We start from the raw sequence: 72089 nt of genomic DNA, 5'->3' as shown, positions 1-72089 counted from the left end.
TTTGGCAGGAAATTAGGATGAAGATAATCATATTTGGGCAAGAGGTCCAAATTGGAAGATTATGAAAATTAACTTGGCTCAAGTTGGGTTCAATTCAGATTCAAAATTTGGTTCAATCAGATTAAATGTTGGGTTAAAATTATTTCATGCCAAATTCAGCCCAGTTGGGTTCATCAAATTCAGCCCAGATTAAGATTAAGTCAGCCCAAACATTTCAGCCCGGCCCAATCAATTAAATCCGGCTCAATTGCAGATTTGGTTCGGTTCGGTTGCCAATTAAACCCGGTTCAATCTCGGCTCAAGCCAAGCTGTGGTTCAGGTCAAGTTCGAGCTGGCTCAACCATTTGGCGCAGTTAAAAGGAAAAGGTTAGGGTTCACGAGCAAAGGGGGCTCCTCGCGATCAAAAATCGCGAGCACTGTTTGTTTCTCATCTTCGTCTTCTCCTCGTCGCCGCCGCGGTCTCGAGCCCCCACCCGGTGCGCCTCGCCGTCATTTTCCCTTCTCTGTTCAGTGCAAAGCAAAGGTCAGCAGCTCCTCCGATTGCAGCTCGCGTCGCTTTTCCTTCCTCTGTCGCCGGCTCCGTTGTGAGGGGTTCTCCAGCGGTGGCAGCCGGCGACAGCCCACTCATCCATCTCCTCAGAAGCGCCGGAGGTTTGTCGGAGCCCTGTCTGCGATTGTAGCAGGGAATGCATCCGGACTCCGTCTGGGGTTCAGCGGAGGTCACCGGTCGTCTTCGCCGCCGCCGTCACCGGAAATGGGGCCAGGTAAGGATCGGTTTCCAGATTCCTGTTCCTAATGCTTTGTCTGTGGTTCAGCAAGGTGTCAGATCAGCGGCTGAAGGATCCGCCTGTGTCTTCTCCGATCGTGCCAAGCTGTGAGGGGTTCTCCAGCAAAGCTCCGCCGTCCCGTGGGTTCTAGCAATCGTAGATGGTTGTGGTTCATTGCTCTGTGCTGGTTTAGAGAGGGAAGAACCCTAATCCTCCACCGTCATCCCCTGTTCTTGTTTCTTTTGGTTCTTTCTTCTTTCTGTTCTTCGTTATTCTGTTTGTGTCTGTTCTGCTAGCTTTGGATCGAAACCCCCCTTTTTCCTTACACTGTAAATACTGTAAATTCTAACCTAATTCTTAATTGCCCTAACTCTAATTGATTCTAACTTTGATTTTGATTTTTAATTGTAACATAGCTTCTGACTCTTTTGTATTTGTTGTTTTGTTAACATGAATTCATTAATCTCCATGTTTCTATGGCTTGTTTTGTTCGGTACTTGAGATTAGATTTTGAATTGTGATTGGTGAATGTTTGTTGGATGGTTGAATGTAGTTGAATGACATGATCTATTGGTTAAGCTGTTGAATGATATGTTTTGATGAAATTTTATTGTGAATCAAGTTGAATATCAATTCAATTGTAATGTTTGTTTAGGGATGACATTGAGTGAAGCATGTTCTGTTGTTATGGGAGAAATGGGACAAGGTGTAACCGATTGTTTTGTTGTAGCAGATGTTTTAGTTTGGATTGAATGCATGTCATTTCTAATTCAATTGTGTTGGTGATACCATGTTAGAGGTGGTTAGGATTGTGTACCAAACTTGAACTTGTTTTGTTAACATGTGCCATGAAATAAATGACTTGAAATTGTGTTGTCAATGAAATTGGAATGCATTCTTCATGTTGTATTGATGTCTTGATGATCTGATGAATTTTGTGAACATGCTCAAGTTGTTTGGAAGGTACCGGTTGTATAGCATAAGGTGGTGTTGTGTTGTTGTATAGTTCTTTAGCTTGTATCAATTGTTGATAGATGTATTATATTGTTTTCATATTTTTAGTTGTATATGATTAATGAAGTGTATGTGATTATATTGGTAATTTGTAGAATTGAGTGTTGTTTGTGGAGTATGTTGTATATTGTTGTAGATGAGATTATTGTTTAACTAATTAGATTATGATCATGTACATTTAATATTGTTTTATTCATTATTAATTCAATTGTCAATAAATGGATTATGTAGATAGGAATGAATAAGTCAATAAATAGGAACACCCAACAACGGTCTAGGATATAACATCCAGTCATTGAGTCCGAGAGAGAGACGACCCGGACCTCTCTGTATTACTTAGGACGACAATAAAGAGGTTTGGTAAATAAATAAATAAATAATTTTGATGGGTGTAAGTGACATATTTAAATAATGGGATAAAAGTATATAAATAAAATTCCCATACAAAAACATCGCCATCAGCATAAACTGAACCATCCGATCCTCGTCCTGTGCCACCAGTTGTGGAAAAAACTCTGAGAGTTTAGCAAACTCTGTATTATATTCAGTAGCAGACCTCTCTCCCTGCTTCAGACTCAAGAACTCCTAGCGGCGTTGATGTGAACCCATAGAGAAAAATCTCAAGAACTCACAACTAATTGAAGAAAGAAAGGAGAGTCTAAATCGATAAGAACAATGAATAGAACCTTGACCCGATACTTAAGAAAGTCGAACCTTGGTATAGAGGAAGAGCGAAGACGCCACAACCTTGGGATGGAGGTTGATAAGTCTTTGAACGCCACAAGGGAATGCCTTGATAAGTTATAGTTCAATGAAGAACCAACAAGTGAGAGCCTCTCTTAGATTTGAGGGGTGTCTTAAAGCAATCGCCTTACGGTTATACTAGTTATTGGATAAATATCAATTCACTATTTGAGTGCACATTCCATATGTGTTTGATTGGATCTTAAACTCAAATACTGAATGTCCGCAATACGATTCATAGCGTAAGAGAATTTGTGATTGGATCACAACTAGTGAGCATCTCTACACATGTAATTATGAATGTATTGGAATTATTCCTAGTCGAGGATTGATGAACACGGACGTCATCGATTCTGTCGAGATTAGCACATTTTGAACTCCTTGGTTAGCCAAGCAGCTGATCTCACTGCTATCGATATTAGATGTTGAGAGTTAAATGTGGATGTTAATTAAAGGTAACCAGTTCATTGGAGTGACTTGCTTTTGAGACTTCATATGGTTCGATATATATATGTCAATGAAGATCTTAGTGCAGCTTAAGTGCGAGTTTCCTTTGACTTGCGGTATTCAAGTCACCTTGGTCATGGAGGCTTATACTTTGACATCTTAAGTTAAGTATCTCCGAGGAGGTGTGGACCCAAGATGATTGGGTATAAGTCGAAGTGTCCGAATGTGTTTGAATAACTCACAGAGGATTCATCGCTTCTTGGAAAAGGAGACGTATACCTTGCGGCCGCTTGTCAGGATTGTTACTAAAAGTCTTTGGCCAAAGCATTACATGTTAAGAGTACGAGACTCTTGGACACATGTACAAGTAACTTGAATCCACAGGACAAGAAAGCAGCTTGGGCTAGGTGTGACATAGTCAGCCTAGTGGGGACTGACACATAGACCATGTCCTAAACCAAGCAGGTATAAGACTGTGAAAGGAACGATGCACGATTCAGTGTAGCTGTTGAAGGGTTTAGAATATGTTCTAGAATCAATCGTTGATTTTTAGTCAATTGGGGATCATGATATACTACTACGTGTAACTCATGATCGTTCCGTAATTAATGGTTAATTACGGACGGCCAACATAGCCGGAAACCTATTGGGTCACATGCACAACAAGTTCTCTGAAGGACTTAAAACGAGTTTGAGAATTGGATTCTCAGAATGAGAGAAATAAAATCTGGTTGGATCAGACAATGGACAAAATGATGGAACTCGTCTTACGAAGATTAAATGAATGAAATTGATTTCGTTCAAATCAGAGCTCGTTTGGTTAGTAAACCAAATGATTCGATTTTGAATCGAATTGAACCAACTTGGTTTGGTTCGCGATGGAAAAGATTTTGGCAGAACGGATGTGATGAGGAGATTCGTCTTGTGAAGACGAAATAAACAAAACTAGTTTGGGTCGAATCGGAGTTCATTTGGTTAGCGAACTAAATGAACCAAAATAAATTCGGGTTGCTACAGTAACCCTAAAAGCCTGGTTCGGTTCAGCCTGATTTTCTCCGGTTCAATTGGGTTTGGTTTTCTTGATTTCGGCTGTGAGAAATCAAAGAGAAAAAACCTAGGTTTTTAATTAAAAAGCGAAGGCTTTAATTAAAACAGGGCCACTCCTTAATCGCTAGGGATTCGTGTGCTTCTCCTTCGGCGCGACAAAATAGAGCACCAATGCCGCCGCGTGATGCTGTTGCTCCTTCACCGCCCTCTTCATCTTTCTTCCTCGGGTGAGCGGCGACCGGCCTTGCTTTCTCTTGTGCGTCGCCGGCAGAAGATGGAGAGGACCAAGCCGCTTTCCTTTCCCTTGTGCGTCGCCGACAGAGGATGGAGGACCACGTCGGCCTTCCCCTTCCCGTGTGCGCCGATCAGAGCCGACCGTCGGAGAAAGGGGAAAGGTTCCCCGTCGCCCCTGTTCCCTTTTCTTCTTGCTGCCGGAAAAGGAAAGGTTGCTGCCGGAAGAAGATTCCTTGCAGCCGGAGCTCTCCGGTTCACCGAAGAACGTTGCTACCGGAGATCAGCCGCTGGGAGAAACTTGCAGCCGGAGCTCTTTGCCCCAAAGGAGAACCTTGTTGCCGGAGACCAGTCGCTGGGAGAAGCTTGGTTGCTGGAGGACAGAGCTTGGTTGCCGGAGGACAAAGCTTGCTGCCGGAGAGTGGGTTTTGCTGCCGGAAGGAGGAGGAAGAAGGCTGTATGATTGTATTCGAATTTTACTGTATCGCTGATGTTCAATAGTTGGGAATTGTTTCTAATTATTGAATAGATTTTTGATCAATAAAATCCCGATCATTAGATGATTGTTTGTCAACTTCAGAAGTTTACGAAGCTTCCGGAGAATTTTCCATCAACATTGGAAAGGGTTTCGGTTACTTGTCTGTTATCGGCGGTCAACAGTTGACTACCAAAACTGCATCGGAAATTCGATTCTCGATGATAGTTTAAAAGCCCCAGAACGATCGCGACACATGTTGTTGCATGGTTTCCGGAATAGGGCTTCTCTCGATTCGATCGTCATCAATCATCGGCTAGTACCAAAGACGATGATGCGACTCGTGGCTTCCGAAGCCGTCCAGACGGGAGCTTGGCGTGGATCACTAGTAGAGGCGGGACTCGGACGAGGATCGCTCGATTGATTCAACACGGCTCAACATCGTCATCGCAAGGTACACATTTAGAATAATTTTTTTCTGCAAATTTTAATTGTGCAAGTAGAATAAATTTAATTAAAAAAATTAATTTCCTACCATGCCTTGTATGCTGTTATTTTCTATATTGTCATGCGTGTGTAGTGTAATAATTCCTGTTAATTATTTATTTTATTTCCGCTGCACACGTTTACGAAACGTGTAGACACGCGCATTGCACCGGGACGACCCAACAGCCTCACCATGCTTTAGATTGAAACTATGCCAAAAGTTATATGTGTGATCGTCATCCACTTTATTTATAGCTATAGGGTGACCTAAAAATCCTAAAAGCTCAAAAGGAAACCCATTTAGTAAAGGCCTATGTAGACTACTTAACCATTTTAAGCTTATGGCATCATTGCAACCCAAATAAAGTTAGAAATTGAACCTAAATTGAGCCTACATATCTCTACTACATAAACATGAGACTAAGTGACTACTTAAGCTCATTCAAGGCTTGAATTAAGTTGACTAAGTCACATGACTTACTCTTGGTCAAACCTTCTTCAATTGTAATTTTGCCTTCACATCTTCAATTAGCACATTAAGTGCTTCCTTCATCTTCTTAGCCTTAGCTCTTGTAATTGGGCCTCCATTGATGCATAATGGATCATCAACAACATCTAGAGTGGGTTGAGTATGATCCATATTAGCTTGTTGGGCAACTTGTTAACTTGGTTTGACTCCATCATTCCTCCTCTCCTCAAAAGGATTCGTCCTCGAATCTTGATCACCTACATCAAAGGGAGAAACATCAGAAACATTAAAAGTAGAACTCACATTATACTCACCTAGTAAGTCAAGCTTGTAAGCATTATCATTGATTCAAGCAATGACTTGAAATGGTCCATCGCCTCATGGATGCAACTTAGAAAGGCGTTTAGCAGGAAATCTTTCCTTTCTCATATGAACCCAAACCCAATCTCCTGCTTCAAAGATAACTTTCTTTCGTCCCTTGTTAGCTTGTGTAACATATTGTTTGGTCCTCTTTTCAATTTGCAACCTCACTTTCTCATGCATTTGCTTCACAAACTCAGCTTTTCTTGTACCATCTAAACTAGCATGCTCAGAAATAGGCAAAGGTGTCAAATCCAATGGAGTTAAAGGATTGAACCCATATACCACTTCAAAAGGTGACAAATTAGTAGTAGAATGCACATATCTATTATAAGCAAATTCAACATGTGGTAAATAATCTTCCCAACCTTTTAAATTCTTTTGAATGATAGCTCGTAATACAGTAGATAAAGTTCGATTTACTACCTCAGTTTATCCATCTGTTTGTGGATGCCATGTTGTAGAAAACAAAAGTTTTGTTCCCAACTTTCCCCATAATGTTTTCCAAAAGTAGCTTGAGAACTTTGTATCACGATCCCAATAAAAACCAACATTCTTTTTAACAACTTCAGTCAAGGGTGCAGCTAAAGTACTAAAATTTTTAACAAACCTCCTATAAAAACTAGCCAACCCATGAAAGCTACGTACCTCATTTATTATTTTTGGTGTTGACCATTCACGAATAGCCTTAACCTTCTTCTCATCCACTGTAATTCCCTTAGCACTAACAATATAACCAAGAAACTCAATTTGACTAGTGCAAAAAGAATATTTTTAAAGGTTAGTATACAACTTTTCATTTTACAAAACGTGTAGAACTTTTTGTAAATGATTTAGATGCTCATCTAAATTTTTGCTATGAATCAAGATGTCATCAAAATATACTACAACAAAGTCTCCAATAAAAGCACGCAAAGTATAAACCATACCTAGTTTTAAAAGCAGTTTTCCATTTATCTCCCTCTCGCATTCGAATTTGATGATAACCAGATTTCAAATCAATTTTAGAGAAAATGCAAGAACCATGTAATTCATCTAGCATATCATCTAATATAGGAATAGGATGATGATACTTTACCGTAATCTTATTGATAGCCTTGCAATCAACGCACATTCTCCAAGTTCCATCCTTCTTAGGCACAAGCAAAACAAGAACAGCACAAGGGCTCAAACTTTCTCGGACGTACCCTTTCCTCATCAACTCTTCAATTTGCTTTTGAAGCTCCTTTATCTCCGCTGGATTACTCCTATAGGCCGGTCTATTAGGAATTGTTGCTCCCAGGATGAAATCAATTTGGTGCTCTATTCCCCTAAGTGGTGGCAATCCATCAGGAAATACATCATCAAACTCCTACAAAAGAGATTTAACAACACTAGGCAAAGAAGACTTAAGATTTTGTGTTGAAATAAGCCTTCTTGTACAAAAGTAAAATCATCGGCTGTTGAGAATAAAAAACTCTCTTAACCTCTCTTTCTTTTGCATAAAAGCTCACTTTTTTACTCTCTTGCTCTTGAAGTTTTTTTTCTTTTTCATTCTTTTTTTCACTCCTCTCATCCACACTTTTTATTTTCTCACACTCCTCTTCCTTCTTTACCTTCAATTATATCTGAAAATGACTTGTAAACTTTATTGTGACCATCCCTCATTGGTTGTCCACGGATCCCCCCCATCTATCTGAATGATTGGTCTCAATTCGGGAGGAAGAACTGGTAATAAGCACAAAACCATCCATTCTGGTTCTACATTTGTTCGAATAAAATGTTTAGCTAATTTCATGCGTCTAACCAAAAAATCTTTTCTTCTTCTAATTTTTCTATCTTCCCATTCATTTCCAGTGGAACCCTCCTCCCCTAACTCCTTCCATTCTACCAATGAATTACTTGTAATAATTCTCAAATCTGAATCGGCTAATTGTTCTCTGATAGCACCTGCTCCTGTAGAGATTTCTCGATTTCGAAATGTCTCGAAGACTTGGGTAGTAAAAAAAAGTGGTATGCTGTATTTCCGGGATTGGATTTCATATTCGAATAAACCTCGTAATCGTAAGAAAGTAGGTTTTTTAGCTATGGGCCTAGCAAAAGAAAAATCGAGATAGGTTCCTGTAGGGTTGGATTCCCCCCTTTAAAATCGGACGTGAAGGTTTCCTTTCATCCGGCTCAAGTAGTTACCTCAAAAAAGGAAATTGTTTCTTATTTTAATAGTTTGTTTGAAAAACCCTACAAACAAGGAACTACTCCTTACTCAAGTTCCCACTAAGGACCAACGATTCATTCTTCTTTTTGTTACTTTCATTTTAAGAATTACTTATGATAAAATTGGATAAAATGAAAATATGAGATTTTTGAGTAGTCTACTTCTCGTTAAATGATGAATCTCCTTAAAAGAATACTTTGGGACTCGTAAAGGATTTACTTGTCTATATATTGTTCTATTCGATCTTTTAGGCCCCTATTTACCTCGATGGTTATGTTAGCCTTAAAGCATATATGCGATAAATAGACTTCTGTAACCATGCTATATTTGCTTGCTTAAATGCAATCTCGCTATGCTATAAATAAATTAAATAACTGATTCCACAAAAAAGTCTTTTTTTTTCACGAGGTATAGGTAGAATTATAAATTCTTATTTATACGAAATCGACCATGGATTAATTCCCCTTTCATTTGGAAGTATTGTATACACCTATAATTCTGAGTTTCATGTTACTTCTACTTCTCAAAAAATACATGTCAGAGCCGGGGGCATCCCAATCGGATTGAGCGGGATGACAGTTTCTCAGTCCGAATCTGTAAAACGCAAATTTTGATCAAATCACACATCACAGTATACCAAGCCTTCTAATTCCTTAAGGGGTTTATCTAAAAGATTCGCAATATAACTAGGAAGACGTTTTAAATACCACACATGAGTCACTGGACATGCAAGTTTTATGTATCCCATTTGATATCTTCGTATCCGAGAATCAACAAATTCCACCCCACATTGTTCACAAAATTTCGGGTCTTCTTTTTCAGCTCCAATCACTCGATAATTTCCACAAGCACAAATTCCACTTTTTATGGGTCCAGAGATTCTTTCACAAAACAATCCATCTTTTTCCGGTTTATTGGTCTTATAATGAAACGTATAGGGCTTTGTCACCTTTCCAACTATCTCTCCATTAGGTAAGATTTTATTGGCCCAAGCCTTTATTTGTTGAGGAGAAACTAGGCCAATTCGAAGTTGTTGATGTTTATACCGGTCAATCATAGAATAGAAATTCTGATTCATTCAGATCAAGCTTCCTTCCTATTAATCTGGAAGTTCTTCTCAGATACAAGGAAATGATTCAGTTCTATAGCTAAAGATCGTAGTTCTCGAACGAGCAATCGAAAAGATTCTGGAGCATCTTCTGGGTTAGATACTCTTCCTCCAATGATCGTAGCACCAAGTACTTCTTGACGAGCTCTAATATGATCAGATTTATAAGTAAGCATCTCTTGTAAAATATGAGCAACACCAAATCCCTCTAAAGCCCAAACTTCCATTTCTCCTACTCGTTGTCCCCCTTGCTTTGCCCTTCCTCTAAGGGGTTGTTGTGTAACAAGTGCGTAATGTCCACTAGAACGTCCATGGATTTTATCATCAACTTGATGAATTAATTTTAAAATATAGGACTTTCCTATTAATACAGGTTGTTCAAAAGGATTTCCTGTTCTTCCATCAAATATTCTGCTTTTTCCCGGATATTCCGGTTCAAATACCCATGGATTTTTTGTTTGCTTACTGGCTTCATATAATTCAGAAAACACTAGCTTTCTCGAAGCCTCTTGCTCATATCTCTCATCAAAAGATGCTATTCTATAATGTCTTTTTAACAGATCTCCCGCTAACCCGAGCGAACATTCAAATATCTGTCCCACATTCATTCGTGATGGTACTCCTAATGGGTTGAAGACCATATCAACAGGTGTTCCATCTTGCAAATAAGGCATATCTTGTCTAGGCAAAATTTTGGAAATGATACCTTTATTCCCATGTCTTCCAGCTACTTTATCACCTACTTTGATTTCACGTTTCTGTGAAATATATACACGAATCATTTCTAAATTATAACTGGAACCCCCCCTTTTCCGGATCCATCTCACGTCAATAACGCGCCCTCTTCCGCCTATAGGTAGTTTTAGAGAAGTTTCTTTTGCAGTGGATACCTGAATTCCAAGAATGGCTCTTAATAATCTATCCTCTGGAGCATACGAGGATTCGTTTGCCGTCTGAGGCCTTAATTTTCCTATTAAAATATCACCTGTTTCTACCCAAGATCCCAGCATCACAACTCCATTTCTGTCTAAATTGCGGAGTAAATGAGCCTCTAGATGTGGTATTTCCCTAGTGATTCTTTCAGGTCATGGCATATAAGCTACTAATACGTTTTTTCCTAAAGTGAGTTCCCCACCAACTGTAGCCGCACCGTCCGCTAAAATTTGTCCCTTTTTAATGCATTTACCTCGCGAAACCTGAGGTTTTTGATGCATACAAGTATTTTTGTTGGAACGTTGACAGATAACTAATGGAATACTTATAGTAGTGTCTCCGTTACTTGTAGTAGTGTCTCCATTACTTGCAAAAATAATCTTGTGAGGATCAGTATAAATGATCTTTCCCTCATGTTCGGCTATAGCGGAAACCCCCGAATCTAGAGCCGTTTGACGTTCCAGTCCAGTTCCAACAATGCACCTCTCGGACTGAGAAAGCGGAACTGCTTGGCGCTGCATATTAGAACTCATTAAAGCCCGATTCGCATCATTATGCTCGATAAAAGGAATGAGAGAAGCTCCAATAGAAAAATATTGGAAGGGAAAAATACTTCTAAGATGAATCTGTTCCCATGCAATAGTCAGGAACTCTTGACGGTATCGAGCTGGAACAACCTGTTCTTCCTGAATACTCTGATTCAAGGCCAAAGAATTTCCAGCTGCTACCCTATAATATTCATCTCTATTTGGTGATAAATAAACTATCTGTGCCTCCTTTTTTGATCTTTCAGATATTTCATAAAACGGACTCTTTATGGATCCCCGATGGCCAACGTCATCTTGGTTTTAAGCCTTAGTTTATAATTCACAAGGGACTGATAATCATGGTCTTCTGTGTCTCACAGACACCAAGTTATCTACAATGTGAATTAAGAGGACTTTATTGCAAAATATATCCTATTGCAATCATTTGACCAAAACATGATTTCTTATTTCATAAATGTTTATACAAAAGACAAGTCTTTTCAGTATACATCCTAACAGATACTAGGTATGTCTGTTAAGGTCCACCCAATAGCTTTCTGATATCGCCTCAGAATATCCAACAATCTCTCCTCCTGATCAAGGTGAAGGTTCTAGGCTATGATGGCAGGCAACTGCTCACCCTCACACAAGCATGCATACTTCAAATGACTAGGAAGAACCTTCAACTCCAGCTTTGGTGGTTGCAACACAGAGGGAAGCAATTTTTCAAAACATGTTTCCACCACACATACCCCTCTATACTCATCTACTATCGTGTCAGAAACATGGCCAGTCAAGGAATTACCACTCTCATCATCTGCATCAGAATCATCATCATCATCAGATACATTAGAAAGGATAGTAAAATCTAACAACCAACTATGCAAATCCTCACAATCTAACTCATCTGACACCTCATGCTGAGTAGTGAGTGTCCATGGGGTATCTCATAATCCAAAATACTGAACTAGACTATTGTGTCTCCAAACTCCATCAAAAGGGTACCATCATGCATGTTAATCTTGGTTCTAGCTATCTTCAAAAATGGTCTCCCAAGAATGAGTGGAACCTAACTCACTAATGTCCAAAACATAAAAATCCACTAGAAAAATCATATCCTTAACTTTTACTAGAACATCCTCAATCACCCCTATCGGGTGGGCAAAATTGCAATTGGTCAACTGAATAGCAATCCATAGGTTATAAAGGTCATATACCGAGTGCCTAGAAGACTGACTTCGACATGACATTAATTGACGCTCCAAGATCAAGCATAGCATCCTCAAAATTGTTGTCTCCAATCACACATGACACTGAAAATACTCCAAGGTCCTTGCACTTCAGAGGCATTGATTGGAATAATGTAGATACATTCTTTCCCATGTTGACCAACACATTACTTTTCAACTTCCTTTTATGAACACACAAATCTTTCAAAAACTTGGTATATTTGGGAATGTGCTTGATCAACTTCAGCAAAGAAATATTTGCTTCCACTTTACTACATACCTCCGCTAGCTCCTAGAATTCCCTAGCCTTTTTCTGCAGACACACTCTTCCTTGGCTGCCCTGACCTCTAAGGAAATGGCAATGATATATGTGTGTCAAAAATAGGATGGGGATGTGCCTCTAAATCAAAACAAGTGGAATCTAGGACTAGAGTTATAGGCATAGGATCAGAAATAGACTTGTCGCTCCTGAGTGTGATGGCACTCACATTCTCCTTGGATTTGGAATAGTTTGTGAAGGAAGTTGGCTTGACTCTTCTTGTTTGTATCTGTCTAATAGTTGATGCCATCTAACTTATCTATCTCTCCATATTTTGTAAAGTTGCATCAGTCTTCTATTGTTGTTGTTGTTGCTATTGCTGATGTTGCTACAATGTCATTTGTTGTTGCTGTAGTGTCATTTGCTGAATGATTTCCTTCAACTCCTAAAATGACAACTTTAGTTGATTACAAGTAGGGACCTATCTAGGTTGTTGAAACTACTAAGGCTGCTATGATCTATTCAACATAGGATTGTTGTAGAACCCAGGAGGCCTCTAATAAGCCTATGGAGGTTGATATGTCTGCTTTGTGCATTCCAGTATCTCAAGTTTGGATGATATCTCCACTCAGGATTGTAAGTACAAGGCATGGGATCATACCTACTCTGTTGCTAGTACTGAGGTCGATTAGGAAATATATTGGCTGTTGCCACAACGTGCTTAACAAAAATATGACTCTCATCTTGTTGAATAGTGGAACATGTATCTGTTGGATGAAATGTGCTCACATATCCCATAAGCTCTCATTGCTTGCACTGACTACGTGGTAGGGAGTTGAGGTTGATTTGAAGTCATCTATCTAACTGTCAACTTAATATGGGATGTTATCTCCTCCAACCTGCTCTCCACTCGATACTGCTTAGGATACTACACATGAGCCTCATGAACACCTGGTGCCACCATAGGTCTGGTCCCAAACTACTAAGAATTTGCCACCATAATCTCTATCAACTCTCTAGCTTCAGTTGGAGTCTTATTGACTAGAGTCCCTCCACTAGTCGTGTCAATCATACTTCTGCCCGTAGCATTCAATCCCTCATAGAAGTATTATATCAATAACTGATCGTCGATCTGGTACTGAGGGCAACTAGCATATAACCTCTTGAACCACTCCTAGTACTCATGCAAATTCTCTCCAGTCACCTATTGCACACCATTGATGCTCTTTCGAATCACTACTATGTTGGAAGCAGGGGCAAACTTATCCAAGAAAACTCTCCTCATCTAGTTCCAATAGGTAATGGTACTAGGAGCTAGATAGTACAACCAATCTTTTGCCACGTCTGCTAAAGTGAAGGGAAATACCCTGAGTTTAATGTCCTCCTTATAGGACCGATGTGTATGCAAGAGAGGGAGTGAATCTCGCTCATTGTTCGTTCGTTCTGTCAAATGCACTTACAGCAGAATTAAACACAACACAATGGATCCCACAGTGTATTGTGAAACCTAGAACAATATGAGATACATAAGGTAAAAGTTTGGGTTTTTGATGCTTATGTTAGTGCATCAAAACAAATCTAAAATAAATTTGATGATAAATGTAATGTACTAAGAAATAAAGCTCATGTAGTAGCTAGAGGTTTCAGTCAAGTAGAAGATCTAGACTATGATGAAATCTTTACACCGACAACTAGACTTAAATCCATTATAATGTTGCTAGTTTACACAACACATAAAGGATTCAAGCTATATCAAATGGATATTAAATCCGCATTATTAAATGGTTTCATCAAGGAAGAAGTATATGTAAGTCAACGACCTAGATTTGAATACTTAGAATATCCTAATCATATATTTAGATTAAAACAAGCCCCTAGGACTTGGTATGAAAAGTTATCAACTTACCTAATATCATGTATTATGGATATGTGGGCTCAATTTCTAGTTTTATTTGGGTTATAATGATGCTATAAGTTTAAAATGACTAAGTAGTCTATATAGGCATTTACTAAATAAGCTTTGTTTTGGCCTTTTAGGATTTTTAGGTCACCCAATAATTATAAATAAAGGGGGTGACGGTCATACATGTATCTTTTGACATATTTTCAATCTAAAGTTTGGTGAGACTCTCATTTGTTGGTTCTTCATTGAACTAGAATTTATCAAGGTATCCCCTTGTGGCATTCAAGGACTTATCAACCTCCATCCCTAGGTTGTGGCGTCTTCCCTCTTCCTCTATACTAAAGTTTGATTTTCCTAAGTATTGGGTTGAGGTTCTATTTATCCTTCTTATCGATTTAAAATTTTCTTCTTTCTTTCTTCAATTCATAGTGGGGTTTTGAGATTTTTCTCTCATGGGTTCACATCATACATAATCCCTAACAAGGTGGTGTTTTATTTTTGTATTTAGTTCTAAAGTGATGTATTAGATTTTTTGTTAAATTGATTGAACTTATGTTATCAATTAATAATTTAGTGGTATGGTAATTTAATTTAAAATCTTTTAGTGTGTGCATCATTTAGAGTAATTGAACTACACATTCTTCTATTGCTATATACTCTATCTCAATAGTAGATAAGGCAACACAATGTTGCTTTCTACTACACCAGCTAATTAGATATTGACTCAAAAATTGGTATCCTCTACTTGTACTTTTTCTATCTAATTTACAACCAGCATAGTCTGAGTTAAAATACCCCACTAAGTCAAAATTATTATTTCTTAGGTATCACATTGTTATATTTAATGTTCCTTTGATATGCCTAAGTATTCTTTTTACATGGATTAGGTGTGATTCTTTTGCATTTGATTAGTATCTAGCACACATACCAACTATATATCACGTTAATACATGGATATATATTAGAGAATATTTACTGAATTAATCTGTCATGAGAAAGTTTCATGGATCGTTATATGAGTGTCATAAACTTTCTCATGTGACTATTGGTATAAATAGTCCTTAGACCTGAAGTCACTACAGTTCCCTACATAAGAAGTTATGTACTTTGGTATCGTCAAACGTCATCCATAATAGGGTGGACTATAAAGGCGATCACTGGGTGTGCAACGAATTATGCGAAGGGATGTGAGTGATGTAGATGAGATATATCCCTCCCATATGACGGGAATGATATCTGTGGGCCCCTTGATCGAGTAGGACTACTAAATGCATGGCCATGCTCAAATAAGTAATATGAGATATTAAACTATTTGCTTGAGTGAGTCTATTTGGGGATCAAGAAATACAAAGATTGATATCGAGGATGATACTTAATTTACTAGAAGAAATTTAGAGAACCGTAGAAAATAATTAGGAATCGGCGATCCTGAAAGGATCGATTGATTTTGTCTTCTTCATAGACTTTGTCAATTGATCCAAGGTGGGATCAAAGTTTTTTGTTCTGTGGGGTTCTATGCTCTTCGGAGCGGATAGAATTCGGATCGCAGAACGGAGATCCAGATCGCCAACAGTGTCACCTCCAGTGTCCGATGCCCACACGGGGCCGTGCCTCCCAGGCACGGCCGTGTGAGCGGGGCGTGCTGACTTCGTGACCTGCATATAAATAGGTCCTCTTAGTGACCTAAGAAAGGGGGAGACCTTGGAGAGCCACTGGAGCTGTTCTAGAGCCACCGACGCCTGTTTTGGAGCGAGAATCGACGATCCATCCACCGATCCGACTGCTCCAGTCCATCCTCATCCCATCTACGTCGAGTTTTCAGTCCGAGGAAGAAGATAAGTCTCATTTCCTACATTTCCTTGTTGTATCTTGTGATTGAGATGTATTCTTTCCTTCCTATGGCTTGTAAACTCCACGCTATGGAGTAGATTCCCTAGATTCTAGGATGTAGGATGAATCAGATGTAATGGATGATTGTATTTGGATTTGATTAATCTACCATTTTCTATGATATAACTGTCTATTGCTTTGTGGATTTATACTTGTGCTTGATGATAAATCATGTGTGTGTGAATCCATGAGGGTAGGGATTAACTATGAATTGGGGAATCATTAGGCCGTACACCGGGGCGCCTGAGTGACACAGGAATGCCTTGAACCGGGCGAGTTCCGAGGGATTTCCTAATGCGTAGTTAATTCTTATGAGGGATAGTTAGCGGTCATTCGTTGTTGGGGAAAGATCCGTAAAAAGATATCCTGTGACAGGGGATAGGGTTCTTTTAGTACTCCGGGGCGCCTGAGTGACACGGGAATGCCTTGAACCGGGCTTCTAGAACCATTTCAAACCGACAACGAGTGACGTAAGGACACCAATGCATTAATTCGAGGATACCTGACGAGGTTGAATTGGATAAATTGGTTAACATCCCTACAATTGAACAATTATTGAGGAAAGGTAGAGGATCCAAGTCAATCAATCCATACTCTGAGGAGTCCAAAATCCTAGGATCGTTTCACCACCTAGTGTCACAGTCGATCCCTTTCTCCGAATTCTAGGATAAAGTACTTTAGAACACTCCCATCTCCCCCACACAACTCATGCTCAATATTCTCTCCACCTTATTATGCTAGATCTAGTAAGTAATTCCACGGTCCCTGTGGATTCGATCTTTTTATTACTTGACGACATTTCATATACTTGCGGAACGCTATCAACTATACAAACAAGTATCCACCCTACAAGTTCATACAACAACTACATCATAAACAATAACAATAGATCACCATACAACATGAATCAAAATCCTACTAACCTACCACCGATTACACCTTTACAATATTTACAATCTTAAAACACTACAAGTCATGCATCATACAAATCTAATGTTATCTACAATTACAGCACTACTATATACAACAACATTATGTATCATACAAAATCCAATACTGAAATACAATTGCAAGACAAACAACATACAATCCTACAACACAACACAATGACATATTATACATCTCAACATCCATAAATCAATTTTATTCACAACCCATCATGCTAGCTGTTCAACCAATAATACAAGCATACCATTAATTCATGCAACTATCCAAAATTCAATTCCAACCTTTATAAGAACCAATCATCAGTATTCTATCCTCAAACCCAATTTAAGGGTTCTGATTCTTAGTCCACATAGCAAGAATCAACAGGAAAGGCAAACACATAATTCAGGGGGGGTTTTGATTTAAGTAGCTAACAACTAGGAATGACCAAAGGAATCAGCACAAGGTCTAACTAGGGAAAATCAGAACAGAACAATAGAACAATGAAGAGTTTAGGGTTTCTTCCCTCTTCCAATTAGCATAGAACAATCAGCAGCTCCGATTGGATCACGCCGGACAATGGACCTCACTGGAATAGTCGGTCACAGCTTGGCACGATCGGAGACGACGCAGGCAATGGAGCTTCAATTCTTCCCTAACACCCTGCTACAATCGCCGCCAGGACATCAGAAATAGAACTAAAAACAGCCTTACCTTGCCATTTTTCGAGGACGGTGGAAGTCGAAGACGCACGGAATCCCCTACTACAATCGCCGCCAAGAGACCAGCCACTCTCTGCTACAATCGCCGCCAAAGACCAGCTGCCGCACGTTGCTTCTATGGAGACGGAGGATCGGGCTGTCGCCGACCGCCGACCGCCGACGCTGGAGAACCCTCACAACGGCGGAGCCAAACAACAGAGGAAGAAGACCACTCACCGGAGCTCATAGTGAATCGCTTCTGCAGTGGTGTTGACGTTCTTCAATCGGATGCTACTGTCGCATTTTGCGCTGATTGGAAGGAGGAAGGGAGGCTCGGCATGAACAGAGAAGAAGAATAGGGGGAGAACAGAGGAAAAAATCACGGTTGAGAAGAGAACATTGCCGCTAGGTCGCGAGCCCCCGTCAGCTGAACCGGCGTTTCACCCTTTTAAACATTTATGAACCGGCTGCTTGATTGAATCGGACCAAATCTGGTTTTGCAATTGAACTTAGCCAAAATCATTGAATTGAACCGGATTTGTTGGGCTTGGGTTTTGGCCTGAGTCTAACTTGGGCTTGCTGAATCAAATCCATTTGATTGAACCAGAAATTGATTTTAAAACTCGATTGAGTCAATTTAAATTTCAATTCGATCCGACTCGAACCAGGTTTTATTTTCTTCGTAATTAAATTTCCTGCAAAAATAAAGTACAACCAATTAATCTCCATAAATACCATAAATTAATAAAAAATATAATAAACTCCAAAAATTCATCCACGGTAAATAATTAGCCCAACAAATCATATTATTGCATGAAATATAATAAAAAATTACCCAATCTAATCCTAATTTATCTGGTAAAAATACCAGTTATCAAATCCCCATACTTATTCTTTCACGTCTCATGAAAGTACTAATATACATTATTCTCCACCCTAACAATATCAATCAAATCAGAAAATTACAACAACCAGTTAAATAAAAGTGTCAAATCTTAGAAATCCAAGCAATTCAGAATTCAATTCATACATGGATCAACAAAATAGCAATTTCAATCTACCTTAAATAAATTGAGAATGATGACTTAAAAAACCTCACAGGATAAATATTGTGTGTGGTCGCTCATCCTCATAATCATGTAAAAAGTGGATCTCTCTTAAGCTACCTATGGTCCATGCACTATCATATGCTTGCTCTTCTTCTAATCTCCACCACTATCATATGCATAAAGTTGCAAAATCCATAAAGATTTATTGCAAAAGAATAATGAATAAAGTTATAAAAGAATAATGAATAAATGGAAGAAAATAATGTATATAAGGGGAAAGAATGAAGATAATAGATAAAGACTACAAGTGGGAGAAATGGAAAATAATGAATTACTTCATAAATAAGTCAATAAATATCATGCCAGTAGATATCAAAGCTAAGCTAGTGTGGGGTGATCAAATAGTAAGAAAACAACTTCTATTCCTCTCCTACACTCAAATCATCTCCAATGAACTCTAGTAAGAGAAATAAAAGCTGCTAAAAACTCATTATCCTGATCCCTATAAAATATCACCAACTCAAACCTTTATTTATTATTATTATTTTTTAATTTTATTTTCAAAAAGAACCAATTCTTTTTTTTCTTTTCTTTTTTTTTCATTTCATTTTTTTTCTTTCTTTTTTTTTACAGATCACTTTTTTTCAATTTTCTCCTTTTTTCCACTTTTTTTTCACAATAGATTTCTTTGTTTTTTTTTCATTTTGTTTTTTTTCTTAACAGATTTTTTTTACCTATACTATAACAAAATAAAAAATAAAAAAATGAAATACAATAAAATAAAATAAAAAATAAAAATCTATCTATAACTAAAATGATCGTTTATGAATGGTGAACTCCTAATCATACCCCTACACTTAAATTTTTATCTGTCCCTAGCAAAATCTCATCTCAGCAATCAAGGTTCCCAAATCCAAAGAAAAGAAATGAAAGAGATGGTAAGGAAAAAGAAATGACACACAAGAGATGGATTATTTGATAACCTAAACTAATAGAAAAGAATGAATGAATAAAGAATAAAGGAATGGTCTTCATGAAATTATGCAACCTCATGGTAATATGGCCTCGATAGAATCAGACCAAGTTCTAAAGTGACATTTACCGTAAGTGCCACACAACAAATAAAAATCAAGCTCAGTCCTCACTAGGTAAAAATAAGTCATTATTCTCAACTATTCAAGGCAAAATTCATCACTAAGTTGTATCCTCACGCAATTCAAGAACTCTTTCATGTCTATAAACCTCTAAAACTTGACAAACCTAGATAACTAAATTATCACAATTCCTAAAATGATCAAGTCATGCAAGGGAAAAATTTATTATGAAAGAATAATCAATGAATAAATGTACACATCCTAAACTAAATTATTTATACACATCCTAAGCTAAGAAAGAATAAATAATAGTTATATACATTCTAAACTAACCAGATCATGTGATATGTACAAAGAAAGGAAACAAACATCTTATTTACAGAACAAATAAACTATATACATCCTATTTATACACATCCTTTTTACAGAAAAGAAACAACAGAAACTGAACAAGTATATACATAAAAAGAAAGAAAAATAAGAAAAGATAGATTACTTCCCTTTCACGTGGATGATGGATTGTCGCAAGAGGAGTCCCTTGATTCTTGATCGCCCTGAGTTCTCAACTCTGCAGACTGATCCAAACAACATCGAAGAAAGTGATCCTAGGGACTCAGTGCAATTCCCTACACTTTTGTGCACCTCTCCAATATAGAAAAGCCACGACCATGCTTTAGTGGCACTAAAGTCAACACCTTCAAAAGTAGTTAGAACAAAAGAATTAAATAATAAAGAATAAATAAATAAATAAATAAATAAATGCATAAATAAATAAATGAAACCAATCAATGAATAAATAAATAAAATGAATAAACAAATAAGAACAACTATATACAGCTTAAAATAAACAAACATCATGTGAGTCCCCGACAACGACACCAAAATTTTGATGTGGTGTGTTTGTATGGGATTTTTTTATTTATATATTTTTATTCCCTTATTTATTTTGTCACTTACACCCATCAAAATTAATTATTTATTTATTTACCAAACCCCTAATTAACGCTAACGCAGTATAAAGAGGTCCGGGTCATCTCTCTTGGACTCAATGACATGGAATTTATCCTAGACATTTGGTGCGGACTTTTATTATTGACTTAATTTATTTCTATTTACACACTTCATTTATTCCTACAATTACAATAACAATCAACAATCATTTTACAATAACATATGATATATACAACAATCAACAATCAAACCTATGATACATACATTCAACAATCTCATTTACATTAACATACAACAAGTTCCATAAATCTACAAATTACTCCACATACTATACATAAATAAACAATAACTAAATCATGATACATACATACATATACAACATATACAGACATACATCATAAATTTCATACATGCATTATACAACAACAATATTCATCATACAACATCATACAACCAACCTAAAACCTACAACATGAATTCTACAAATCTTACAACAAGTACAATTGAATTAACATACAATATACAATATGTTCTTCATGCAACATTTACAACATCACACAACTATATGGACTATACAAACAAGTATCCACCCTACAAGTTCATACAACAACTACATCATAAACAATAACAATAGATCACCATACAACATGAATCAAAATCCTACTAACCTACCACCGATTACACCTTTACAATATTTACAATCTTAAAACACTACAAGTCATGCATCATACAAATCTAATGCTATCTACAATTACAATACTACTATATACAACAACATTATGTATCATACAAAATCCAATACTGAAATACAATTGCAAGACAAACAACTTACAATCCTACAACACAACACAATAACATATTATACATCTCAACATCCATAAATCAATTTTATTCACAACCAATCATGCTAGTTGTTCAACCAATAATACAAGCATATCATTAATTCATGCAACTATCCAAAATTCAAATCCAACCTTTATAAGAACCAATCATCAGTATTCCATCCTCAAACCCAATTTAGGGGTTCTGATTCTTAGTCCACATAGCAAGAATCAACAGGAAAGGCAAACAAATAATTTAGGGGGGGGGTTTTGATTTAAGTAGCTAACAATCAGGAATGACCAAAGGAATCAGCACAAGGTCTAACTAGGGAAAATCAAAACAGAACAATAGAACAGTGAAGAGTTTAGGGTTTCTTCTCTCTTCCAATTAGCACAGAACAATCAGCAGCTCCGATTGGATCATGCCGAACAATGGACCTCACTAGAACAGTCGCTCACAGCTTGGCACGATCGGAGACGACACGGGTAATGGAGCTTCAATTCTGCCCTAACACCCTGCTACAATCGCCGCCAAGACATCAGAAACATAACTAAAAACAACCTTACCTTGCTATTTTCCGGGGACGGTGGAAGTCGAAGACGCACGGAATCCCCTGCTACAATCACCGCCAGGAGACCAGCCGCTCTCTGCTACAATCGCCGCCAGAGACCAGCTGCCGCATGTTGCTTCTGTGGAGATGGAGGATCGGGCTGTCGCCGGTCGCCGACGCTGGAGAACCCTTACAATGGCGGAGCCAAACAACAGAGGAAGAAGACCACTCACCGGAGCTCACAGTGAATCGCTTCTGTGGTGGCGTTGACGTTCTTCAACCGGATGCTACTGTCACGTTTTGCACTGATCGAAAGGAGGAAGGGAGGCTCTTCCGCAAGTGCACGGAATATCGCCAAGTAATAAAAAGATCGAATCCACAGGGACCGTGGAATTACTTACTATACCTAGCACAAAAAGGTGGAGAGAAAACTGTTCATGAGTTGAGTGGGGGAGATCGGAGTGTTCTAGAGTGCTTAATCCTAAAAGCAGAGAAGGGGATCGACTGTGACACTTATGGGTGAAGCGATCCTAGGATTTCGGACTCCTCAGAGAATGGATTAATCGACTTGGATCCTCTACCTTTCCTCAATAACTGTTCAATTGTAGGAATGTCAACCAAATTATCCAATTCAACCTCGTCAGGTATCCTCGAATTAAATCATTAGGTTTCTTACGTCACTCACTATTGGTTTGAAACGGTTCTAGAAGCCCGGTTCAAGGCATTCCCGTGTCACTCAGGCGCCCCGGAAATACTAAAAGAACCTTATCCACTGTCACTGGATACCCTTTTACGGATCTCTCCCCAATAATGAATGACCGCTAACTATTCCTCATAAGAATCCACTACGCATTAGGAAACCCCTCGGAATCTCGCCCGGTTCAAGGCATTCCCCATTACAGAGCGCCCCGGTATACGGCCTAATGATTCCCCAATACATAGCAAATTCCTACCCTCATGGATTCACACATTCACAAGTTATCATCAATGTACAAGCACAAATCCACAAAACAATGCACAATTACATCATAGAAAACGGTAGATTATCAAATCCAAATACAACCATCCATTACATCTGATTTATCCTACATCCTAGAATCTAGGGAAATCTACTCCATATCGAGGAGAGTACAAGCCAAAGGAATGAAGAAATACATTTTGCTTCCCAAAGATAAACAAATAAGTGCAGGAAACTAGACTTATCTTCTTCCTCGGAGTACAATCTCTGCGTAGATGAGATGGAAATGGTCTGGAGCAGTCGGATCGGTGATGGATCGTCGAATCTCCTCCGAAATAGGCGTCGGCGGCTCAAGAACAACTCCGGTGGCTCTCCTAAAGGCTCCCCCCCTTTGCTAGGTCTCTAAAGAGGCCTATTTATAGTGCAGGGTTCGGTAGCAGCTCGCCTCCGTGCACACGGCCGTGCCTGGAAGGCACGGCCTTGTGTTGGCTTCTGTCACAAGGTAAGGCACGGCCGTGCCTTTGGGGCACGGCCTGATACTGTGAAGCCTCTGGTCTGGGGCACGGCCGTGCCTCTTAGGCACGGTCCAGTCTTGTCCCTCGTCTGTTTGATGGCACGGCCGTGCCTGGGAGGCACGGCCACACACTGGCTGAAGTTGAGTTGCTGGACACGGCCGTGCTTCTGAGGCACGGCCAGCTGCTTGGGCGCTTCTGTTCTTGCACACGGCCGTGCCTGTGAGGCACGGCTTTCAGCTGAGGCTGGCTCCAAGATGAAGACACGGCCGTGCTTGTGAGGCACGGCCATGAACTGGCTTGGTTCTGTTTTGAAGCACGGGTGTGCTTTTGAGGCACGGCCTCTGGCTGATGTTGAGGGGATTTGGCACACGCCCGTGCCCTTTGTCACACGGCCAGAAGCTTGAATAGACATGGCCGTGCCTTTGAGGCACGGCCCTGTCTTGCCTGATCTTCAATAATTCTCCGTTGCGCCGTTTTCGCTCCATTTTCCATCCTGAAACATGTAAAAACACGAGCAGATCTCCGAACTAGGAAATGTAAAATATATGCCTAAATGCATGAATATGGGATGCAATATACATAAGAATAGAATGAGCTCAGAAAGATGTGCAAATAAAGCATGAAAACAGATATACATCCTACGCACATCAATTCCCCTTTCTTTTAAGTATTCTCTTATTTTATTGCTTGTGTATTCTCCACCATTATCGGATCTAAGGATTTTAATATTGTCATTGTATTGCCTTGAGATATAATTGTTATAGCTTTTAAAAGTCTCAAATACTTGAGATTTATTGGTGAGCATGTAAACCCAAGTGTATCTGGTTTTATGATCAGTGAATGTAACAAAGTATTTATAACCTTGTTTAGATAAAATTGGAGAAGTCCATACATCAGAGTGAACCAGATCAAAGAGTTTTTCATATATAGTGGTAGAACAAAGATAGTTTGCATTTGTTTCTTTCCCGAAAATACAAGGTTTGCAAATATTATCTAAATTAAACTAGTTGAAATCAAAAGGTTATTCCTTCTATATCCCTTTTTAATCAAAAGATTTATCTTGATATCCTGAAATGATACTTTATTATAGTCAAAAATAACCTTCCAATCATATTCCTTAGTTATTTTACTAATAGACATTGGATTGGAAGTAAAATTTAGAACATAGAGGGCATCCATTGGCTTTCCTAATAAATCAAATTCTCCTATTTGATTACTGTTATGTTTTGACAATTAGCTACCTTAACTGTTTTACATTCTTCCAAATTTCTGAACTTTATGATTTTATTCCTTTCATTTACTATATGATAATCACATCCTGAATCAATAATCCAATGTTTAGTATCTAGAGTGGAGTTTAAGCATATACATGTTGTAGAGGTTTGGCTATGGAATTCAACATCGAGTCACACTGGGATTTTAGAAACTAAGCTATAGGGAAAACTCAAGAAATCAAGTCACATTATGAACTTGGAGAACCGAGCTATATGATGAACTTAGGATACTGAAATGGATCTAAGAGTTCGAGTTGAGAGGGAACTACACGAGAACTCCCAATCCTTACTAGAGTGATGACTTGTGATGGAGCCATTTGGGCTTGATCTACTAATCAACGATAAGATTGCTATCTAGAGGTATTATCCATTATAAGTTAATTTATAAATCATTTTACAAGCGTCTTATGCCAAATCTCTATCAATTTTAGTATGATAAATTAATTTTCAAATCAACTTGCAATATTAAAAGTCAATGATTTTAACCACTTTAAGTTGGTAGAGACTTGTATAATTATATCTTACAAACATTTATTAAAAAATTCATCATTTTTATTAAAAAGCCTCTGTAATTACTTTGCTAATTTGTGGGCTAAAAGTGATGGTTTTAATCAATTCAAGCTTTTCCTTTTAGGCATTCATATAAATATTTTTTCTAAAAAAATATTTTATTAATACGTCTACCGCAAACAAACTGATTCCACATTAGAAAAACATTAGTCACATGAATATCTTTAGGAATATTTTAACTGAATGCATTTTTGCAAAAAAAAAACGACATATAACATTTTGAAAAATGATCATTCTAAAATATATTTATGCGTGGGTTTGTCTCGTGCATTGCGTTGGCGAGAGCGGAAAAAAAAAATGAAAAAAAAAAACAAAAAAATTAGGGCTCAGATTGTCGCGGAGTCGATACCCAAAAGGGCCAAACGTCGACGACGCCCACCCAGTCCAACTCCCTATTTGACTGAGATCCCAATCTCGTTGCTCCTCGGTCCCTCCGCCTGCTATCCTCGTCTTCCATAAACGTTCCTATCCTATCCATCCCGTCTAGGTTTTCATTCTCGCCGCTGTTCTTGGTCACCACTTCACAGAGTTAGCCAATCACACTCTTTTAGGTACGTTCTACTTGACTCAATCTACTACTGCCATGCTTGATCGGCTTTCTGCTTCGAGAGATTGGCTCTTATTTTCTTCGCGCTCTTGTTTAAGTCGTTCACTGTCTTGCTTGATCTGGTCGGATACTGCCGAGGATGGGAAAAACCAACTTGGTTTTGTCTAAACTCATACCCTAGATTTCCTTTTGTTGTTTGTCATACAAACCGGAAGAGGTTAAACAATCTGGTTGAGAATCGACTGCTTCTTGTTTTTCTTTTCTCACTCTTGATGCATCTTGTATATGAACTCGTGACAAAAATTTGTTGACTACTGCATCGGGCAGACCACAATTAATACCCTTATAATTCGCGTACATAGAACATAAATGGATGAGCATTTAATACCCTTTATTATATCGTCCTGTAAGTCCTACCACAGTTCTGCATCCTCTGTTTCTTTTGGTTTCATCAAGTTATTGATTTTTGAACATAAATATCCTTACAAGGTTCAAGAACATACAAACATGCAATTTAGGTGTTTGTCGAAACCATTTGTACTTATGGTTTGAATTTAAAAGTGAAATATGCTTGATATGAAGATACGCATGATAAACTTCAACATCTATGTGCAGATTATATATCCAAGATTCGTATTTAATCAATTTATAATGATTTTAATATATATCTTTTTCATTTCATATACGTGAAAATTTGAAATACTCACAAGGTCCTATGAAAGTTTAAATTTTATGATAACAAATATGAATTTTCCTGTTTTTAAAGGATAAAAATTTTAACTTCCCTTTTTTTGCAGTTAGAATTACCTTTTTATTTTATTTATTTGTTATTTTTTTGTTTGCAGATTTGGTGGTATCATCAAATCCTTTCAAAAACCTTATAAGATCTTGACGATTGAACAACATAGTCAGTACTTATATTGAAAGATGAACCCATATATTGTTGGCATCTTGGTTCCACTTATAGCTTCACTTGTATTTCGAAGATCAACTAGTGAAAAAAAGCGAGGGTTGCCAGCTGTTGTTGGTGGTGAGCCTGGATATGCAGTTCGCAACCACCGTTTCACATCTCCAATGGAGTCATTTTGGGAAGGGGTCTCAACACTGGCTGATCTTTTTGAGCAATCATGTAAACGATTTCCGTACAAGCCTCTACTTGGATCTCGGAAGCTCGTGGCACGTGAAATGGAAGTGAACCAGGATGGGAGATCCTTTGAGAAATTTCATCTTGGAAACTATGAATGGATCAGTTATGCTCAAGCTTTCAAAACTGTTTGCAGTTTTGCATCTGGTATGATCCAACTTGGCCACATAAAGAATGAACGTGTTGCAATATTTGCTGATACACGAGCTGAATGGTTTATTTCCTTACAGGTGATTTTTTCCCCTTCCTATTTTTGTTTGTGTTTTCCTTTTTTTCCTTTTGGGGGGGGGGGGGGGATTGTTTGGAGGGGGAGAGGAAGAAAAACACAAAAATATGCAACTCCAACACTCATGTACATTTTTGTCACTTTCCCTCTCCCCCACCCTTGTTACCATTCTGACATGTTCAGTTAGCACTATTTATTTTCTGATTCGTTTTTTTCCAGTAGTTCCTTCAAAGATTACTTTTTGACTAAATGGAGGGATCATTTTGGACTATATAGATTATAAGAATATACATCAATATGTAATATACCAATATAACAAATAGTGAAACTGAAGCTAATAAGTTTAGGTATGAGATCAGCATGCTTATTTAATGCAAACACACTTAGGTTTTAAGTTTCTGATTCATGCTCCGATACATGAATAGTTATGATATTTTAATCCATACTAATTTTACTTGTAAAATTTAAATATGACAAGAGAATCTATCTCTCTAGTGATTTTCTTCTGAGAGTCATTCCTCAGCAATCCTAATATAGTTGAATTTTATATTAATCAGGCTTGCTTCAGGCAGAATATTACAGTTGTTACTATATATGCTTCGCTGGGGGAGGAGGCTCTTTGTCACTCATTAAATGAGGTTTGATTTTTCAAAATGTTCCCATGACAGAGTTATTCACTATCTATTTGATTATCATGCTGATGTGCAGTAATTATTAGTAATGCTCTTTTGAGATTCTATTTGCTTTTTGTATTTCTATAGAGTAGATTTTAGTTAGATGTAGCTCTTCTATCGTCTGTGTTAATATTTTGATCTAAGAATAATTATTTGGCCAAGAGTATTTTTAAATTCAATATAATTTGTTGATACATAGTTAAGACTTTTCTTCATGGTTTTGAACAATCACCATCTGAAGTTGGCTTCAATATTCAAGATCACACAACGTATATGTAGCATATGTAGTCTATGTTGTCATTTTTGCAGTTTCTGTTGCTACATATGCAGACATCCAAAAGAAAAACAGACTGTTGTCTGCTCGAACAGTGGTCAAACCAAATCAAATAAAATCCTTGACTATTATTGAGCAAGGTTGCCATTAATTGTTATCAACGTTGGTTTTGGATGTTTCAGAAATCTAGGTATTGTCTGAATCTGATCATATCAGTAGGATCTGCTGATCAGAAATAGTGGGAAACAATGAAACATGGAAAAAGATATCAAATAGAGATTGTTTAATGAATCCAAAGAATTATGTTTCTTATTTTTCATGAAATGTTCTTTAAACTAATATTAAGAAAATAAATATTAAACTGTAAAAAATTACAGGATCATCAATATACCATGATTTCTTAGTGGAGCATTAACTGAGGTATGTTTTTTCAAGAAGTTTCCCTTACAACTAGTTGTTCCTTGTCTCTTGATTATCACACTAATATATGACAACTATTTATCCTCATTTGAGTTTCTACTTGTCTATTCTCTATTGTATTTCATTACTATTTATTGGTATATAGTTAATAGTTCTCTCATGGTTTAGAAAGGCCTAGATGTTTACCACAAATGACTACATGATATATAGCTCAGCTGATCCTCATATGTGGTTGGCTTCAATATACAAGACATGGCTCCTGACCAGGTGGTAGAACGAAATATCATAGGACAAAATGTGATATGATTTATATGATCCCTATATGCAATATATGTTGTATGTGGATGCTATATTGTCATGTATGTTATAATTTTGATGTTCATTCGAACTAGTTTTGAATAAATCAAATCAAATAAATCCCTTAATTATTAGAAAGCATGTTCGCCAATATCATTTCAATATTGATCCCAAATGCTTGAAAACTTTGTCATATTGGATTAGAAGGATTTATGGATATAAATTAGCAAAAAAAAATAAAAAAGATTATATAATAAATGAGATAATAAAAGATATTTAAAAATGAATAAATCTTAAAAATTACAAGTACATGATCATGATTAAGACACCAATTTCTTTGTGGAGGATAAACTAAGTTTTCCTTGTTGGTGTAATCATAACCTAAATGGTCAAATTTGATTAGATTGTTTTGATGTGGTTGACAAAAGTTTTAAGTTAGACTTAAATTGTTATTAAGAGATCTTGATAGATAAGGAAGTCCAATAAATGTTGTTAGATGCTGTTTAAAAGATTTTAATAATGAAGTACACAGTGTTTACAGATAGAAAAGTCCAAATGCTCCATGGTAGTAGGAGAAAGACCAATATGTGTTGGTGACTAGGTAGATGCAGAAATCTCAAAGGTCTTGGTAGATGGAGAAGCTTAATAGATGTTGATAGAAGTCTAAGAGGTTTTGTAGATACCAAGACCAATAGGTGTTGGGAGGATACTTGAAAGGTGAGGTTGATCAGAAGCATGACATATTGTTGGTGAAGACAAGTGAGTCTTGAGATATTACAAGCGACTATAATCTTAGTTTTTAAAGTTGAATTGTAACTTATACATGTACTTAACCAAGGATTCGACAAATAAGCTCTTGAGATAAGTTGAGATCTTCGAGCAAATCTAATTGGCTGGTTAGTCGACTGAATAAGAAGTTGAGTTGATTGAAACTGGAAGGAAAATTAAAATTTTCGATATTCGATATGTTTAACTCTATTAAGATTGATGGTTTGATAATACATTGGTATCTAGATTTATGAAATTTTGAAGCATTTAAGAGAGAGAGATACCAAATTATGGGTGAGAAAGTATACCATAGTTTAAGGGGAGACTATAGCTTAAGGGAAAGCTATATCTATGGTTTGATGATGTTTTGGCTAAAGGACCTAAGAAGAGTTATTACTAGTGGATATCTGGTGAATTAGATTGAGACCAAAAGGATTTGGATCTCTAAGATGGTTGGTGGGTGCGTAAACTAGTTAGAAAAATGGTTGGTTTATATATTTTCTAGATTTTGTTCATGCTAAGAGATCATTTATTGATGAAATTGCATTGTTAGAAATTAATTGATATGATAAACCTTGAATTCTTAATTCCTGATTACATATTACATTAATTTTAAATGACTATTTTAAAGCATTTTCAACTTAGTATCATTTTCAAAAAAATGTTTCTATTAAAAATTATTTTTTCTTGATAGATTCCTCTTAGTTACACATCTTTGTAAAATTTCATGATTTTTAAAACTACATGAAATTTTTAACAAATTTATGAATTTGGACTGCTGAACATGTAATATTCAGTTGATTGAGACAATATTCAATTGATTGACATTGCAATCAGTCAACTGAATGACTGAAGCGGTTAATTAAATGGTTGATTGACATTACGAGAAGATATAAAAACAATTCTTCATATTGAATCTTTTAAATATTTTTCTCTCTTAAAGTTTGACCAGACTCCAAAACTACTAAACTTGATTATTATTACATTTATGACATATTTAATAATGCAATAATAGAAATTTTAGGGGAGAAACATATTTTTAGGGGGAGAAACATTAAATAATGGGAGAAAACTATCATATCTTAAGGAGATGTTACTTTAAGTGAGATAGAGATTTTTTAATTTATGATTGTTTACAAGCTTTAATTAATGTACTTATTTTATTTCATGTGATAGAAATTTTTTGTCATATTCTAAATTGTTATTTTTTATATGTGTCAAAGTGGAGCAAAAGTAAAATTTAAATTAATACCCCAAAAATGGTTAAAAGGGAATTCTTTCTTAGCACCCTAAATGAGATAGAAATTGAAAAAGGAAATAAAAGGACCATTCTTACTTTGCCAAACATCAAAAAGGAATATTGTTGGTGCAACCATGCGCTCTTGTGATTGAGTCCTGCCAAGTTATTTTGATATGAATGGAAAAGGTTCAAGGTAGACTTAGCTTGGTATTTTGATATATTTGATTAGTGTGTAGGTGTAAAAATTTGAAAGGCAATTGCACCTCTGCAGTGATAACTCAACATGTGTTGAGGTTGGAAGTAGGTTAAGTTTGAATGGATATTTGGCAGATAACAATGAATAAAGGGAGATTGTAGGTAGACTTAGCTTGGTATTTTGTTATATTTGATTAGTGTGTAGGTGTAAAAATTTAAAAGGCAATTGCACCTCTGCAGTGATAACTCAACATGTGTTGAGGTTGGAAGTAGGTTAAGTTTGAATGGATATTTGGCAGATAACAATGAATAAAGGGAGATTGTAGGTGCAATTATGGCCCAAGTAGTCGAGTTAGAGAAGAATGTTTTGATGCAGTTAATAAATGGTGTAATTTAAGCTTAGTTTGTTATGTTTGTCAAGTATACAAGTGCAGAAATTGCAAATGTAGTGGTGACTCAACAGGTGTTAACGTTGGAGAAGTCCAAGTAGGGCAAAGGTGATCTAAGTGATAGAAAAGACTAAGAGTTCTTAGCAGATGGAGAAGTTCATCAAATGTTGTTGGATGAAAAAAAAGTCTAAGAGGTCTTAATAGATGAAGAAGTCCAATGGGCAATCAGAAATTCCAATAGTATTTTGGTTGATGGAGAAAGAACAATAGGCGTTGATGTGTTGGTAGATGTAGAAGTTTAAGAGGTCTTGGTAGATAGAGAACCTCAATAGCTATTGATAGATATAAATGCAGAAAACCAACACGTTTTGGCAGGATGCTTGAAAGGTTGAGGATGATCAGTAGCACAACATATGTTGTTGATGAATGCAAGTGAGTCTTGAGACATTAGGATTGAGTGTAATCTTGGATGTTTTGGATAAATTTTTACTTAGGATTGTACTCGGTAAGTAATAAGTGTTCTAGACTATAATCAACGAATGAGCTCGATCTGGAGTTAACTCATGATCTCTGAGCAAATTTATTAACTGAATAGTCAAGTTAACTTGGTAGTTGATCTTAGGCTTTCAAGTTAACTTGTTAGTCGATCTTAGACGTTCCTCTTGAGAATTGAAGCATTTCGTTTCAACTTGATTCGATTGAACAAGAATTTAATATAGTGAAGTAGTTTGAGTCGATTGCTTGAAATAAAGCATTCTTTTTATTTGAATTGAATTAATTGAAAAAGTCTAGAGTCGATTTAATAAGGATTCATTGGAAGGATAAGGTTCGTAGCAACAACCATCTAAGTTGACTACAAGAGATTGAAGTTGAGTGGAAATATTATCCACTTGTGTATAAGGTTGCGAACTTATCCTATTGAGTCGATTGATGTAGATTTGAGTCAAGTTAACTAGAATAAAGTCAACTAAAAACCTCATCTGTTGGCAGATAAGGTTGCAAGCTTATATAGTTGAGTTGACAGATGAAGATTTGAACTGACTAAAGAGGTATTGTGCCAACTTATAAGCATTTTAGTCTACTCTAGAAGCATTTATGTCGATTAGAGGATATTTGAGTCAATTCGATTCAATAGAGTATATATGTTATAATGGACTATGACTATAAATAGGGGTGCAAGGGGACTTTGAAAGACAACTCTTATACTATAACCTTGGTTTTGTGTTTCTAAGTGCTTTCAACAACCAGAAATGAGCTTGCGTACTTCTATACTTAAGCTCTTAAAAGCTTCTTTCTATTTTCGTATTAGATTTTTATTTTTCTCTTATTGTTAATTTGTTTTATTATTTGAAAAATAAAATAAAGTTGATTTTTACGAGATTTCTCCACCTTGTTAAAGGATAATTTCATTGTAGGCATGGAGTAGGACCGATAGTAATTAGCATTGTTCTTATTTCTTATGTGTTATTTCCATTGTATATTTAGCTCTAATTGATTCCTAACATGCTTTGAGCGTTACATTTTAATAGTTGATGTGAACCTAAGGAGATGTTTCATGAACCCATAACAAATTGAAGAGAGAAATAAGAAAAGTCTAAATCGATAAGATGGATGTAAAGAACCTCGATCCCATGATTAAGCAAACAAAAAGCTTGATATAGGAGATGGAAGACGACACAACTTTGGGATTTAGGTTGATAAGTCTTTGAATGCCACACGAGATTGCCTTGATAAGTTCTAGTTCAATGAAGAACCAACAAGTGAGAGCCTCATTATGTTTTAGATTTAAAATAAGTAAAAAATTACATATGTGGCCGCCATCTCCTTTATTTATAGTTATATGGTGACCTAAAAACCCTAAAAGGCTAAAAGGAAGCTCATTTAGAAAAAGATCTATGTCGACTACATAGCTAGTTTGAACTTGCCACAATTACAACCTAAATAAACGTAGAAATTGAGCCTACAACTCAAATTGTCCCTAATACATAGAAAGTTTAAGTGGCTAATTAAGCCCATCTAAGATTTGAATTAGGTTGACTAAGCTGCATGATTTGTTTTAGGTCAAATTTGCGTCAATTGTAGCTTTGATCTTAATACCTTCAATTAGCATACTAAGTGCTTCCTTCATATTTTTAGCCATAGCCTTTGTAATTGGGCCTCCATTGATTCATAATGGATCATCAAGAACATCTAGAGTTGGATGTTCTTTTTCTTCCATGGCGTTAGCTTGATCCCCATCATTAGCTTGTTGACTCGCACCTTGTTCTCTATCTTTGACTCCATCATTCCCCCTCTTCGAATGTCCTCGTATCTTCATCACCTATATCAAAGGGAGAAAGATTAGAAACATTGAATGTAACACTCACAATATACTTACCTAACAAGTCAAGCTTGTAGGCATTATCGTTGATTCGAGCAATGACATGAAATGATCCATCTCCTTGTGGATGCAGCTTAGTGTAACGTTTAGTAGGGAATCTATCCTTTCTTATATAAACCCAAACCCAATCTCCAAGTTCAAAGAAGACCACTTTCTTTTGCCCTTGTTAACTTGCATAGTATATTGTTTAGTTTTTTTTTTTCAATTTGTATTTGAACTTTCTCATGCATTTGCTTCACAAACTCGATTTTTCTTGTACCATCTAAATTAGCACTATCAAAGATAGGCAAAGGTGACAAATCCAAAGGAGTTAAAGGGTTGAACCCATACACAACTGCAAAAGGTGAAAAATTAATAGTAGAATGTACAGATTATTATAAGCAAATTTAATATGCGGTAAACAATCTTTCCAATCTTTTAAATTCTTTTGAATGATAATTCGATTTACTACCTTAGTTTGTCCATATGTTTGTGGATGACAAGTCATAGAAAACAAAATTTTGTGCCTAACTTTCCCCATAATATCTTCCAAAAGTAGCTTGGGAACTTAGCATCACGACCTAAAACGATACTCCTTGACACTCTATGAAACTGCACAATCTCCCTGAAGAATAGATTAGCAATATGATTAACATCATTTGTTTTCGTGCAAGGAATAAAATAAATCATTTTAGAAAATCTATACATAACCACAAAAATAAGATCCATACTTCGTTTGACCTAGGTAATCCTATAATAAAGTCCATAGAAATATCAACCCAAGATTTATTAGGAATTAGTAAAGGTGTATACAATACATGAGGTAAATATCTCAATTTTGCTTATCTACATGTGATACACTTTTCACAAAACTTGATTATATCTCGTTTTATGTGAGACCAAAAGAAATGCTCAAATATCTCAATTTTGCTTATCTACATGTGATACACTTTTCACAAAACTTGATTATATCTCGTCTTATGTGAGACCAAAAGAAATGCTCAACCAAAACTGCTAGAGTTTTCCTTACTCCAAAATATTCCATTAGTCTCCTACCGTGAGCCTCTTGGATTAATAATTTTCTCAATGAACAATTATGTATACACAACCTATTTTTCCTAAAAAGGAATTCCTTGTGCCTATAAAACTTCGCAAATGTAACATGTTCACAAACTTCAAACACATTTTCAAACTTAGGATCATTAGAATAAAGATCTTTAATGTATTCAAATCCTAAAAATCTAATGTTCAAAGTAGAGATCAAGATATACTTTTGAGACAAAGCATTTGCAATAATATTTTCTATATCTCGTTTATACTTAATCACATAAGGAAATGATTCAATGAACACCTATTTTGCACGGCGTCTATTCACCAATGCATACATCTCCTTGTCATTGGATAGTTTAAATCTGCTCCGCTGAGTTTCTCACTAAAATAAGCAAGGAGTTGACCTTCTTGTATCAGTATAACTCCAATATCTATTCTTGATGCATCACATTCAATTTTAAAAGTTTTAGCAAAGTTAGGTAATGCAAGTAATAGTGCAGAATTTAGCTTTTCCTTAAGTAAGTTGAAAGTTAAATTTTGTTCACTACCCTAATGAAACCCAATATTCTTTTTAACAATTTCAGTCAAGGGTGCAGTTAAAGTATTAAAATTCTTAACAAACCTCCAATAAAACTAGCTATCCCATTAAGGCTACGTATCTTGGTTATGATTTTTGGTGTTGGTCATTCACGAATAGCCTTAACCTTCATTGTTCCCTTAATACTAACAATGTAATTAAGAAACTCAATCTGATTAATGCAAAAAGAACATTTTTGAAGGTTAGCATATAATTTTTTATTTCATAAAGCAAGTAAAATTTTTTTGTAAATGATTGAGATGCTCATCTAAGTTTTTGCTATAAATCAAGATATCATCAAAATATACTACTACAAAATTCTCAATATAAGTTCACAAAATATAGTTCATTAATCTTGTAAGAGTACTAGGTGTATTAGTTAACTCAAATGTTGACTAACAATTCATACAAACCATGTCTAGTTTTAAAAGCAGTTTTCCATTCAACTCCCTCACGCATGCAAATTTGATGATAACCAGATTTTAAATCAATTTTAGAGAAAATGCAAGAACCATGTAATTCATCTAGTATAGATCTAATCTAGGAATATGATGACAATACTTTATTATATAATCTTGTTGATAGCTCTATAATCAACACACGATATCCTGCTTGGTCACAAACAAAACAAGAATTGCACAAGGACTAAAATTTTTTTGAACATACCCTTTTCTCATCAACTCTTCGCTCTATAATCAACACACGTTCTCCAAGTTCCATCCTGCTTGGTCACAAACAAAACAAGAATTGCACAAGGACTAAAATTTTTTTGAACATACCCTTTTCTCATCAACTCTTCGATTTGCCTTTGCATAAATTGCTCCTATAGGCTCTTGATTAGGAATTATTGCTTCAGGAAGTTTTTTATTCCCTTGAGTGGTGGCAATCTCTCTCATCAGGAAATACATCACCAAATTCCTATAAAAGAGAGTTTACTCTAGGCAAAGCGGTTAAGATTGTTAGTGTTGAAATAAACCTCCTTATACAAAAGTAAAATCATTGGCCGTTGAGAATAAAAGACTCTTATTTTGCATAACCTTTCTTTTTTTGCATAAATCTCCTTTTCTTCCTCTCTTGCTCTTGATTTGTCATTTGCTTTTTTATTCTTTTTTTCACTCCTCTCATCCACGTTTTTTTTTCTCACACTCTTTTTCTTTCCACTTTTTTCTTTTGTTATTTTCTTTTTTCTTCTCCATTTTTTTTTCACACATTCATTTCTTTTTTCACTCTCATTTTTATCCATAATTGATCTTCATATACTTACCTAGGAGTTAATGGTACAAGAGTTACAAGTTTACCATGCATCATAAAAAAATACTTATTTTTGAACCCATCATGCATGACCTTCTTCTCAAATTATCATGGTCTACTTAAAAGCAAATGACCGGCATGTATTGACACTATATTGCAAAGCATCTCATCATGATACATACCAATATATCACAAATTTCTTTCAAAATTATAACTTTTTTGTTTGGACATTGTAATGCAATATGTCCCCTTCCCAAGCACTTAAAATATTTAATATTTCTATTTTTCGAAGATTAGATAGGTTCTTTATCTTTGACCAAAATAAAACTTGTATCTTTATTCTTAGAAAATTCGATCTTACTTTTGAATGTAACTTTATCATCTCTTTTGCTCCAATTAGATTTCCAAGTAGATGAATTAGAATTCCGCCCATGTTTGGTTGAACCCTTTTGAGTTGCCTTTCAACTTTCATGGACACATGCACCATATCTTCAAGTTCCACATAATGTTGCAATTCCACTATATTTGCAATTTCTAGATTGAAGCCGTGTAAAAATCATGCTATGATTGCTATTTGATCGTCCTCCACATTGACCTGAAGTATAACAATCTCCATCTCTTTGTGATATTTATTCGCACTCTTAAACTCTTAGGTTAGATCTTGTAGCCATTGGTACAAATCTTGATAGTAATGTGATGGAATGAACCTCTTTCTCATAATAGATTTCATCTCCTCTCAAGTGTCAATGGATCTCTCTTGGTTTCTTCTCATGCTTAGAACTATTTGATTCTACCAAATAATTGCATAATCAATAAATTTAATAGCGACAAGTTTTACTTTTCTCTTCAGAGTAATTGTGACAATCAAACATTAATTCCACTTTCTTTTCTCACTCTAAATATGCTTTTAGATCACTTTTATCTGAAAATAAAAGGATTTTCATCTTGATAATTCCTAAGTTGCTTCATCATGATCATTCATCCTTTCACTTTGACGACCAATTCTAGCACGATCAGATTTGCCACTAGAAGCTCTAATATCTATGTCCTCAGAAATATCATCTTCATCAACATTGTCATCATAGTTATGTTGCCTGGTCTTTTGTGTAGGAATTCTATCAATTTGGTTCCTTTGCAATCTAGTAATTACATCTTGTCTCTCCAATCTGTCTATGATTTGACTAAATCTAATTTCTAGACGATCCAAGTATTGTCTCAAGGCACGTTGATCAAGTGATTCTCCAATCCTTCTCCGTTTGTTGCTGTTAAAGCAATCTGTTATTACTCAATCATTCAAATCGCTAAGATTAACTTTTTAAAAAACTTGAGATTGAGGTAATTCCCTGTAAACGTTCATTGATTAATTGAAAAATTCAAAGGGCATGGAATGATAATTAGGATAAAAGATAGAATTCAAAAAAGAATGCAACTTAGTAGAATTGATAAACTTGAATTAAGTGTTAAAAGAAAATTTGTCAGAATTGAATCTAGGCAGAATTGAATCTAGGCTGAAGTTAAAGAAAATATAGAATTGAAAGATAAAGATGTTTGAAATAAGTATTGAAAGGAAATTTGTCTAATTTAATCTAGACAAAACTCAAAGGAAATACAAAATTGAAAGTTAAAGATATAAGTGTTGAAAGAAAATTTATTAGAATTTAATCTAGGTATAACTTAATGGAAATACAGGATTGAAAGATAAACAACAATAGAAGGAAATACAACTATAGAAATAACAAAATAAAATAAGTTAATTTCCATTCCCTCTTTTATTTCTTTTCTTTTTTTCTCTATTTTTTGGTTTTCTTTTCTTTTCTTTTTTTAAATTTCAGCCTCTCTTGTTTTTATTGTCTCTTTTTTGTCCAAATCACAATTTTTTATTTTTATTTTATTTATTTTATTTTTTTTGATAGCAACAAGTCAAATAAGATTGTCTAAGATTGGAATGATAATAATAAATATCAAAAGATGAACAAGATGGATAAAAATTGTAGCAAAGATTCATGCACAAAAAGAGATGGATAACCAAATTGATTTAAAAAATATCAAAACTCTGATACCAACTGATGTGAAATCAAGGAGAAGGATGTCTCATGAACCCACAACAAATTGAAAGAAGAAATAAGAAAAGTATCTCGATCCAATGCTTAAGAAATTACGAATCTTGGTAGGAGTTGGAAGACTCCACAATCTTGGCATTTAGGTTGATAAGTCTTTGATCGCCACAAGGGATTGTCTTGATAAATTCTAGTTTAATGAAGAACCAACAAGTGAGAGAGCCTCACCATACTTTAGATTGAAAATAAGTCAAAAATTGTGTGGCCACCACATCCTTTATATATAACTATAGGGTGATCTAAATACTCTTAAAGGCCAAAAGGAAGTTCATTTAGAAAATGCTTATGTAGACTACATAATTAGTTTGGACTTAAGTCACCATTACAACCCCAATAAAGATAGAAATTGAGCCTACAATTCAAAAATATCCCTACTACATAGAAATGAGATTTAAGTGGTTAATTAAGCTCATCTAAGACTTGAATTAGATTGACTAAGCCGCATGATTTGTTTTTGATCAAATCTGTTTCAATTATAGCTTTGTCCTTGACATCTTGAATTAGCACATTAAGTGTTTCCTTCATTTTTTAGCCTTAGCTCTTATAATTGGGTCTCTATTGATGCATAATGGATCATCAAGAACATCTAGAGTGTGATACTCCTTTTCTTTCATAGCCTTAGTTTGATCTTCATCATTAGCTTGTTGAGCCGCAACTTGTTCTTCATCTTTGAGTCCATCAATATTTGAATCAATTTAAATTTTAGGTTTCAACTATTCATCACACCTAACCACGTCAATGATTCTACATTCATCACCAATCCTACACTTATCACCTATTTAAAAAGTCTTTCTCATCATAAAATTGAACGGTGAGGTTGATCTTGCACATGGCTATCGATGCTTCACTTTTCGTAACTCTATTGATATATATTTTTTATAACCACAATTGGGAGCCAAATTACCATTTAACTTTGGGAATTCCATGACTGTATTTTAGGAGCTGATCATTAATAAAATTATCTTCTCTAAAAATTTATAAGAAGGATTCTAAAGCTTAATTTTTAGTTTAACATACTTTGGTTATGATACACTTTTTTTTTGTAGTGTAAGATCCATCAGTATTGTTTGAAAAATCCAATTTTTGGAAAATCAAGGGTGAGTTTTAATTTACTTAAGAGTCTTCATTCTTTACAAGAAGTCTCAGTCGATTAAATTGATTTTTAAGTCTTTTATGTTTTTTTTCCTATGCTCTTAAGAGTGCATCTATTACTATAAATATGTTGTAGTGCTGGAATATGGAAAAAAGAGTGCAAATTTTATGAGAGCTTTAGTTTTAAGATTTTGTGAAACAATCTGCCTGATGCAGAAGCTTTCTATAACCCTTTCAACATTCATAAACTAAATTTTAGATTCCTACCATACACATCCTTAAAACAGGGTTGCATTATATTTCGTATTAGAACCCAAGTTAATGTCTACTAGGTTCGGAAAGACTTCTAGAAGAAAGTTGATCGGTAGTCAGTGAGTGAGAGCAGATATTCATGTGATGGAATAAGTTGATGGTCTACAAAGGAGAAGTATCAGAGACAAACAACAACCAAATTCAAGAAGGGCTTCCTACAATTTAGCAACAACATTCCTTTTCTTAGTGGCCTAGAGGATTTTTTAAGACAAGGAAGATATGGAGTATCGCAAAGATCTCAAACGTAGAGTGGGACCTACTCTATTTTATTGACTTGCAAGAATATAAAAATATTTTGATTGCTATTATAGGACAAATGATCATAGAGTAAGCTTTGCCTAATAAAGTTTGTGGCTTTAGCAAAAATATGGTGGACCGGTTTTAAATAGACAATAAGGAGAATGAGGCAAACACCAATTAGCTCATTGTAGGAGAGGAGGCTAAATTATGAGAGGAGTATTTTGCCAACAAATTGTTATGATAAACTATGCAATCAACTTATCAATTTGAAGTAGCATGAGGCAAACACCAATTAGCTTATTGTAGGAGATGAGGCTAAACTATGAGAGAAGTATTTGCCAACAAATTGTTATGATAAACTATGTGATCAACTTATCATCTCAATATATATAGAATTTTAACGAATTAAAGATAAGGAATCATATTGTTAAAGATGCTGACAACCATTTATGTTTAAAGGTTTAAGGTTGGTTTGAGGCTTGAAATAAGACGTGAATCATTAAGATAGTCACTTTTACAAGGTTGTCAAGTTGCATCGGATACGGAATACTTGGGGTATTAAGTTGGTAAAAAGTTTAGAGTTTCAACAGTTGGTTAGATGAAAAAAAGTTCCATGAAACAAACCATCAAGTGAGAGTTGGACCTATCATCCATTTAATTGACATAGTGACGCTAAACTGCATTTACAATTACCTAAACCTAAAATCAAGGGTAGCAAATGCTTGTCTGAAGTAAATGCTTCAAGTGTCAGTTGCCAAGCATACCATATGACTTATAATTTTTCTTGAAAAGGTTGCACATATTGAAGTGGAGCATGAAGATGAAACAAAACAACAAAAATGATCTAAGACACATGTTAAACTTAAGAATGGTGATATGGTTATGTATAAGGCTTGAAGGTTAACCTAAAAGGATTCGCAAGAAACTTAAGGAAAAATGGTCCTTATAAGATGCTAAAGAAAATAAAGTCTAATACTTATATACTTGATTTGCCAGCACACGGCAAAAATAGGTATTATTAACATACCTTACCTCATACTGTGAACATGAAGAGATTGAAAGAAGAATTGACCACCAGATTGTGCCTGAAAAGGTGGTTCTCTTAAATATATTGTCAAATGGAAGGCACGATCATTTTGTGAATGTACGCGAACTACGTTCTAAAAAAAATCATGCTTTTAACTCACCAAAGGTTGAATTTTGTTTCTTGGTTGGGATAGCTGATGGAGACAAGTATTAGTCTTCTCAAAAAATTTAAGCATAGAAGCAAGGATTCCAAAGCTCAATTTTTAATTTGACATAGTTTGAATAATGATGAGCCTATTCGGAAAGGAAAATAGTCTTTGTTTGAAAATCCAAAGTTTCGGAAATCAAAGTGTGAAAAGTTAGGACTTTTTAATTTGGTCAAAATGCTCTATTGTTTTTAAGAAATCTTAAGAGTCGATTTACGAGTCATTTATGTTTTCTTTCCTATGCTATTTTTTGTTTGGTGTATCATTGCAATATCAAAAACTAAGAGTGCAAATATGTGAAAGCTTAAGCTTCAAGATTGTGTGATAAACCCAATGATGTTTAGGATCCTTTAGTTGTGATTTCTAAATTTTCTAGGACCATTTCATCATCATCAAACTAAATTTCAGATTTTTACCCCATCCATCCTTAAAATCCTGTTCTTTGCCTTCTTGTATAGACTTGTAAACACTCTTTTCTAAGTTTACTATCTTTAATGTGCAAACATTATCAAAGTAATTTTGTGCATGTCCATCATAACTAGATTCCAACAGGGCAACAATATCCCCATTCAAATCTAGGATGTTGGCTGTTGGGCGAGGAGCTGCTTGTGCTTTTGGATTTGCTTGGTGGACGAACCAGGAGGAGGACCGACCTTTGGGTCTGGACACCTGGATTATAAAAATAAATGTCCCCATTCAAATGGTAGAGAATTGTCATGTAGTTCCTCTTAGGTTTTAAATTATAATTAACATGTTCTCTCTATGCTTTCTATCCTCTAACAAATGCCAACTAATTTCTTTCATTTTGTGAGGATGAGACAATATACTCAGAGAACCTGCAATAGGTGTTAGATTTGGACATCCTATTATTCGACTTAATTTTAGTTTAGATTTTGGTTTAAAATTTGGCACTGTGCCGGGTGACATGGTTGAAACTTAATTTTTTTGATACTACTCAACACAGATAACATCTCTCATGTCACTGTGTCAATCATGTTGATGAATATCTTGTTGTGCCAATATTTAATGCCCTTTGTTATGCAACAATTTAAGTCAAGATGAATTAAGATTGATATATTTATTTTTTAATTTGTGTTCATACAAGTTAATGCCATAACTGTATCATTTTAGATGGAATACAAAATCCGAATTAAGTATATAATTATTTTATCTTCTTGTGCTTCTTCATCTCCTTTCTCCTTCCATCTCCAATTTACCACCAACACTATATATTGGAACATTGGCCTCATATAAAAAAAAAATCGTTCTAGTAAAATATCGAAACTTCAGCGCTCTGAACCTTGGTATAGATAATTATTTTTAGGGATGTAGCAACTTAAAGTGTATGAGTTCTACTATACCAATATGTCTATATAAAAGATAATAATAATAATATTTCATTAATGAAATTGTAGATTAACAAATTAAGTTAATCAAATATTTACTAACCTGTTTTTGTTTAGGTAGTTTTTGTTTTAATTCTGCTTTCAAGTCTTATGAAGAATTATAATTGTCTATAAATCAGGATCGGAGACTCTTGGGGATGGTAATGGAACTTAAAGTGTATGAGTTCTACTATACCAATATGGGTCAATCTATATAAAAGATAATAATAATAATATTGCATTAATGAAATTGTAGATTAACAAATTAAGTTAATCAAATATTTACTTACCTGTTTTTGTTTAGGTATTAATTCTGCTTTCAAGTCTTATGAAGAACGATAATTGTCTATAAATCAGGATCGGAGAGTCTTGGGGATGGTAATGGAACCTAGGAAAGTCTAAGTTATGTATATTAACTTACATGGTTCCATTTAGATTGGCATTCTTATTTATCACTCACAGTATTGTTTCTGTTCTTCCTGTATCATATGGGATCAAGGTAACTTCCGTGCTTCTTGATGATAAACCTGTCATGTTTAGATTTCTTCTATAAACCACTGTTTCTTTTAAAATCATTAATTGTAATATTATCTCAATATATTACTAGAATTTTGAGAGAGTGGAAATTTTATAACTTACAACGAAAGCTGATCTTCAAACCCACTAAAGCGTGAGATCTTCTAAGATCCCTAACTTATGTAGTCATTGCTTTATATATCTAACATGTATTTTATTCCTACAACTACTATTTGATGTTCTGTTTCTTTTCAGCTTTACTTTGAAATTTCCTTCTGCCTTTCTAAATTTCTGTTGGAACAGTACCTAGTTATTGCCTTTTGTGATTGATTCAGACAGAGGTCACAACAGTGATTTGTGGAATTAAGGAACTGAAAAAATTGATTGCAATAAGTGGACAGCTTGACTCGGTAAAACGGGTCATTTATATTGATGAGGATGCTAGTGAGGTTTCATTGGCTAAGAAGATTACCACTTGGGCCATCTCCTCATTTATTGAAGTAGAGACAATTGGTATGAAAAAGTCTATTGATGCTGATCTACCCCTTTCTTCAGACCTTGCAGTGATAATGTATACCAGCGGAAGTACTGGTCTACCAAAGGTTTGTTACTATTTCACTCTATTTCATCAAATTTCACTGTTTATTTTTAGATATATATGCAACTTGTAGTTTTAACTATTTTTTTCTGCACAATTGTTACTCTTGAGGAGTTATATCTCTTACAAAAAACAATACTCCCACCCTAAACCATAACTATGTATTACCTTAACACAAAATAAATCCACTTATTTTTGCATCTCTTTTACTTTTAATATATCATTTGTGGATAAACAAAGGGGTAACGTTTTTCCTAAGATGGGTACTTAACTAGGTCAAACTATATGAAAAAATTAGTTATAATCTAAGAATCATTAATTAATCAACACCAACAACCAACACTAATTGATAACCAATAATGTTAGAGATAGGTCAGAAACATGTAAGAAGCAAAATTTTGTTTCAAAAACATAGATCGAGGGACGGGCTTCAAGGGGTTGAAGGTGAGCGTTGCAGATGAGCATACAAAGAGAGGGATGGGTCATAAGTTGTGGAAGGCGTGTGTTGCAGATAAGCAAGAGGAATTGGGGGAGATGAGAGGGGTTGGGTATGAGGGAGAGAAAAGATATTTAAATTAGTACTATTAGAGTTCTGATATTCTACGCGACACAGCCTACGCGATCCCGTGCGCGACACAGCCGACCCCTGCCGCTTCCGCCCACCCTCGCCGCGCCGCCCGACCATCGTCGGCCGCCGAACTGGGCCTGATCGACGCGCCACTCATCGGCGCGTCGGCCGATGTCGGATTCCGGTCGGATTGTGGCCGGAATCCGGTGAATTCGGTCGGAAACCGCCGAATCCAGCGCTCGACCACTGGCTGCCAAATCGCGGTCGGTCTCCGGCCGTGATTTGGCCAAAACCGGCTGCGATTTGGCCAAAACCGGCCGCGATTTGGTCGGAATCCGGTGCGACCACTGCCAGGCGTGATTCTGGCCAAATTGTGCCGGAGTCCGACGCGCCGGCGAGTGGCGCGTCGATCGGGCCCGGTCCGGCGGCCGACGGTGGCCGGACGACACAGCGAGGAGCTGCGGCAGCGGCGGGGTCAGGGGGCGGAGCACTGTACATCCTCAGTTTTGGACGGTCAGATGCGACGCACTATCGGTGATGAACGGTGGATTCGGCGTCGCACACGGGCGCGCAGGAAACAGGCGTGCAGAATATCATTTTCGAGTACTATCATATATATTTATATATATATATATGTAAACTTGGATAAATTTTAAATATCCCTAAATAAATTAAAATCAAGTTGGGTTTGAACTCTTTTGATACTAATTATTTTGTCTACTCGATAAACTTTACTTAATCTTAAAATGTTGATTATGCTTAGTTAGTTAATTAAAAAATTTTAAAAATAATTTAAAATTCAATAGGAGAGATTAAAAGATATCGTATGAAGTACGATATGGGACAACTAGAGTTCGAAGAGATCGATCTCCTCTTTTGTCTTTTTGCGCGACAAGGAACGATTATAATTCAACATCACATTTTGATTAAATAAAAATGTATTAATTAAGTTAAGAAATTAATTAATTAATTAAATTTATATTATTTTAATTTATTTCGTTGAAGTATCATTGAAAAATAGTTAGGTGTGCATTAATTGTATCAAAATATTTTTTTTAAAACTCCATCTAATTTTGAAGATATAATAAAAAATCAGATTCGAATTTGATTTTATCAAAAAAATTTTGATGTAATTTTTTAAATTTGATTGTTCAAGTTGAACTCAAGTTTTATAATTTTCATTTTTCTTAAAAATTTTAAACTTATAAAATTAAATAAATTTAATTTTAATCTAAAATATAATATTTACACTCAAACATTGGATCTCTTTATTTTTGTCGAATTTAATAATTGTAGTTATGTGAATAAAACAAAATGAAATGATAAACTTTTAAATTGTTTTACTGCATCTAAGATATTAATTAAAGTAAACTTTTAAATTGTTTTACTGCATCTAAGATATTAATTAAAGTCATAAAAAATACAAGAAGTAAAGTGACATTTATTTAACAAAGTTTTTATCAAATGCGGACAAACAAATTTCAAACACAATCATGTAAAACTATACAAATATTTTATTTAAACAAATTACATTCTAAACAAATTACATCTAAGATATTTTATTTAAATTTGAAATTGCTCTAATATTGCAAAATTTGAAAGCAAAGCATAGCTTATTGATTGAGTAGCAAGCAAGGTCTCATTTTTTTATTACTCATTTCAATATTCTATTTGCTAAAATTGAATAATATTATAAGCTTAAATAATTGTGAAATAATAGAAAAGAAGTTAACATATTACAAGTGAATAGAAGATAAAAATTAAAGGATGCTGGGCGTCTGGGCTGGCCGTTGCATGCACTTCCCGATTTACCTTGGTGGCCGGTGGGAAACTTCCGTGGGGCCGGTCACCCTCAGAGATAGTCAATGGGGCCAACTGGGATTTATCATTTTTTTTAATAGAAGATAAAAATTAAAATTTAATTGGTTGTAAATATTTCAAGTCTAGCACGCCACGATATGGTACCAAAATCTATTGTTCCAGTTAAATACTAAAATAGATATAAATAATTAATTATGAAAAAGATCATGCATTATTTATTAGCAATCTAATTAATTACTAAAGTAAATATTTTATTATAATAAAAAGTTAATTAAAAATTATAGTCAAGTAAATTTAATAATTCAATTAAATAAGTAATGGTACTAGCACATCACGATAGGGTTCCGAAATCTATTGTTCCAGTTAAATACTAAAACTCTTGAATGGTTCGAGATTTTAAACCTTGAAACTAAATCCAGTCTAGATTCAATCTGTTTCTGATTTAATTGGACTTAAACTTATTCAGATTAAATTACATCTTACTTTTAAATAACTAACATTAATGATTAATTTTCATCTGATTAATTTAAAGCTGATTTAATCTGATTTTCTTGAAGTCTGATTCTGGTTAAATCTTTTTTAACTGAGTTAATTACCATTAAAAGGAGATTTAATAGAATATGGTTTGAATAGATAAAGGGTAGTCCAGTGCACGAAGCTCTTGTCAGTGTGGGGTCTCGGGGAAGGATCGGACCATATTAGGTCAATTGTATGCAGCTTTGCATTTTTGCAAGAGGCTGGTTTGAATAGATAAATTTTATTAAATATGATCTTAATGAATTTTTTTAGTTAAATCATAATAAATTAAATTTAATACGTTTTGATTGGTTCAAATATGATTTAACTAAATGTGATTTTAAATAAATAAATTGAACAAAGTTAGTTAAAATAAATTTGGTCTAATCTAATTTTATTTAATCTATTTTAAATTAAATCTGAATTTTAATACATAGATAATCTTAAATTTGTTAATATAAGTATTATTTAATCTGACTTAATGAAATTTGCTTTTAGTTAATGAAATTAGATTAATAAAATTAAGTCACATTTAATCTAATAGTTATTGGATCTGATTTAACTAAATTGAATCTAACTTAAGCTGATCTTATTAAGTTAATTAGTTTACAATAGTGATATTAATAATAAATATGCAATTATTAGGAATTAAAGTGTTAAACTATTAGCAAGTATAACTATTAAAAAGTTTTAACTTCGACAACAAACTCCTTCGCAGATCACTCCTGACCCCCATTCGATTGATCGTGCAATCTGCAATTGCATGATGTTCTGGCTGTCTTTGCACCTCTTCTTCTGCAGACTGCAAACTAGCGTTCTCCTCATCATTGATAGCTTGTCGTTGGCAACTATGGTGGATGTCCTAGTGAAGCAGTGACATCTTTGTAGCTTCTCTTTGCTCCCAAATTGCCAAATTGGTAGAATCAGTCAAATCCTTCTAATTTTTCTCTGATCCATCACTTTCTCCCACAATCTAATCAAATCTAATTTCCATTGTTTTTTTCCCAACATTTGAAAGGATTTTAGAGATGTGTTCCTGAAATCAGTAGAAATCAGATTTGTCAAATGCCAAACTGATCCAACTTAGCCAATTTGTATCATCTTCTCTCAGTTTGCCAACTCTCTAATTAATTTTGAAGGGCTGAAAAAAAATCATATTTCTATCTAATTAAGACAATCAGCTGATCATGTAATACACTTATATCACATAATACTTGGTGATGCTGATCCATGGCAAATCCTTTTTAACTTAAACAAACAATTGTTGATAATTAAATTTCTTTCCTTTAGTTTTCCTCGTGTTGATTTCATTGTAAATTTGTTAACTTTTTAATCCCAGGGCGTGATGATGACCCATGGTAACCTTCTAGCAACAGTTTCGGCTGTTATGACTATTGTCCCAAATCTTGGCACTAAAGATATTTACATGGCATACCTTCCACTGGCCCATATTCTTGAGTTGGCTGCTGAGGTAAGGGGCTTCAAATTTATGTACCTCTAGATTTACACCGATCCTCATCCTAACATCATATCATTTTTTAGTTATCTTAATACATTCTTAGATGTCCTATGCAGAATGTTATGGTTGCTGCAGGAAGTTCTATTGGCTATGGGTCACCTTTGACTCTAACAGACACATCTAACAAAATAAAGAAAGGAACAAAAGGAGATGCTTCAGAGTTGAGACCTACACTAATGACTGCGGTGCCTGCCATCCTTGATCGTGTCCGTGATGGTGTACGGAAAAAGGTATTAGAATTTCCATGCATTAGATATCTTCAATTTATTGACATGATTTTGTGTGATGAATCATCATGCAATATAATTCTACTACTTGACTTCAGGTAGATACTACAGGAGGGTTACCCAAGAAACTTTTTGAGTTGGCATATGGCCGTAGGTTGGCAGCTGTTAATGGTAGTTGGATGGGTGCATGGGGTTTTGAGAAGGTTGTATGGGATCTTCTTGTCTTCAAAAAGGTTCGATCTATGTTAGGAGGTCGCATACGCTTCCTTCTCTCTGGTGGGGCTCCTTTATCTGGTGATACTCAAAGATTTATTAACATATGTCTTGGGTCAGTATACTATTTCATTCTATTTCTCAATGAACTGAACTTTTATGCCACTATTTGAGCTTATATAAGCTCATGCAAACTATTTCTCAAAATATTGTTTAATGCAAGTGTGTAGATCTCTCAAATGGTGCACCCTTGGATCTCTCTTTTGTCACTTATTTTTCTATCTCAAATCTTGACTATGATTCACACAATATCTTTCATCCTTATTTGGAACTAATGTGGGTTATGATATTTAATTTTGTCTCAATTATATATTAATAAGATGGTGCTAACTGCATAGGCTGTGCTTAGAATAAGTGGAGTAACATATACTAAATCATTCAGGAAAAAAGTCAGAACATTTATGGTAAGTTTGATTGATGTGATGTCATGGAACTATTCCTAAGAAACTAAATAAACAAGAACTAAAATAGTAATAAGCATTCAATTAGTTTGGTTCAAAGAAATACATAGACATTGACTATTCTTGTGTTCATTTGGTAAGGATGTAAGTTAGGTAATAGTTTTCATAATGAAAAATAAACCTATTTAAAGACTGTTTTATTCATTTAGCTTGCAAGATCTTTTTGCTTGCTAATCCAATAGGTACTAAACCTACCTCCCTTGACTAGTCTAATCAACATGAACAAATGCCATTGGCTTGATGCTCTGACCGACTTATCCTTTACAGTCAGCTTGATTGACCCACTCCCTCCACTTGGCATGTCTCGAATGATCAGCTTTGTTGACCTGATTGACTCATCTTGCATGATTGTATTCAACTTTAAGGTAAAGCAATATAATGGACAACTATCGATGAATAATGCCATATAAGTCATTTTTGAAAATAAATTCCTATGAAGATTATTCCCCATATCTATAATTCTACACGATAGCAATCCCTCGTGTTTTTAGCTCAATCTTGAATTTTCTCCCTCATTTCAACCATTGAAACATCAATGTATAGCCCTTTACAAAACAAGACATTTTTTAATCTTTAAATTCAATGGTTATCCTATTAAAATGATGCATAAGCAATGATATACAAGGAAATTATCCACCTTGTAGAAAACCTCCAATTCAAAGAGGGCTGCTGGAATCTTTCCATAGCCATTGCCCTAGATTGATAAAGGTCAACATTGCAAACAATGAGAACCCCAACACCCAAAGATTCATTAATGTCCCAGAATAGTAAAATATTTCATTATTTTTCTCAATAAACTGAACTTTTATGCTAGTATTTGAGCTTATATAAGTGTTTATGTAAACTATTTCTCAAAATATTGTTTAATGTTAAGCCTGCAGATCTCTCAAATGATGCACCTTTAGATCTCTCTTTCGTCAACTATTTTTTCGTTCTCAAATCTTGACTGGTTCAATCTCCTTATTTTGGAGGCCTAATATAGTTGTAGATTGTAATATATTTGACCATCATTAAATCATATTTCAAATCATTATATTAATTTAATTCATTATCACTAACTCAGCAATATTGCTGATTAACAGATAAATTAGCAAATCAATTTCACACTATTTAATATGTGAATCAATTAGTTAAGTGGATTAGCAATAAGAAAAAGTATTTGTTCTTGACTTGCGTGATAATTGAACAACAAACATTCATTGTCAACTTTAGCAGGTCATTTTTCATTTCTGCTATTTATTTTGGTAAATTGTTTAAATCAAACTCAATTGTTCTAATTTTTTTTGCTACTGTACTGATGTTGTTCGTTCATGATGTTCAAGTTGTAATTGTTTTTGAAAGTATCTCTAGTCATCCCCATTTTATTATATATATAATCTACTAGAAACCAGTTGCAATTTTTGTGGTGTTAATAACTTGACCCTGCAATTCATGATGCTTGTTGCTTCATCATATTATGATGCATATAGTGTCTTCCTTTGATCATTGCATGTGTTGTTATTGATCTTGTGAAAGATTTGCAGGGCACCAATAGGGCAAGGGTATGGTCTGACTGAAACTTGCGCCGGTGGAACATTTTCAGAATATGATGACACATCTGTTGGGCGTGTTGGTGCTCCACTACCATGTTCATATGTGAAGGTAGAAGAATGTTCTCTTTCAATTTTAGAAGTGAAACATTAGGTACCTTGCTTGCTTATTTTCATGTAGATCAGTGTATTCTTGCAATTCATGTATTCATCATGAGATGGTGAGACTAACCAAGATATAGGGTTGCAATTCCAAGATAATGTAGTTTCTGGGAATTGCCAAAATGATGAAACCTATACTCACATGACATTTGTTTATGCAAATCTCTTTCATCAAATTCTGCTATGCTTATGAAATGTGTTAATGCTGTTTTCTTGTTTATATTTTCTTCCTTATAGCTATTTAACACCTTCAGTAATTCCTTGTAAATTTGTTTCCTGTTCTTGTTTATATTTTTTATATTTCATTTCAACTCTTAGCTAACTTTAATATTGATATAATTGATGTGCATGGATGGTTATCCTTCAAACCAGAGTTACAACTTACTATCATTTTGATTATTGGAGAAATTTATTAGTAAATGTAAAGAACTCAAACGATGAAGTTCTTTTTTACTACGAGAGATTCCTGACATTCAGAAAAAGGCTGTGCTACCATGACATCTTCTGCAGCCAAATTGAACCAAGTTAATATTTTATTGAGATCTCCAATATTAATACTTCCTATTCTTGCCAGAAATATGATTCCTCTGTAGCGCAACAAATTTTGTGCAAACACAAATTTCTTGGACCCAATGTCATGAGTCGATCCATTATTTTTCTTTTGCATTGTCACCATAGAAGATTGGAGTAGTATTTTATGCTATATAGTCTTATAAGATATACCAATGTGCAAATAAGTGTTTTTAAATTTTTGATCCAACTTACAGTAAATTATCTTTTTGTATTAGTTAATTGACTGGACCGAAGGTGGATATCTAATCACAGATTCACCGATGCCTAGAGGGGAGATTGTTATTGGGGGTCCAAATGTTACTCCTGGGTACTTCAAGAATGAGGAGAAAACAAATGAAGTTTACAAGGTTGCTAAATTGCAGTTTCATCTAGTTTTAAGTGTGCGATATTTTTGAACCTATTGGTTATCTTATTTTTCATCCTAAAAAAGGTTGATGAGAGAGGTATGCGATGGTTTTACACTGGTGACATTGGAAGGTTCCATCTGGATGGCTGTCTAGAGATCATTGATCGTAAGAAGGACATAGTGAAACTTCAGCATGGTGAATATGTCTCTCTTGGAAAGGTAGGAAAATGCATGTCTATTTATCTTTTCTTTTTCTTGGTTTAGCTGACTAAACTAATTTTTTATTTCATAGGTTGAGGCAGCTTTGATTCATAGCCCCTATGTGGACAACATCATGGTGCATGCTGATCCTTTTCATGCATATTGTGTTGCACTTGTTGTTGCTGCACAACCGGCTTTGGAACAATGGGCTTCAAAAGAAGGAATTAGTTACAGTGATCTTTTGGAATTGTGCCAAAAGGAGGAAACTGTGAAACTAGTGCAAGAATCATTATTTAAGGTATCCCTTATTTGTTGAAATTATCTTTAGATGATATTAGTCCAAGGCCAGAAAAAAGGTCCCTTATAATGCCTCATGAATATGTGAGTTCGTCTTGCTACCATTCATAATCGTTAGACCCTCTGTGAAAATATTTCTTTAGCATTTCTAGTCATATTTTTAGAACTGCATCATCCTCTTTTGGATTCCGTTTTCGTCATAAATAAGTAAACAATTTTGTCAAGGCATTCTTTCTTAGAGTCGTATGCTACTAGAATCAGTCCTCAAAAGTTTCGGTTCATGTTTAGAATTAAAATAATTGTTTTCTTGTTCATATTGACTTTTTAAAGCTTATCGCCCTTCTACATGTATGAGTGCCAACTTGGACTTTAAGTATTAGACAAGTTCATGTTTTATAAAATAATTATGATCTTAGGTTGGATTAACGGATGCTAGGTTGGTCATATGACAGGTGGCCAAACAAGCCCGATTGGATAAATTTGAGATCCCAGCTAAGATCAAGTTGATTTCGGAACCATGGACTCCTGAGTCCGGTCTTGTCACTGCTGCGCTAAAACTCAAGAGAGAAGTTATAAGGAAAACATATGCTGATGACCTTGCAAAGTTATATGCTTGAATCTGAATTATTTTTCCATAGATGCAAAAACAAGTGTGCCAAATGTGCTGAATCTGCTGCTCTTCAAACTCATTTTGTAAGTGTGGCTGCACATTTTTTGCTTCTTTAGTTGTATCAAGATACAATGAGCTTGAGCAGGCTCAGAGGGGTTTCCCCACGCAAATTGTGATTAGATAAACTAGCTGATGAATTCCATAAGCTGGATGACAATTAATGAATTGACTGTCTTTTCCTTGTTTCGATTTTTCCTGCCCATCTATATTGTCAGATCCTAACAGGGTTCATGTTTTTCGCTAGTGATGCATGTCAGATCCGTTTCCTTCATTTTTTTGTAAATTTTCTCCTATATTGCTTGTAGGATTGTCATAGTAGTTTGTTATGGTCAAACTAAAATATATAATTTTAATATAGCTCCATCCTCAATGGAGAACGTCGAGTAGAAATCAGGTTATTATAGAAGTTGGTGGGGATCAGGTTAGGTCTGGTGGAAGTGTATTGTGTTTGATTGAAAAGGGGAGTAGATAATTAGAGGAAAAATGTGTTGGCTTAATCTTGGCTGCAAGAGTTCAGGTGCAATTAGGTTGCACGGGGTGACAGCTATTTTAAGCTACATGGTAGATTTGAGATGGAGTATTATGTGAGTTAGATGAATTTAGATTATATGTTCCAAGTGCTGATAAGTTGTTGCCTAGCGCGCTGTAGAGTACTGTACTGTAGTATGCCATATTTTCAAAATGTCAATTTTCATATCGCTTTGATTCCTCTTTCATAGACCTCAAAAGTGCTCGTCTAATTACAATTTGCCATGTGTTCAGATGACAAGTTGTTCTAGTATATCCTTGTAGTGATTTTACATTGGTTGGCTGAAATTTACTTTTCTCCCTCGTTGCAAGTTTTGAAATTTGTTACTTTCCCATTATTATTTGTGATAATTCCTAATCTTCCAAGTTATTATCATGTAATGTTGAAAATGCATTCTCCTTTCAGAATCAACCAGTTTAGGATCATTATAAATAGATTTAAGATCTACGTAAAAGTCACTCTTTGTGGGGCTTTATTATAAGTGAGTTTGAAAATTTCTGATAAGCATCAGTCTGTCTCACTGATTATCTCAAAATAAATTAGAGAATTTTCAACTTTTGAGTCAAGTTTTGATTTTATGCTAAGTAGTGGTGCAAGATCTGTTGAGAAGCTCCAAATTTGTATCATAATGAGCATTTGCATGACGTGCTCAAGGGTTCAAATTTGAGCGTTTTTTGGTAGGTTGATTTGTATCTTTTCAACATCAAATTGAGATCAAAGTCTATGATTAAGGGTAGTTTTTTGAGTGTGAATATTGTTGAAATCGAGGCATCAAGACGTGCTTCATGATTTGGGCGCAAGACTTATTACTAAAATCTCCTTATTGGTTGACATTCAAGATGATTTTAATATGAATTTGTTTAGATTGTATGGGAAATTTTGAAGATTTGAGTATTTGACCATAATTTGGAGAATTTGAGAATCACTTGGTAATTTTACTCATTCGAGTTAGTCAAGTTAGATCAGATCAGAATGGGTCTCCAACGTAACTGTATATTCAATTGAAGTTGATTGAATTTTGAAGCTCTAATTTGATGGTTGCTTTGATAGTTGACCCATTTGCGTTGAGTTGGATTAATTGATTCTTTTTATTAAAGTAGATTAAATCAAGTTAAATTACTTGATTTTCTAAGATAGCTTAGATCTAGATCACTTTTGTTTTTTGACAATTTGAATTATCTAGTTGAGCTATGTGGAACCAATTTGAGCCCTCACAGGAGCCTTTTGCCAACATTCTCCATTACTTTATTCCCTGAATTCTTGAATGTGGAGGATCTTGTGAGTTTATAGTAACTGATAGCTTCCTTAAATTCACCTTCTACCCGCAGATGGCCATTATGTTGTCTTAGTCATGGTCAATGGTTTTTCTAGTGAATATTTTGTCTAAGTTATATAGTTTGTGAAGGTGGTGATGAAGGCTAATTCGGTAGTAAGCCTTATGCTTTATTTAATTTACCTTGTCTCATGGCTACCCCTTTGCTTCCTTGCTACGAGATTGTTTGGAGGGTTTTGTCAAGTCTCTTAGTTGGATTGAGGCTCAAGGACACCCTTAGCTTATCTCGTTTGTTTGATTGCATTGGCAAATAGTGTACCTTATGTGGATGTGCATGGGCATGGGCCAATTTTTACTTATTTATTTGTGTCGGCTTTGTTAAGATTTTCATCTCCCTCTACATTTAGATAGGAAAAGGCTTTGATGAGATTGATAAAGGGTTTAAGTTAGATTTGTGATTATCAAATTTGTGTGCTAAGTTGTGTAGGGTCTATTGGATATACAAGTTGACTTGGCATGGTTTTGATAGCTCAAGGTTCATGAGACTAAGAAGGATGACACATTCGAGGGATCACAAGATGGATATTGGAGCATGGCAAGTTGAGGAGTAGATCTATTTAAGTAAAGACACACATATGACTACGGAGGAGTCGAGGGGTCAAAGAATCCGAGGGACCCAATTTACATGAGAAAACTTAAAGGCTTGGAGAAACTTGACAAGAGATTTGAGTGGAGTGATTTGTATATAAGGGTCGAGGGTGGATGACCAACTTGCGTGGATTCGACCTTAGATGTGGTTGAATTAGGGGAGTAAGTATTAATTGTTTGCTAGTCCATTACCTCAAGTTTGGTCTATTGGGGTATTTTGATTAGGTTAGTCGATTGATGGGTAAAGATTGGTCGACTGATGATTTATATATTCAAACAAACAAAAAGATGTTTAGTAAACTTGTCAAGTTGATTGGGTCCTTTTGAAGCAAATAGAAGGTTTTGGAGTCGGCTGGTGCAGTCGATTGAGCTTTGTTTATAATGGGTAGAATGTTTTGGAGTCAACTGGCGAAGTCAACTAAGCAATGATCAATTTATTGTGTAGGATTGTTGGGGATCGATAAGGGGGTGAGTATCGATAATTTCTCCTCTATTTCATCGTGTGTTCTTTTCTATTCGATATGTACTTATAGTGGAATTAAATAATAACACAAACAATATTGAGGGTTTACTTGGTTCCCAATCTCTCAAGATTGGCATTCCAAGACTTATGTACAAGAGTCGCTTGTCTACTAACGTATCTCCTTTCTAGAATTTTTTCGGAGGCGGAGAAATCTTTTACACTTTTGTATTAAGCACAAATTAGAAATAATAAAGCACATATAAGAAATACAAGCAAACTTGTTGATGATTTGTCCGGAAGCCCTGAGCATCTCACACTCTTGGTACTTTCCCGGTCACACGAGCATAGCCTTGTCTTTTTTTGAGCATAGAGTTGGAGAATTAAAGAGTAGAGAATTGATGTCTTGAACGTAGAGCCTTTGTTTCCTTTTATAAAGGGATTTGGCCTTTATCGATTGACTGAAAATCTTATCCGATCGATTGAAAACTTGGCCAAACTCTCCAAAGATCGAGCCTCGTGATCTCGTCTCTATCAAGTTTATTAGTTGATTGAACCTCTTATCGGTTGATCGAACCTTTCGGTCACCAGAATCAAAAGATCTAGGATTCAAACTTGACTTGGGTTTATTCGATGGACTAGATAGGTTTGGGTTCAATTTGACCCGGGTTAAATTCGATTCACTCCGAATTTGGTTTAGTTTTATCCGGTTGTGTTTGTCTGCTCTCCATTTTATTTCCAACTCCAAGTTCCTATAAAACAATCATATAAAATATAACCAAACAAACAAGCTTAATTCTTTAAATATACTTGATCTACTAGGTTTACTTCTTGTTCGGAGTTTACTTATTCAAGACTTCTACATAGAGTTTATTTTCCTAGGATTTTTTCGTTGTCAAGTATCCAGTCATTTTGACCTGCTTGAACTTGTCACTTACTAGACATTTGATCATTCTTGATCTATTTGGATTTTCCCTCACCAAGTATCTGGTCATCTTGATCGGGTGGGACTTGCCACTTGTAAAATATATAGTTATCCTTGATCTGCTTGAATTTTTTTCTTTGCTAAATATTTAATTACCTTGATCTGTTTGGATTTATTACTTATTAGATATCCAGTTATCGTTGATATACTTGGACTTTTTTTGTTAGACATCTAGTCAATCTTGATCTATCTGAACTTTATCCTTGTTAATCATCTAATAAATTTTGACTTAACTAGACTTTCTCTTTATTAATCATCTGGCCAATCTTGATCTAATTAGTCTTCTCTTTATTAGTCATTTGGTCAACTTTGACCTAATTAGACTTCTTACTTAACTTGCTTTCAAACATATAGTTTTGTTTGGATAACCCTTAGTTAAATTTGATCAGACTCATGTATATTGTCGAATATTGAAATCTTAGAAGTTGATTGTATTAATAAACTTCTTTTTTTTTTACGTCAACAATACTTTTAAATTATGTTTAGGTCTGTCTTATGCCAAATTGAGAGGGACTAAAATTTCTAATTTAAAATTTTCTCTCCCCTTTAGTATACACTAAAAAGATATTATTTAAGATTTATCTTAGATTTTGTACCAACAATTATAATGTTTTCTTTAATCAAAATTTCTATCCCTTCTTAAAAATTTCCCTTTGAAAGTTATCACTTAATTTTTCAAAAACCTTTGAAAAACCTTTATAAAGTAAAGTTTTTCAAAATCTTACATTTTCAAGATATTTTCAAAATTTTGCATAACATATATTTTTTTAATTTTTTAAAAGTAATTTTTGAAATAAATTTGAAAGTACTTGATAAAATATATTTTCAAAATTTTTTTAACACAACACATCATATAACTGGAGTATTTATTAGTTGTCTATGCATATATTCCTATCATTTTAATTTTTATTTTTTGTCTAATATTTTTATTTTTTATTTTGTCCTTTCTTGTATGCTCGTATATTTACTTTAATATCCTCATCTCTGTAACTTTCATCTTCTGCTGATGTGTTCAAGTCATAATTCGATATTTAACTCTATATAACATAGCAAGCCTAATCGTTTTTTTTATAATTTTTTTAAAAAATTTTTAGAGGTATTTTACAATCATAAAGAACATCGATATTCTCTATTTCTTTTCTGCAAAAAAGGTGAAATTCGCCACCCCAGTGGCCCCACACGATCGGTCCCACAACCATCTATGAGGAGGTAAATCGATGTCTCTTCGGAGACATCCGATAAGATGCTCTCCATTTTAATCATCCCGTTTGTATTCTATGTAAGACATCTCTTAATCTCTCCAACTTTTTGTATAAATGATCTTAAATATTTAAAACTCTTAGTTACAGATAATTTATTATTTCTTATTTTAACAATCATCTCATTACGTCAATATTAATAAACTTACTTTATATATATATATTTATTTTAAAATCTAAAATTTTTCACTTCTAGTATTTTTTATCAAGATTCGACATTTACTCTTTTATGCGTCTCATCTACCAAAATAATATATGCAAATAATATACACTGTGGTACCATATCTTAGATATGTCTTATGAGTTTGCTCATTATTATTGTAGAAAGATAGGGATTTAGAAAATATTGGATATGTCTTATCTTATAACCCTATTTTTATGGAAAATATTTCGATTAATCCGTCTAACATTTTCATTCTTCTCAAATATACACACATACCCTATCAATCATTAATTTTAATTAAATATTAATTTTTTGAAAATAATTTTAAGAAAATATATTTATAAATTTTGAATTTTTTATTATATTTTCAATTAAATAATCTAGCTTTTTTATTTTCTATGTCTCAATACATACAATACACGGTAATTTTAAATGTTTGTGAGACGAATTTCAATTTGATTATGATTAATTTTGAATTTAGAAAAAGTTGTTTGATTTTGAATTAGATTCAAGTTTAGCCTTTAGTAAATTAAGTAAACATTTCTAGATTTGACTTCTAAATCATGACGAGACATAGATGCCTTCTTAATCAGATTAATGATCATTTCCTTAGATAAAATCAGCTCAAGAAATTTCATACTTAATCAACTTAGGTAAAATCCTAATTTAATTAATTTAGGATGTGATGGGGTAGATTTAGTTAATTTTTCTTAGTTGAGTATACTAGGTAGAATACTTCTTATTCAACCTGGACACTCATACTCAGTGTCTCTAGTACACGATCATCTCATTGTATCATGATGCTGTTGTCAAAGTCAAATAATTTTTTTCTTATTTAGTCATTTTATGATTAAGCATGTAATAAAAGACAAAAAGTATGTAATACGCCAAACAAATCAAGTAAAAATAATTATTTATTTCTAATAATATATTAAAATTTTGATTTAATACATTATGTATTAATCCGTGAATGTATCAATTAAATTTGATACATTTTAATTTTTATTAAATTAATTATTTTTAAATATAATTTATTAATTAGTTTCATAATTAAATAGTAATAATTTGATTTATAAATTTTAAAATTTAATTTCATATTTTTAACATTTAAATTTTATTTTATTTTATAATTTAAAGATTTATTCTTTAATTTTTAAGATTTAATTTTAAATTTTTAAGATTAAAATATATCTCTTTTAAGAGTTAAAATTTTATTATCTGAATTTTTAAAATTTATTTTTAAATTTTTGATATTAGAATTTATTTTTTAATATTTAAAATTTTAATTTCTAAATTTTTAAGATTTAATTTTAAATTTTTAATATCAAAATTTCTTTTAACATTTGAATTAATCAATTTAAATTATTTGATTAATTCTTTAAATTTAAATTGTTGAATTTAATTTAATTTGATTTGTTTAAATTAGATTGATCGTGATAATTATTTTGATTATTAATTAAATTAATTTTAATGAATTAATTAATTATTAATTAAATTTGATTTAATTAATTTAATGTAACCCCCTCCCCTCTCTTACTAGAATGTTCAAGCATACTACATGTCATTCATCATACATCCATCAATTATTACATGAATCTTGTCTATACATATTCACACAACATTGTTTATTCACATAACATACACTAATTACCATACAACAACAAATTGAATTACACATTACAAGTTAATCCATATACAAAGAACGCAAATGACTAAGTTACATTAGCATACAACAATTTTCCATCTACAATCACTCATCCACAAGTTTCATTCATAATCACACAAAACACAATACATGATACACACCCATTTCACTTCACTAACTAATGAAACAAGGTCTCAATAACATTTTCCCCACCAAGCATGTATACAACCGGTTCAAATTATTAGCATGCTTAATTCATCTCAAACATGAATCATGTTCACAACAAAGAAAGGCATACAAGCTGTTCATGACCAATAATACAAACACTCCATTACTTCATACCAATAACCCATCAATCGAATCAAACTCCTTACAAGAATCAATCGATTAGTATTCCATCCCAAACCAAATTTAGGGTTTCTGATCCCTAGTTCCAAACAGCAAGAACAGCATGAAGGAAAACAATAAACAAACAAGTAATGGGGGTTTTGATTCGTAAAAGAAAAACAGGACAAGGATTGAAACAAATAAACACGGTGAATGGCGTTAATCAAAGGAAGAATAGGAATGCGGATCAGCTCCTTCTAATTGCCACAGAGCAAGGTTCAACATCAGTAAATCCACCGCACCAAGGAGAGCGAATCAACCCAGGGAATTCACCCTAGGCTGCACACGGCAGAGACGAGAGTTGGGAACCCTCATTCGTCCAGCATCGGCTGCAATCCAGCAACAAATGTTAGAGAAAAGGAATTGAATCCCTTACCTCGCCGTCTCTGGTGGATGGTTGCGATTGGAACCAAGCGCATGCGTTCCAACACTTCAGAATCCACTTCGGTGCAGGAGCACAGGAGCTAAGGTTCGGTGAGATGAAGCGCCGGAGTGAAGAGATGAAGAAACACTCACACCTCTCCCTCTCGGGCTATCGACCGTCGAGCACCGGTGGTTGGAGAATCCACCCAAGACCTCCGTTCCGCGACGACGGGGATTTGGAATCAACGCCTCCGAATCCACTTCGGCATAGATCCAGCGAAGGAGATGGCGAACTCTGACTAAGAGAAGGATGCTCTGAGTGATCGGAAGGTTGGATGAAGGGAAGGTGGTGCGCGATGGAGCTCGGCGAGAAAATCGTCGCGGCGGCGGAAGAAGTCGAAGGAAAACCTAGAAACCGAGCTGCCTCTCCCCAACGCGTGCTTCGCGTTTTGATTCCTTCTGATCTGATCAGCCGAACCCACAAAATCAGAGTAAACCGAACTCAAGTTTAAGCTTGAGCCTGATTCAGCTGATCGAATCCAATGTGAGGCTACTGTTTCAACCGGTTGGAGTTGATTTGGTTTGATTTAATCTCCATTTAGACCCGAATTTGACTCAATTCCAGCTTGAGCTTGACTCAGGTTTAAATCTGATCTGAATCTAGGCTAACCCGGTCCGAATTGCTTGTGATTTAACTGGCTTCTGAAGTGATTGGGACTCAACTTCCTGATTTCGAGCCTTCTAATTGGGTTCAACTTTTGGCCTCATCTTGATTTCCTGCAAATCATCAAATTAAAACCATTAATTCTCATAAATTGCTAAAATATTGAATGAAGCTAAAAAATTATCTAAAAACTAAAAATTAAACTTATAAACCCAAATGATATCCTGAAGTGCCACAATATAGTCCAAAAGTAGACCCTAATTGACCCTGTTAACAACAAATTATCACATATTACAATAGTATTTCTATACTATAGTATGAAGGAAGTAAATTTGGGGATCAAATTTTTGTTAATGGGGGAGAATGTAAAATACGAGAACCGTAGGGGGTTAATTGTAAACAATTTACTCTATTGGTATTGATTAAGGGAGGATTTTTCTAACCCTAATATTTGTCATTAGAGGCTTAGAATATTATTGGGTTTATTAGGGCTAATGAAACTCAATTAATAGTGGTTAACCTAGGTTTTAAATAAGTACACCTAGCCATTTTAGGTTAATATGGTTAAGGCTTATTGGATCTTAACCATTTGACCGCTAGCCAAAACCCGTTAACATCTTCCTCTCAAATCGTGATTCATCCGCGCTGAAACTTCTTTCTTCTTCTCGAGCCCGAAGCCTTCCCCATCGCGATCTTGCTTTCTCTCCCTCTCGGGCTGTCGACCGTCGAGCACCGGTAGCTGGAGAATCCACCCAAGACCTCCGTTCCGCGACGACGGGGATTTGGAATCAACGCCTCCGAATCCACTTCGGCGTAGATCCAGCGAAGGAGATGGCGAACTCTGACTAAGAGAAGGATGCTCTGAGTGATCGGAAGGTAGGATGAAGGGAAGGTGGTGCGCGACGGAGCTCGGCGAGAAAATCGTCACGACGGCGGAAGAAGTCGAAGGAAAACCTAGAAACCGAGCTGCCTCTCCCCAACGCGTGCTTCGCGTTTTGATTCCTTCTGATCTGATCAGCCGAACCCACAAAATCGGAGTAAACCAAACTCAAGTTTAAGCTTGAGCCTGATTCAGCTGATCGAATCCAATGTGAGGCTACTGTTTCAACCGGTTGGAGTTGATTTGGTTTGATTTAATCTCCATTTAGACCCGAATTTGACTCAATTCCAGCTTGAGCTTGACTCAGGTTTAAATCTGATCTGAATCTAGGCTAACCCGGTCCGAATTGCTTGTGATTTAACTGGCTTCTGAAGTGATTGGGACTCAACTTCCTGATTTCGAGCCTTCTAATTGGGTTCAACTTTTGGCCTCATCTTGATTTCCTGCAAATCATCAAATTAAAACCATTAATTCTCGTAAATTGCTAAAATATTGAATGAAGCTCAAAAATTATCTAAAAACTAAAAATTAAGCTTATAAACCCAAATGATATCTTGAAGTGCCACAATATAGTCCAAAAGTAGACCCTAATTGACCCTGTTAACAGCAAATTATCACATATTACTATAGTATTTCTATACTATAGTATGAAGGAAGTAAATTTGGGGATCAATTTTTTGTTAATGGGGGAGAATGTAAAATACGAGAACCGTAGGGGGTTAATTGTAAACAATTTACTCTATTGGTATTGATTAAGGGAGGATTTTTCTAACCCTAATATTTGTCATTAGAGGCTTAGAATATTATTGGGTTTATTAGGGCTAATGAAACTCAATTAATAGTGGTTAACCTAGGTTTTAAATAAGTACACCTAGCCATTATAGGTTAATATGATTAAGGCTTATTGGATCTTAACCATTTGACCGCTAGCCAAAACCCGTTAACATCTTCCTCTCAAATCGTGATTCATCCGCGCTGAAACTTCTTTCTTCTTCTCGAGCCCGAAGCCTTCCCCATCGCGATCTTGCTTTCTCTTGCGCCCGGAGCTGCGTTCTTCTTCTTCTTTCTCAAACGAAGCGCGATCTATCTTCTCCTAACCGCGATCGAAGCTGCAATCTTCCCATTCGCCTAAAGCTTCCTTCCTTACCGAGCGATCGTGAGCAGCTTCTCCGCGATCACCTCTCCACGCTAGACGCCGTCTTCCCTCTTCAGCCCTACGTTAACTATTGCCTGAGATCAGGAGTATGGCCGTCCATTCTTCCTCAAGCCATTGAATGATTACCTTCTTCATGGTTCACCCCTGCCGATCGGAACTAGCTAGGGAATACATGGCTGCAAATTTGGGTAAGTGATTGATCTCTGGTGTCTACAACAATAGATACACCGCCCCTTATGCTTCCCTAATTCTTCTTGATTTCGTATGCTGGTATCACGAGATGCAGATGATGGATTTTGTCAAGGGTTCTTGAATTGCTTGGATCTGTTCGATTAGGTCTTGGCAGCTAGCATCTATCAAGAATTGAGCAAGAATACTAGGGCAAAGAGATTTGTGGAAAAGGGGCTGATCCGGATTTGAGGTAAGGCTTAGAATCTTTGGTTCATGGGTTTTCGTTGATGATCTAGGTCTATTAACTTGTTTCCTGTTTGATTAGATTTGTGGCAGCTTGATCAAGAACAGAGCTAGGGCATTTGACCAGATTCAAGCTAAGTTTATCCTTGTTGATTTGGTTAGGCCTTAAACTGGATAGAGATTTGGGATTTAGGGTGTTGGATGATAGGATCTGTTTAGTTAGGATTTGATTTATGATTAAGGCTAATGGATTAGTCCTATTCTATTTCTGTTAAGAACCTTAATAGAGCAATACTATAATTGATTAGGTTCTTTATGGATGGATTGATTAGGTTAGTTGGTTAGCTTAGGTTTGACTCAACCTAAGATTAATTGTGTTAATGGGTTAATACGATTAATTAATTAATTGGTTAATATCATTAATTAATTAGTTAAATCATGTTAATAGAAACCTAATGGGTAGATTGGACTAACCCAAATTAGGTTGATTAGATAGAATTAAACTAACCTTTGATTTAATTAGGGTTCTATATTATATCATTGTATTTAGGGATATTGTTTATTATTTTCTTGCAGGACCTTGAGTGATTGTAGGACTTCGATACTATACGAGGATATTTCTGGGGGTTATAGGGTTGACTTGCAATATATCAAGTGGGTAATCTCTGCATTTGGTCAATACAGATATATTCTCTTTCCAGTGTAGGTTTTCCTTTTCTACTGCTATTGATTAGTCTCTTGATCACATACCTATACCTGTTTATGGGTAATTTATTGTATTTAGTCAATACAGTTCTTTTCCATTTCTAGTGCATGATTCTTTTACAGTTGTTGTAGTTTGATACCTTGATTCTATTCCTTTCTGTTATTTATATACTTCTTATATTACTCATGTTTATACCATGCTTGTCCTTTTGTCTGTTGATCTTGGATTATCATTCTTGATTATTGTTTCTATCCTTGAGTATGACATCTGTGATCATTATTGATTATAGCTCTTTTCTTATGATACTTATGATCATTAGGGTTTATTACCTACGCTTGTTGATCAGTATGGTAGATTCTGATTACTATGATTTGAGCATCTCATCATGATGCATGATAACAATTGTAAATCCCAATATTGTGGGTCTATCGTGATGGTAGATGGCTTTTAGTGGTATATCTATATAGGTGGTTATCATACCCTATTTCCATCACGATGATGGTGACTGTATGGTAGTGTACGCAGGCGAGTCGATGATTTGACCTCAACATCGGCTAGGGGTGGTGCTCGTAGAGTACATGGATGGTACTTCAGGGATGAGTATTAGAGGACAGATATCGGTCATAGGATATACATAGCTTTTCATGGCTACTCTGGATTTGGGTCACCGGACTACTTTATTGTAGGGTATGGAGTACTGACCCCCCGATGTTGGACACCCTCAGACTCATTATATACATGAGTGTTGTAGTGAGTGTAGGCAGCTGCATCATGCATATGCGCATCATGTGCATAATATATATGTACGGACCGCTCGTATACTGTATGTTTTTCTCATAGTGGAATCGTCGGCTATATGTGTGGATCCTTGGATTAGTCACCTCATAGATCAGGTGGATACCAAGTAAATCGACCAGGTTAGCGTTTGGTTCTTTGCAATTTATCTTTATATTTTTGCTTCCGCTAACAAATTTGCAGAGAAAGTCGAAAATTGCTATTCACCCCCCTCTAGCGAACGTACCGATCCTAACACCCTGCACCACATAAAATTCAGACGTCCCGATTAGAATCCAGACACTCGGATCATGTCTATATTGGCGCCCGAGACCTAAGTTTCCAAACCACCCAAAACCTCCTTTCAACCTCCAAAAACCTTCTTCTCGGGCCACCGTCAAGATTTTTAGGTCGTCAATTCTTTATTTTCAACCCAATATGCCTAGGTAAGTCTCTGAATGATCTTAAAGTCAATTAAATTATCTTTCATTAGTTAAAATTTTAATTTATACATTAGAATTAAGAGGAAGACCACTGAGGTTGGGGCTTCTAATATCTCTAGTATAGATCCTAGATTCCACTCTGAGGAGCATAGGATTAAATTTGTATTATTGGCATTTGTACCACTGCATTCTAGATATTTATATAGGATATTTTGTACACGTTCATACATACCTTCCATGGAAGTCGTAGTGCATTACGGCTTACAGAGACTAGTATATTGTACTAGCTCGGTTAACACAGATTTGTGTGTCAAGCTATACAATAACCTAGTTCAAATCGACGATTTGACTTACTCCATCCGAATTGAAGGGAGAGATTTTATCCTATCTCCCACCATAATTAGAGAGCACTTACGACTTAGATATTCATCATGTCTATTTACCTGCTACCCCTAGAGATGGACCTTTTGGTGATCCCTATTTACATATCACATTAGACATCTTGCATTCATTTTTTTAGAGAGGAGAGGGTCCCTACAGTTGATGGGAGCCTAAAATTCTGTTCCGTTCAATTCATGCCGGATAAAAAATTTTCAGAAACAGAATCTTATAAAGCAACCCTCATATTCGATCAACTAGGGGCTTGATCGATGCATTAAGATTATTGGGCTCTTGTGTTGGTATTCAGGATCCATATTTATGAAAGAAATAATTTATGCAACGGAAAATAAATTGTACCTTTCTTCTTGAGATGTGTAGGAAAAGTTCTTTACCCGAAGACCCCTTGATCTTCTACTATATTCCTCTCCTCTTCTTGGGTGTTGTGTGGGCAACGATCCTCCAAGATTACTTCACCAAATTTCTTCCTTCTATCCGATGGCAAGCAAGCAAGAATTCTTCCTCTTCTTCCTCCTTTTTCTCTTCTTCGTCTTCCTCTCTTGGCCGCCGACCTTAGCAAGGATCAACTCCTTTGTGCGCCGGCCCTAGTAAGGAAAGGAAGGGAAAGAGTTGGACGAACAAGGAGGGAGGAAGCCTAAGGGGGCACCGGCCCTAGCAAAGGGGAGAGGGAAAGATATATGTCGCCGGCCCTAGCTTGCAAGGAGGGGATTGATGTTATCTTTTTGCCTCTCCTAACCATCCCCTTTTATAGCTATGTCATCTTAGAAAATTTAGAAAGAACCTAACAAATTTTTCTTATCCAGATTTAGTTAGAAAAAATCTAATAAAATCTCTTAATAAGATTTTGTTAGTTTTCTTAACAAATTTCCTTAACTAAATTTTGTTATTTTCTTAACAAAACCTCTTAATAAAATTTTGTTAATTTCTTAACAAATTTTCTTTATTAAGTTTTGTTATTTTAACAAAATTTCTTAACAAAATTTTTATGAAAAAATCATATCAAAATTTTATTTAAGATTTAGAAGAAATAGAATTCTTAACAGAATTTCATAACGGAAATTCTTAACAAATTTCTTAACAGAAATTCTTAACATAATTTTTCATAGAAAAATTTTTAACAGAATTTTTCACAAGAAAAATTCTTAATAGAATTTCCTATCCGAAATTCTTACAGAATTCTCTTAGGTGGATTCGAGGCTTTATTTAGAGGCTACAACAGAGACCTAGAGGAGGAATTAGTTTTGGCCTCCTGATGGGCTTGGGCTTCCTGTGTTCTCCCTGAACACCTAACTTAAGTCCATCAATAATAACCCGTACCACTAAAGGGTTATTATTGAACTACCGCACCAATCCCATATTATAATATGGGTTTCTTCTTACCATGAGTGCATTAATTTCCCTGTGTTTAAGATATCTTATATCCGTCAATTAATTGAATTACTGACAACTCAATTAATTAACTTCTGAATCCAAGAGTAGTACCACTCAACCTTATTATCATGCGAAACTAAGTCCACCTGCAGGGTTTATATGATAATCCTTATGAGCTCCTCAAGGGGACATCATCAGCCTAAATATTAGGATAAAATTTTATTCTATAATCAACAACACACCATATACATAGCATTATCTCCCAACTCATCGGGCCTCTTGATTTAACGAGATAAATCTCACCCTTTGATGAATTAAAGAAATACCTACTAAGTATATGTGCTTGTTATTATATCGGGATTAAGAGCATACACATCCATGATAACTGAGGTCTAGTTCGATTATATAGTCAGTATAAATTGAACGACCTCAAACGGTCATGTTCAATACACACAAAGTGTACTTATGTAATTTAATAGTCAAGATAAACTAATGTCAATTACACTACAACCACTCCAATGGTTTGTCCCTATCCATCTTGATTGTGAGCTACTATTTATAATTATAAGGAACCGATAACATGATCTTCTGTGTGTGATACCACACACCATGTTATCTACAATATAAATTAAGTGGACAAATGCATTACATAAGAAATGTAAACATTTAGACCAAGGTGATTCTCATTTCAATATTATTACAAAATAGATGTTTATACAAAAAGTAAGGCTTATAGTATACATCCCAACAAAAGTAACCCAGTTTCCTTGAGTCAGACTGAAGGTATAGGACTATATACTGTACAAAGTCTTAGTGACTTGTATTCTGCCCCTGATTACCAAGGATGTCGCGATGATGCGACTATTTCATATATTTCTTTTATATGCACTACATCATAGGCTAGATATAGATATTAGTTTACATATGTTCTATGCCATCATTTTTTTCATCTAGTGTCACTACTAGCAGTAGGGTACACATGCCCTACTGCCACATTTTGACTTCACTCCTAGCATCACTTGAGTTTAACATCACCTCAGGTGAAGTCAAACCAGCTAGTGAGTTTGACATATTAGGCATAGGAACTTCTCCTTAGCTGAGGTCCATATAGATGAGGATGAGATTTTATCTTGGAGACTAGAGAGCCAACCTCAGTTACAGCTGGTAGCTGAGGATGACATCGACCTAGCTAACCTCCTACAGATCCCTCCACCTCCTATCACTCTAGGGCAGAGAGTGATCAAACTCGAGGAGTTAGTCACCAGTCTGCATGAGTCAGTTACAAGTCTGCACGAGTCAATTGTCACCTACCAGTCGACTGTGGCTAGCTAGTATGAAAGTCAGGAGGAACAGAGTAGGGCTAGACACGCTTAGATCATGGACATGCTCAGATCTTGGGGTATGGGTCACCCCTCATCCACTACCCCAGTAGACCCCACTTGTCTTAGTTGTTGCTATATTTTTGACTTTGTTTAATCAGTGCTGGACTAATTTACTATTTAGTGCATTAACTTACTTTATCTTATGTTGATTGTATTTTTTTTCTCTCAATTAGGAATGTATTTGGTAAACTAAAGATAATTTTTTTTTAAAATTAATTTTTAAAAACTCATGATTTTTAAATCTACTATTACCTAGTTTTTAAAATGTTTTTAAAATTATACTTATCTTTAAAGTCTTTGAAAAACTTAGTTTAAAATTTTTGATTTGAAAATTAAAAGCCAAAATTAGACTTAGCCTAAGCACTCTTAGTAGAAATTATGCACCTATAGACTTAGCTTACTACATCTCACAAAGCACACTAGATAACTTTCTTGTGTAATATGAAACCTAGAATGGTGTGAGATGTATGAGTAAAAGCCTGAGTTTTAGATGCTTATGTACATGCATCAAACCAAAACTTGAGCTAAAAATAAAAAATATGGATCAAGTTAAGTGTTCCTGCTTAGTAAAGGTTAGTTGGAATGATACACTTTAACTTGACTAATCAGTCAATACTAATGAGATAGACATTGTAATACCCGCAATTTTCCTTAAATAATTCTTTTGTAAGATACCAGAAAATTTTAAGTTTATTGGTAAATTTAATTGATTTTATAAAGGGTTTAGTGGGAAGATTAACTAATATTAATCTTGGTTTAAATTGATTGGTTAGGGAATTAAAAGAGATAAATAAATTTTATCTTTACTGATTATATTGAAGCCTAAATTAGTAATGAGAATTTAAATTGAGTTTATGAGTATAACCCAATTAAAAGTATCATAGTATAGTAGTTAGATCAATTAATGCCTAAGTTGTTCTTGGATTTGATTTCAACCCGTTAAAACCAACCATGCCCGTTAAGGAGACTTACGCTCAGTTTACTTGGAGGAGTGGAGGATGGATGGATGACATAACCCTAGGGATGACACAAACCTAGGGAAAAGAATAGAAGAGGAATAAAATCCATCCTCTAATTATTTTGTTTACCTCAAGTAAGGAAGGAAAATAAAATTTATTATTATTGTCTAAAATACCCCTATTCAAAATACTCGAATCGTTCTTCTTCTTCCTCGCGACGCCGACACGGAGGAGGACGAAATCTGAAAGTTCCTCCACCGCGCTTCCTCCGCCGCCTGCAGCTTCCTCCACCGCGCTTCCTCTGCCGCCTGCAGCTTCCTCCGCCGCGCTTCCTCCGCCGCCTGCAGCTTCCTCCGCCGCGCTTCCTCCGCCGCCTGCAGCTTTCTCCACCTCGCGACGCCGACACGGAGGAGGACGAAATCTTTAGGAGCAAGGTGGATTTGGAAGCGGGAACTTTCCTCCACCGCGCTTCCTCCATCGCCTGCAGCTTCCGTTGGGGAGCAGGAGAGCAAGGAGAGAGCGCAAATGTACCAGCGCCTGTAGATCAGCGGTGACACGCCGACGCGCCGGCGAAGACCCGCGGCAACGCCGAGCCGACGAAGACCCGCGGCGACGCAGTTGGACGCAAGGTAGCCGCTCGCGCGCTTGACACGGTGTCAAGGAGGAATTCGTCTTTTTTCTTTCCGTCTTTGGCTTTCCGTCCAATTTTGGGGTGATTGATTTTGAGGGAAAATCCATCCGTTGATGGATTGTCTTTCTCTTCTTTCGTAAAATTTTACAAAAGTAAACAACGGATGGACGAGTACGAAGGAAAACTTTCCACAGTTTTCCTTTTCCGCGCTTCCAAGTAAACGGACCCTTAAGCCACGATCGCGACTTTCTCCTCTCCACTCCGCGCGATCTGCAGCCGTGACCTGGCCTCGCGCGCACCCCGCTTCCGCCGGCGAAGAACTCGGGACGGGGGCTTTAAGGAGGGCTGTGGGGAGAACCCTAGGGGATGCGATTCCCTCCTCTGCCCCGATCGCAGTTGCATCGCCGCCGCCTTCCTCGAGTCAGTGCCACCGATCCCTCTTCCTCTCCTTCCTCCTTCGCAGCCGATGGAGCAAGCCAACGTCGCCGGCCGAAGCTTTCTCCTCTTCTCTTCCGTGCTATGCACCCTCCGCCGAAGCTGCTCCCTGGAGCTGAGAGCCCCTGCTGCCTGTGGCACCTCGTCGCCGCCCTGTTTCGCACCTCTGTCCGCCACGCCTCTGTCCGACGCCGCCCAGCCAGCCGCCCCAAGCGATCCCCTTTGTTACCCTGCTACTAGCCTCGACTACTTCCTCTCGCCGAAATCTGCCAAAGTCGTGTAGCGCTCCGCGGAGAAACACGACCGCAAGCTCCCTTCCTCCACTACCGACGCCAAGCCTGCCTTCATCACCAAAGCCAAGCAGCTAAGCCTCGCCCTTCAGCGGCGAGTGTAAGTCGTGGTCGAGCAGTGCCGTGCCGTCCTCGAACTACTCCAGCAGAACAACAACGAAGCTCCTCTACAGCCGGAAGTCCCTGATCTCTGTTCTCCAAGCGCCAGTTGGAGGTGAAATTTCTTTTCTTCCTTTGCTTCGAGTTAGGGTTAAGGTGAACTCTGATTTGCTTGATGTAATTCCTTTCTCATAAACGAATGCCAAGCCAAGCC

General features: G+C 35.6%; 1 protein-coding gene across 1 annotated transcript; it reads left to right on the top strand.

Annotated features, from left to right (window-relative positions):
• Nucleotides 1–25844: 25844 nt before the first annotated feature.
• On the top strand, nt 25845–53745 carry LOC141813541 (long chain acyl-CoA synthetase 9, chloroplastic-like). Its single transcript, XM_074701508.1, has 12 exons — nt 25845–26045; nt 26887–27415; nt 27969–28049; nt 44135–44401; nt 48642–48773; nt 48878–49051; nt 49147–49376; nt 51306–51423; nt 52262–52393; nt 52477–52611; nt 52685–52891; nt 53343–53745. Exons 2-12 carry the CDS (start codon nt 26969–26971, stop codon nt 53505–53507), a joined length of 2088 nt encoding a protein of 695 aa, XP_074557609.1. The 5' UTR covers nt 25845–26045; nt 26887–26968; the 3' UTR covers nt 53508–53745.
• Nucleotides 53746–72089: the final 18344 nt, after the last annotated feature.

This window comes from Curcuma longa, chromosome 20 (genome assembly GCF_044706935.1).
Source record: "Curcuma longa cultivar G26 ecotype Majalengka, Jawa Barat chromosome 20, ITB_CL_G26_1.1, whole genome shotgun sequence".
NCBI lineage: Eukaryota > Viridiplantae > Streptophyta > Magnoliopsida > Zingiberales > Zingiberaceae > Curcuma > Curcuma longa.
Note: the sequence above shows the minus strand (reverse complement) of the source record. Positions and strands in the feature narration are given on the sequence as shown.

Coding starts and splice junctions, on each gene's coding strand:
- LOC141813541 (XM_074701508.1), top strand. CDS start 26,969: ATGAACCCATATATTGTTGGCATCTTGGTTCCACTTATAGCTTCACTT. Junction 52,612..52,684: donor AATATGTCTCTCTTGGAAAG/GTAGGAAAATGC, acceptor TTTATTTCATAG/GTTGAGGCAGCTTTGATTCA. Junction 52,892..53,342: donor TGCAAGAATCATTATTTAAG/GTATCCCTTATT, acceptor GTCATATGACAG/GTGGCCAAACAAGCCCGATT.